The sequence below is a fragment of the Diospyros lotus genome, chromosome 6 (assembly GCF_014633365.1).
Source record: "Diospyros lotus cultivar Yz01 chromosome 6, ASM1463336v1, whole genome shotgun sequence".
Taxonomy (NCBI): Eukaryota; Viridiplantae; Streptophyta; class Magnoliopsida; order Ericales; family Ebenaceae; genus Diospyros; species Diospyros lotus.
The window spans coordinates 17,522,865-17,594,953 of NC_068343.1; the positions used below are offsets into that span (position 1 = coordinate 17,522,865).

Genomic DNA, 72,089 nt, shown 5'->3' on the forward strand with positions numbered 1-72,089 from the left:
GAGTTATAGTCTTTGTAGAGTTGTAAGGGTACCTTTGCTAGAGGAGGAGTTTCCTATTTATAAGGGAGATGATACTAATAGGTGGAGGGAGGGTCATAATCTTCAGAGGACATTTCGAGCTCTCTTTTAGATTTGTAGAGAAGTGCATCATAGGTAAGTTTGGCTCAATCTTCTTAGTCTCTCAACCATACTAGTCCTCGAGTGTCCTTATTGGCCTCTTGGCCATACTGATCCCTCAGCCATGTATCTTGCTTCAGTCTCTCATGGGTCTCTTGCAAGTCTCATGCGGATCTCTCGCGAGTTTCTCATGAGTAAGCCTTTTGTAAGCAAGTCTCTGGTACGTCTCTTACAATTCTCCCACTTTAATCTCTCACAAACCTCTCACTTAGGTCTCTTAGTCATTTAGATTGGTGTCATTCAGCCTCGGTCATCCCATGACCTTATGCTCATATGCTTTGTTTTTGTGAATTTCTTATTCCGATAGACTTTTGGGCCTCTTTCTTTAGGCTTGGGCCTGTCCTTAGGCATGGGCTTACTTTGTTGAACACAACAATGTTATTTCTCCTTATACTAAGTTTCTTCTAATCAACTTGGGGAATTGAAAACCATCTATTCTTACACTTATGAACTATTTTAAATTATATATTCAAATTAATTTATTAATCTATCAAAGATCAATAAACTTAAATTTTACAAGATAAAACAATTAAATTATGTAAATAATTTTAGTCTACAACAATTATCAAAATATTGGAACATGACTCTGGGAGCGAGGTATAATCCTTGAATTGGAGTTGGGGAGTACCATCATATCTTTTGGCTTGTCTTTTTATCAAATCCTTTCTTTTTTGTCTTTATCTTCATTTCCCCCGAATACTTGCATTACTTTAGCTTATAAAATATACTTGTTTGGCTTAAGTAAACAAGTTTGCCAATGGTGCAGCTTCATCCAGAACTAAGAATTCTTGTAGTGGTACCGATTTAGTCCCTTAAAATATCATAGCTATTGCTATACTCGTTTGTAAGTCTTGTATTTCCAATGTTATGTTTCTAAAACGATCAACATATTATTTGAGAGTTTCTTTACTACTTTGTCTGATACTAAGTAGATATGTACAATCATTCATTTTATGGTTATTAATAATGAAAACATTGATGAATTATATCCTTAATTGGACAAAAGAGAAGATGGATCCCTCAACAAGTGTGGCAACCTTTATCCTATGTCTAAAATGCCAATGTAACCCTCGATTACCTCTACAGCCATTAGCTGAATTGAAAGACGTCTATGTCCTCAATGGTTTGGGACACCCTGGGTGGGATCTAGCTTTCACTACCTTCCACTCATCGAGAACTTGAGTCTTAAAGATAGGCAACGGAGGGCATTCACCTTAAACGATTTATGCATCAAAACCTCATAATCTTTACGAAAATACTATAAAATCTCATGGTGTAAGTTTGATTTTTAGAAAGTCTAGGATATTTGTGTAATTTCAAGAAACTTCAAGGGTAAATGTGTAATTTATAAAATTTCTCTAGAAACCAACAAAATTTTCCAAATTCTAGTAGGTCCATGCACTTTTTAGGAAAGTTATGCAACTTTTGATGGTTTTTCATGCATTTTTTTGGCAAGTTTTCTCCCAAAAGAGCTTTACACCTTTTAAAACTAAAGTTCACAAAATCTCAAATTAAATTCTCGTTAGTTCCCCAAAATCCATAAAGTTGGTTTGAAAATCCCCTTACAACATGGGTAACACTATGGTGTCAGCAATTTAGTCATTGGTTTAGCTTGCTAGTTTGCTGCTAGGGCTCTAGATTGTCGAAAATCCTGAAAATCTTAGCTTTGATTGAAAAGCTCACCCACATATGAACAAGATCAACCAAATTGATAGAAGGAATATGAAATTGTTTCAGTTGGCTTTTAAAATAACATGGTGTGACTCATCTTGGTGGTTTTTGACCCCTCAATTTGTTCATCCTTTTTCAAGGGTCATTCATTGAAAAACTGAGCAGTTCATGCTTATAACAAACTTTAAGACAAATCCAAATTCACAAATTTTTTTGTTAAATTTATTAAAAACTAGACAGAATAAACTTTCATTTGACACCTATTTCAAGTGTTTCCAAGAAATATGTTTCCCTTAAAAATTTGGCAAATTTGGTCTATAAGTAGAAAATCATTTTTCTAGCAACAACAACCAAAAATATCAACTTCAAATCCAAAATTTATTCACACCACAAATAGTTAATACACACCGGAACATATATGTTTGACCCAAGTTCAAATTAGCTTAAATAACTCAAGAGTTTGAATTAAAATTCATCGGTTGCTGAGCTGTTTGGTGCAAACCACTATTTTAGCTTAGCACGACCTGTATTCCATATCCAACAATAGTTCATCTATCATTATCGTCTTTCCTTTGCTAGATTTCGGTACTTCTATATGATTTAGGGTAAAGGGTGAGTTCTAAGACTCAATAAAGGTAATATACAACATAGCAAATTAAATTTCATAACAAACATAGAAAACATGAAATCACATACATGCTTGGCTTAGCCCACATCACTCGAATCCATTCTAAGATCTCAATGGACCTCATGATTCCCTTGGACCCTAACACAACATCTGTTTAGTCAAAAATTGACCACCCCATGCCAAGAAATCTCATGCATGCCATGACCATTAAATTTGAACAAAAGCATATTAGACCTTACCAAAATTTTCTCTAAATTTTTGTGGGGTCCTCTGTAGTCCTCTAAGTGTTCCAAAAGCAATATAACCACCAGTATCAAGCACTTGAATTTTTCTAACAAAAATAAGGCATAAATATGTCAAAATGAGCTATTTCAAAATAAGTATAGCCACAACCTATTTTAATCCAAATCCAAGTCATTTTCATTTACCTTCGACCTTTAAACATGTAGTGAGAATGTTGGTTTTCCTTAAGCTCACTCCAGTTTCTCCAATTTCTTCCACGACTCAAAATTGACTTTCTTTGGAAAATAAACAAATTGCTAATAGCTTCTATGAACTGCAAAGCGTTTCTTGGGTTGCCAAAGGCCATATAGTCATCATACCTTGCAAACACTTGCATACACCTCCTAGTTCCTAGTCTAATATTGCCCTTTTGTTTTGGCCACAAACCATCTTACAAAAGAGTACTTTTATCCAAAGGCGAGTTGTTGGAATAAGAGAGGATTCACTTAGCTCAAAAGTCCCCACGTCACTTAGTGTAAAATTTTGGAAAGATTGCAAAAAAGGAAGTTATAAAAAGTTGCAGCAAACAATAGGCAATAGGTAATAGGCAGCAGGTGGTGATCGCACATGGTGCGCATGCCTTAGGTGTGTGCATTACAAGCGCGTTTCTTGGCCACAAAGTTCATGTGCGACACAGCGTAAGGCGCACGCCACGCACATGGACAGGGCCTTGACACACTTTAGTACGACATCATTTTAGGCCTCCATTTTTTTTCAAATAAAAATTATGCTTCCTACGTTACTTGAACCCAAAACCTGCTGAATCAAGGGCCCTAACATGGCTTGCCTAGCCACAAGCTATGCTACTCATTCGGTCATTTATCCATCCCATTTATTTTATTCCATTTCATTACTTCCCCATAAAAGAGTTACAACTCCCTCCATTTGATTCTCAACCCTATCAATGTCCAATTAAACCATAAATTTACCATCATAAATCCTGGGATTAATCTTTTAAGATACTGGGTTGTTACAGCAAGGCCATTAAACCAGGTACGGGTATGATTTATTAGTGTTAGAGGAAAACCTCAGCATATGATTGGCTTCTTGATCATTTTCCACAAATGACGCCAACTGTTATTACAAATATACAATAATAAATTTCTTTTTGCAAGAAAATGTCTTAGGTATAGTCTCTGGGAGATCTGTAAAGAAAGGAACCAATTAGGGGAATAGGTAAGCCTCACTTAAGTCAGTCTTCGAATGAGAGTATAAAAGGCAAGTAGAGTTATAGCTAGTTTTTATAGAGCTGTGAGCGTACCTTCACTAGAGAAGAAGTTTTCTATTTATAAGGGATAGAAGGCTAACAGGTGCAGGGAGAGCCATAATCTTCAGAAGATATTTTGGGCTCTATAACACCCCATTTTTTACAAGCGTGCGTTAACCCGGGATTTCAGGAATATGTTTTTTTCAACATACACTCAACCTAAATCATTCCCAATAATCCCATTCTACCTTCTCAGCATATCAAACTTAAAATGAATAAGCTAAGACAAGTAATCATCACAAATGCAGAAGCAAGATCGAAACCTCAAATAACCATAAATTCCTCATTTATAACCAAGTAACGTATCGATGTTCAACATGACATCATTAAATAATACATAACATCTGAATATCACAAAACATGGTTAAAGACCTACTAAACTTTCAAAACGTAAATGACGGCTACATCTTGATAACCTCATTTCCCTTAGCGCCACTGCTTTCACCTGAAACGTTTGAATATTCTAAAAGCATAGTCCAAATTAGATGTTGAATCATCTAAATAAAGGTTTAAAACATTTTCATGAATATATGCACGACCATGAAACAAATCGACTTATCTCGACATGCCCTAACCCAAGAGAATCTCATACAGCGCTTAACCCATACCTTGAGAAAAGAGCAATCTTTCTAAAGGTAACACAACCACATCGACACATTGGCATAACACAATTCTACTTAAGAAGGACAACCTCAACACATGAACCCGAGTATCACTCCACTATCATGTCAGGCTTTACGCTCCCACTCAAAAGCATTCCGAATCTCAACACAACCCTACCCACAAGAGGATCAACACTATCTCCAGAATTAACGTTCACCTCGGCAGTAATGTTATTTCTTAAAGGAACCTAGGGTAGTGTCCATTCTTATCCCGCCACTTGAGCCAACATTCGGGATAGTGTCCACTCTCAACCTCACCACTTGAGTACCATAGGGTGAAGTCCGTCTCAGTCCTGTCCCAAGTAGGTTACATAGCATTAATCATTGGCACGCATCTCGAGTGCTATCACTCAAGTGCCACAACACAGATTAACAACCCGCATCCCACATAGACAACACATAAACATGCCAATGCCGCAATACATAACATGCATCATATAAAATCAACATTTTAAGGCATAAATTTATAATGTGCGAAATTCAATGCACAGGTATAAAATGATTTGGGACGAATCACCCACATGAAACCAACCTATCGCAGGTCAAATCATTTGTATAAACAAATCAAGTGTAAGGTTGAACCACCCAAAATAAACCAAGTTTCAAATAGACCTACTCGCAACAAATCGAGTTATAGGGAGACACTCATAGTAAACCAAGTTTGGGGTAAGAACTCTCACAATAAAACCAAGTTTGATAGTAAGACCACTCACAATAAGCTAAGTTTTTAAGTAGGAACACTCACCTTGAAAATATCCCAGGCCATCTCAATTCTCGTGTCAAACTCAACAATCGTACTTTTACTCAACCTCGAGGCTCAACAATCCTTAGACATCAAATTTATTCAAAGGAATATCAAAACCTATTTTTTCATAATTTTTTCTATTTTTCTCCCATTTTCCTCTCTAATATTCCAAAATAAATATGTCCTTAATATTTTCCCTAATATTTTTCACAAAAAATCATTAAATAATTTTCTAAGAATTTTAAAATTTAAAACAGTATTTTACCTCAATCCACACGCCCTCACGTGCTTGCGCATGTGAAGCCGCGTGTGTGACGCACGTGCGTCTTCTTCTTTGGCGAGCTTCTCACCGGCTAGCGACCAAAAATCTTTCCCAATCTTACCACCTCGAAGCCCTCTTCCAATCGATCACCTTGGCACTACCCTTGGCTTGAAACAACTACTGGAAACACCTCGATTGGGCCAAAAACAGTCCGGCTCTGGCACTATTCATGACCTTTCCGGCCAAGCTCGAAACACCCTCAAACCTTGATGAAACCTTATGAAATTCTCCAGAAATGATCCTCACTAACTCAAGAACAAAAGCCCTTATCCAATCTCTCGAAAATAGTCCAAAACTCGAGCAAATGGATGCCCCATTTTGGGCTAAAACCCTCGCCTATTTATAGTCAAAATTCGTCCGCTCTCTGGCCAATCACCGACCTTAGCTTCACTCACAGGCCTTCTAGACCATGCTTGGCCATGCCCTAATGAGAGATGGCAGTCCCACCGCCTGATTTTCGGCCCATGAGCAATGGCAGGTCCAGCCACCTGCTCTAGCCATTTTCAAAATTTACACTTTTGCCCATTTGAAAATTTCTTTTGCATTTTTGGCCCTCCCCTTGATGCCCCTAAGTTATCCCATAATTCCATTAAGTCCCATAAGTTCTAAACCCTTCATCTTACCCCCGAAGATTCAGAAAAACCACTGTTTTAACCTCCCTCAGCCAAAATTAATAAATTACACTTAAGCCCAAATATATGTAAGATCATATTTTGACTGCAAATCCTTTTGTTTCTTCCCAAAACTACTCTACTCAAGGTTTTGTTGACTTCTTGAAAGTCCCTTACGATTATTCGATTTCTCAACCTAAATCATAGTTGTACCGAAAATCGTCCCTGATCAAATTTCTTTCACTGTCATAAATATTGTCTCGAGACGCTCATCACTTACATACTCTTTTATTTAGACATTTAATCTCCAAGGTATTCCTCGCTTGGACCACCCATTTGGTGGGCCGGACAAAATTTAGCCCGCAAGAGAGACGGGCTAGGACAAAGGAAATTGGGGCCCGGCATGACCCTCTAGCCTTTAATAAATGGGCCAAGACGGGCTGGCCCGAACCAAGGCCTGTTGAGCCAGCCCGTGGGCCTGGCTGTTTGGGTCAGCCCATGGGCCATTTATTTTTAATTTTTTAAACATAATTTTTTAAATATTTTTTTTATTTTTTTCTCAAATGCAACAAATATTTTTTAAAATATGTTTATAAGTAAACAATGTTTACTTATAATTTTTATATTTGTAAAATTATGTTTACTATAAACATAACTTTACAAATATAATTTTTTAAATATTTTTTTTTTATTTTTTGGTAGGCCGAGCTGAGCCATTTTAGCGGGGTAGTTGGTGGGCCAGGCCATGGGCCACATATTGCCGGTTCGGCATGACTAGCATTTTGCTGGGCAAGCCGGCCCAACCCGTCTGCTACAGTACTGGGTCAGGCCAAGCCAGGGTATGAGGTGGGCCGGCCCATGTGCCGCTCGGCCCATTTTCCATCTCTATGGCAACCTTATGCCAATATGGGCTCTCTTCTGAATTTGTACGCGAGCACATTGGAGGTAAGTTTGGCTCAATCTTCTCAGTCTCTTGACCATACTAGTCCTTGAGGGACCTCCTCCCGGGCATATGTGTCCTTGAACCAAGTCTCTTGCTTTAGTCTTTTGCGTGTCCCTCACTCTCAGTCATCCCATGACCTCATACTTTTATGGTTTATTTTTTTGAATTTCTTCTTTCTGTAGGCTTTTGGGACTTTTTCTTTGGGGTTAGGTCTCTCATTGAGCATGACCCTATTTTCTAGCCTATTTTCTTGAACACAGCGCTACTATTTCTCCTCATACTACTTTTCTTCTAATCAACTTCCACAATTGAAAACGATCTATTCTTACACTTATGGAGTATTTTAAATTACACGTTCAAATTATTTTACCATTCTATCGAAGATCGGTAAACTTAACTTTTACAAGTTAAAACAATTAAATTACGTCAATAATTTTAGTCTCTACATTCAACATCACATGTGTTATTATCATGACTAACTATTTCACAACCACCAACATTTTATTGTTAGGAGTATATGGAGTACCCCATTTTCCGTGTCTTAGTAAGCAAAATCTTAGTGGATGTGGCAATAAAGATCAAGTTTTAAGACATGACTTAGAGACACTCAGTGAAGTCTCAAATTCAAGGGGGCGGAAATTAATGAAGTCTTCCAGGTATCGTATCTGATCACATGCACACGCTTTTTTCAAAGGTTGTGCCATCTATATCTATCGTGAAGTGAACATATATATATATAAGATTATAAAACAGGGTTGCATCCTCCAGAAAAGTCAACATACTCTTCCGACTTATCCAACACTCGTGTCAAGCTATGTTGGACGCTACATCACCTACAAAATTCTCCTTCAAACGTGGTGTCTGCTGTTATCACAACCCAAACCTTCCCCCTATATACATTGCTTGACGCTATTGGAGACTTCGACAGTTTAGTCTTTGGACGACTCTAAAACCCTAAAGTATAATTTAATTTTTAATTGTAATTTTTTATTCAATAATTAAATGTCCCACTAAAATATTTTCATAATCCTCAACTTAACGTTAATCTTATGTTAGGAATGTGAACCTGTCACTTTGATCACGGCTATTAGAAATGTGATCCGACTTAATTTAAAGTGACGGGAGGAAATTTACTCCTACTGTGACGCTAATGATATAATTCCAACTCTAGTTTCAACATCCTCAGGAAGTATAGTTCAGCACGCCAATTAAGTATGGGAACTCTTGAACGCAATTTGGCAAACTTACTTTCACTTGTGATCCTTTCAGCTTGAAAGTGCCGCCAGGCTTCGTCACGTGTTGATTTGGCCGCCTTGGCATTTCCCACGCAGTTTTGGCTTCATTCATGGTGCAGTAAGCCGCCTCCAATGATGCACAAAAACGTTTTAGGTTTGCTATCTCAATGTTTTTGAAAAGTTCTTATTTTGAAAATGTCAAGAAATATTTTTAGGTTATTTTTATAATTTTAAAAATTTTTTGTGATCATTTTATAATATTGAAAATGTATTTTTAATTTAAAAATATATTTTCATCCACAAATAAAAATAAACACATTTCATTCTTGACTCAAAATTTTTTATTTTTTTAAATTTATTTGAATGCATTATAAAATTTATATTTATGTTTAGATTGAATAATTATTTTTTATAATTTTTTAGATTAAAAATTATTTTTACAGCAAACTCATATTTTTTTCTTATTTACACGTTTCTCTTGTGTTTCCGTTTCTTATGTTTTTGAAAAATGAAGGTGGTATTCTCTTTATATTTCAATTTTGAATTTTGCCTTTTAATTTATTTTTAGTTTTGTGTTTTGAATGTTTATTTTGAAATTTTTGAAAACGTATTCTTTTTGTCATTTTAAAAAAGTGTTTCTTAAAATAGAAAACTTGAAAACGCATTTACTTTGAAATTTTGAAAAACTATTTTGTGTTGCTTTTTTTTTTTTTTCTCTTTTCTTCTTCTATTCTCTGGTGTCCAGCATCTTATCCAATGCCGGCGACCATTGCCAACTGAAGATTCACACGATTAAAGCCTATCATTAGAAACTCCAAGCCAAGAGGGTTAATATATACAAAATGGGCTAAGTTTAAGGGTTGGATTTTCGTAGATCTAATTTTTAATTTTCAACCAACACTAATATACGCACTACAAGTCGCCATCGGCCACCGTGGCCGTTGGTTTCCGGTGATCAAAGGTAACCACTCGACACCCAAAGGTTCATCGACCAACATACCCAAAAATCAGGAAGATCCAACGGCCAAATCTCCTTAAATCTAAACTTAATCGTTTGACCCACCTGCCTATCGCACTGTCAGTTGCCACCGACCACTATGGCTGGTGGTTTCCAGTGATCTAAGGCAAAAACCAACAAAAGAAGAAAGATGAGAGAAGAGAGGAGATGAGAGAAGAATAAGATTAGCATGCAAGATTCAACGACGAGGGCGGTGGCAAGCATAGTTGACGGCGATGGTGGCAATGGTAGTGACGGGTGTAGTCGATGGTGGCTCGTGGCGGTGACCGAAATGGTGGGCACGGTCTTTGGCCGAGCACTACAAGAAAAATGTATTTTAGCGATGGAATTTAGTGACGGAATTATTCTGTCGCTAATTAGCGACGGAATTCTTGTTGCTAATTTTTTTAAATATTTTTTAAATTTAGCGATGGAATTAGCGATGGAAACCCTGTCACTAAATTTAGCGACGAAAATTCCGTCGTTAAAAATAAAAAATATTAAATAAAAAAATTAAAATTTAGCGACGGGACCAATCCCGTCGCTAAAAAATAAAAAATAAATAAATAAACTTAAATAAAATAATTCAAATTTAGCGATGGGCTCAACCTGTCGCTAAAAAATAAAAAAAAATAAAATTTAACGACAGGGCCAATCCCATCGCTAAAAAATAAAAAATAAATAAATAAAATTTAGCAACGGGCAAAATCCCGTAACTAAAAAATAAAAAAAAATAATTAATTAATTAAAATTTAACGACGAGGCCAATCCTGTCCCTAAAAAATAAAAAATAAATAAATTAAAAAATTAAAATTTAGCGAGGGCAAGGCCCTATCACATAAAAATTAAAAAATAAATTAATTAATTAAAATTTAGCAACGGGGCCAATCCCGTCGCTAAAAAATAAAAAATAAATAAATAAAATTTATCAGCGGACAAATCCCCGTCGCTACAAAATAAAAAAAAAATAATTAAAATTTAGCGATGGGCCAATCTAGTCGCTAAAAAATTAAAAAACTAAATAAATTAATTAAAATTTAGAGATGGGCCAATCCCGTCGCTAAAAAATAAAAAAATAAATAAATAAAATTTAGCGACGGGGTATAAAATAGAAAAATAATTAATTAAAATTTAGCGACGGAGTCAACCCGTCACTAAAAAATAAAAATAAATAATTAATTAATTAAAATTTAGCGACGAGCCAATACTGTTGCTAAAAAATAAATAAATAAATAGAAAAATTAAAATTTAGCGACGGACAAAACTCCGTCGCTAAAAAATTAAAAAAAAAATTAATTAAAATTTAACGACGGGGGTAATCTCATCGCTAAAAAATTAAAAAAATAAATTAATTAATTAAAATTTAGCGATGGGGTCAATCCCGTCGCTAAAAAATAAAAAATAAATAAATAAAATAAATAAAATTTAGCGACGAGCAAAACCTAGTAGCTAAAAAATAAAATAAATAAATTAATTAATTAATTAAAATTTAGCGACGGGCTCAACCTCGTCGCTAAAAAATAAAAAATAAATAAATAAAATTAAATCAAAAAAATTAAATTTAGCGACTGGTGCTCACGTCGCTAAAAAATAAAAATAAATAAATCAAAATATAGCGTCGGAGTCACCAGTCGCTAAAAAAATTAAGTAAAAATTAAAAATTTTACGTTTAAACATATCATAATAATTTTTTCTAACATTAATATTAGTAAAAGTTAAATTAATAATTTTTAAATATATTACAAATTAAAATTAAAATAAAAACATAATTTTTCACTACTAATATAATAATTAATAAATTTTTATTTGAATTAATAATGAAATAAAATTAAAATTAATATTCATTTCCCTTTACTACATTAATATTAAAATTAATATTATTAAATAAGGTTAAGAAATTTTAGTGTATAAATATAATTCTGAAATATTTGGAAAAGAATACTATAAATATATTTTATGTATAACAATAAATAAGAAGGCTTCTAGATCGGTTGGTTCGCGCGTGAAACTTGATTATGAGAGGTTGGAGGTTCGAATCCGGTAGAAAATTTGAGAATAATAATTGGGGGAGTAATATCCCAGCGTTGCCACGTGGCGAGCAGAGGCGCAGCCATGTGGCTCACATAGGGGAGGTCTCTGGGCTTAACGCACGTTGAATTTTGAAATTTGGGATTGAATTTAGCGATGGAATTAGCGACAGGTAATTTAGCGACGAGGCTGACCTCATCACTAAAAAATAAAAAATAAATGAATAAACAAATTTAAATTTAGCGACGGGCTCACACCCGTCGCTAAAAAATAAAAATAAAATTAAATAAAAAAAATTTAAATTTAGCGACGGGCTAAACCCTATCGCTAAAAAATAAAAAAAATTAAATAAAAAAATTAAAATTTAGCGACGTGATCAACCCCATCGCTAAAAAATAAATAAATAAATAAATAAATAAAATAATTCAAATTTAGTGACAAGTCAACCCCGTTGCTAATCAGTGACGGGTACAACCCCCGTCGTTGATTCCGTCACTAAAAAATACCCGTCGCTAAATTTCAGCGACGCCCTTTTTAGCGACGGAAAGGTACCTGTCACTAAATCGGTCGCTAAAAAATTTAGCAAAGGAATTTGATGTTTTAGCGACGAAATTTTTTGTCGCTAAAACGCTAATTTTTTTGTAGTGGAGGCTGGAGAAGGAATGGACAAGGGAGAAAGGAGAAAAGGAATGGAAGAGAAGCAAAAGAGAGAGAGAAGTGATTTGGAGACTAGGGGAGAGGGGAGCACTTTCCATGTTTTGGTTGAAAACACTCAAAACAAAATATTGTTTTGGGTTTCCTTTATAAATTATTTTTTTGTTTTTGAAAATACATTTTTATAAATAGCAAAGTGAATGCCCTATGGATGCTTCTAGTGCCGCGTTTGTGTCCCTGGTACTAGCGGAAACTATTATCTATCTAGCCGATGGTCAAAGCTAAGTTTGGGTGGAAGGTGGGGGATGACAGTCGTGTTTTTATGTGGTATGATAAATGACATCCCTTTGGGATCCTTGTCGATCGTTTCTTCTACTAGCTTTCTCAGTGGCTTTATATCTCGATTATAGTTTGTGTCTCTGAAATCATTGTTGATGGTAGGTGGGAGTGGTCGTTGGACTAGACATCCCCATCCCTAGAGCTTATCCAACATCGGATGTCAGGCTCCCCTAGGGTGGGCTGCCACGATGTGCTCGTTTGGATCCCGGCTCAAGATGGTGCCTTCTTTGTTAAGTCTATCTTACAAGGGTTGTTACAACAACGGGACCGGGTCCCTTGGTATCAGTTTGTGTGGTTTAGGTATGGAGTCCCTGCGTGTTCATTTATTCTATGGTTAACCATTAGGGAACGTTTATATACTCTTGATCGTGTTAATCTGTTTCTTTCATTTCCTAATAGGTGTTTTCTTTGTAAGGCAGAGTCTGAGAGTCACAATCATCTATTCTTTGAGTGTTCTTATTCTAGGCAGGTGGTGTCATTTTTTTGACGTGTAATGAAGTTTGCATGGCCCTAGCGTCGATGGGAGACGAGGGTCCTATGGGCGGCGGCTCGATGGAAAAGTAAGAATCCTTGGCATGTTGCTAATCGTTTAGTTTTGCAGGTGATGGTATACTTTTTGTGGTGTGAGCGCAACAACCGATGTTGACGAGATTTCGAGCAGTCTACGAACCAACTCGCCCAGTAGATACAGTGTGGACTCGGTTGGTCACCATCCATTTCTCACATACTTTACAGAGCTGTGCGCTTCGACATGTCTGGCGGCTCCTTGCCGACCAGCACTCTTGACTTAGGTCTATATATTGACAGTTATGGTCTTGAGTGTGTGTTCTTGTGTTGGTCCTGGGACCAGTTGATTCATGCTTATCCTCCCAGTCCTATAGTTTATCTCTATTCACATTGTTAGCTTAGTAGCTTCTCTGTGGCTTCCTTCAGGTCTACTGTTTGCTCTTGGTCTTCTCTTTGACCACGATGGCATGCTTTGGAGTGCCTTTTGCCTCAGACTTTGACTTCAAACTAGAGTTGTTACTTTTTCTATTCCATGTACTGCCTTTGTGTTCTTTTTATGTTGGTTTGATCTTGTCGTGTGTGGATCTTGAGTATCTATTTTTGTTTATATGAGTGTGTTCTCTAGGATATGCCCTAGATTGTGTTCTGTACAAACATTTTATAGTTCTATCTATATATATATCATTTACTTAAAAAAAAAAAAGTGAATGCATTTTTATTGTTTTGAAAAACTTAAAACGAGTTGAAAACAACAAAGAGAATGCATCCGAAGTGTCTCGTTTTCATTTCATATCATATTTATTTTTCATTTCCATTTTTGCGCAACTTAGACCGCCTCAAGATACTATATATAAAAATTATTATTATTACTTTGTTTTTGTGTTAGCTAGGCTCATAGCAACAACGGTTCATACTAATAATAAAATTTATTTATTTTTCTAATAAAAGAGGAAGACAAACTTAAATTTTCTCCCAATAATTTGAACATTTGAAAGTAAATTCCCAATTCATGAAGTTGAAATGATAAGCCAAATGGCAACGACTGGACACCTCTTTAAATCTTTTCCATTGGATTATTCATCACACGAGAATATCACTCACTAGCGCATAGAATCTATAAGTGGGAAATATATTTAAAAATTAGGAAGAAAAAATTAAACACTTAGAAAATCAAATAAAAGAATTAAAAGAGGCCGTTTAAGCGTCCAAATTAAGAACACATGATTAGTCGGCAATTTTTATATCATATATATGTGTGTGTGTGTTTTTAATTTCTCAAAGTCCAGTGTAGATTCGTGTATTAGAGAGCAATTCAAAAAGATAATATATAAGGGCATGTCACGTACAATCTCAACTAATTATTCTTAAATATATTCAACCACATAATTATAATTAATTAATATACCTCATTTCAATTAATCAAACGTATCCATAGTCCTCCGAAATTATAGATTTCTTGTGAAAACGCTAACGACGTTCATTCTTTTCAAAGTCAATCGCGTGGCAACTTGGGCTTCCATAAAATTTCCGATCAAGAATATTATAATCTTTACTGCTATATAAGACTGATCTCTACAAACCCATTTCTCATTGCCTTGTATTTCCTTGATCCAGTCCGCCCCCCCCCCCCCCCCCCCCTCTCTCTCTCTCTCTCTCTCTCTCTCTCTGCAAATACAATTTTCATGCAAAATGAGTTCGCCAGGTGACGTGCCCAGATGGAAGCCAAGTGCTAGCTCAACAAGAAAGGAGAATGATCATGATCCAGACACAGAAAGCTTGGCTTCTGAGGAAGAAGTACACGTAATCTCCGACAAGATGGAGCCGAATTTCCCATTTAGCACGGGTTTGGGAAGCCTGAACGCCGGTCTCAACAAGGGGTATCAGAGCAGTCCTAACAATTTGCCTCCTCATACTGAAGCCATTGAAGCACCTCCGTTGGATTCGCAGATCGGGAGATCGCTGGATGTGGAGCTGAATCACTCCAAGCAACCACTGATCCAAGATGACTCGGTAATGAGGCTTAATAACTATCTGGGAGAAGTGGGTTATAGAGGAAATGGTATTTTCTTGACTTGGAGGGATTTGTCGGTGACGGTGCCGGGGAACAAAGGTGGCCGGCGGTCCATTTTGGAAGAAGTCAACGGTTATGTTGAGCCCGGCGAGGTTTTGGCTGTCATGGGTCCTTCCGGCTGTGGCAAGTCAACACTTCTTGATGCATTAGCAGGTATCCTACCATATCCAAGAAAGAAAAAATATAAAAATAAAAATTTTAAATTTTCATAAACTTTGTTTTAAAAAAATATTTTTTTGTTATGATGTCAAAGTGGATCAAAATATCTCTCTATCTTACTAGGTAATATGACTTAATTTTACCTATTCACCTAGTAAACATCGAGTAAAAGTAATGTCTTCACCGACTCAATATTTTTAAATTAAAATTTATATTCTTAAAAGAGTTATTAGTAAGTTTGAATATTAAGTAGGCATCTTCAAATGAAATGTTCTTAAAAAATTGATGTTCTTAAGAAAGTTGTCTTGGATCATGGATTTGTATATTTGGTTAGGCATGTTGTTACGTAATGTTTTTAAAAAATTAATGTTATTAATAGAATTAAAATATTATCATGATCGTGAGTTTAAATATTAAGTCATGCATCTTGGAAAAGTCCTAGCTAGCTACTAAGCCAACTCCATGAAAAGTCTGTACCTAAACTCTTTTCATAATCCAACACTAGCTACGTTAATTAATTACTGTTATCTTGTGGGCTCAATCCTGGACGTTGATTATGTAGTTTCAACATTTGCGGATTTGATATTTATAGGCTTTCAAACTTGAGGAGAAAGGAAGAAGGTTTCGTGTTTGATTTTTCCCATTAGTAAAAATTAATCCTACCCAAAGGGTGCTAGAAAATAATAAATGATGTCTGATGAACGATATGTTAATTTGTTTATAAGAAATCTTTCACGTTGATTAAATCATTTAACTCCCAGTATTAATCCTTAATATTATTTTTTTGGGGGGGGCAAGTGCTATCAATATAGATCGGTTTATTTATTTATGTTTTCATTTTTTCCCAAAAAATACTAGATTTAAATCTACAGGTAGGAAGGGTCTCATTAAATTGAAGTTTCGTAAGAGGGAGGGAGAAGGTTTATAGAAATACCGACCCGTCGCTAGCAAAATTCGATCACATTAATTAAATTGAAGTACTTTCCTAAGAGGGAGGGAGAAGGTTTATAGAAATGCCAACCCCTAGCTAGCAAAGTCATACCACATTTGACTTTTGACACACCTTACTACCTTGCTTGTATAATTAAGTAAAAGAAAAGAATGAAACTTGTCATTAGCCAGTCGAACGAATTGACCAGTAGCTGATCGTAGATCAGTGTCAAGGTCGAGAAAGCATAAGGTGGTTGTCCTCTCGAAAACAATATTTATGAATTATGATGAATGTTGACTGTTCAAAAGTAACATAAAATAAAATAGAATAAAACAAACTTATAGCATGTTGACTTGCTAACTTATGCAGAAAATTATAATTAGAGAATTGACTTCCATGTATTAAACATATATGCATGTAGTAGCCAATTCCAGTAACAGACAAGAATCAAATTATATCACGTCTGTTTCTCCATTTTCCTAATTGTTAATAAATTTAGTATACGCAAAGTGAGGTGGTTAAGAATATTATATGGTAACTGGGTTTGAGATGAACAACTGATTGCAGGGAGATTAGGTTCAAAGACAAAGCAGACAGGAGAGATCCTCATCAATGGCCGCAAGCAAACCCTAGCATTCGGCACTTCGGTAAGGAAGAAGAAAATACGAGTTTGAAGGTTCTGATGTCATTATTTTTTTCATTTAGAGTGGAGAATTTGAAAATTTTAAGAATATATATTTATTTATTTCAACGAATTTTACCACCTTCTTTTATATTTTAAAGAATTTTGAAAATGATATCTTTTAGATGTCGATCGTTCTGAGGTCAATGATCTAATAAGATTCGTTATGAAATTAGTTTTTAACCCATTTTGCTGAATTATTTAATTTGTAAACCAGAACGTAAAATTCACGGCCATGGTGTGAACTCGGTTGCTACCTTGTTGCCGGAAATTTGGATAGTTCGACAACCCGCATAATGATAGACATAAAATACAAAGAAGATTTTGACCAAATTATATATATTTCTGTTTTAAGTGTGCTTATAATGGTACATGGATATAACGTCACATATGATCAAAAGAATTCATATAATGGGGGGAAATCACCTATCAAAAAAGAAAATTTCCATCAGTCTTTAGTCATATCATTTTTGATAATTTTAGGCCTACGTGACACAAGATGACACCTTGATGACAACACTAACGGTACAAGAAGCCGTGTACTACTCAGCCCAGCTCCAGCTTCCAGACTCCATGTCAAGGGCCGAGAAGAAGCAAAGGGCAGAGGCCACAATCAAAGAGATGGGTTTGCAGGACGCCATCAACACCAGGATCGGCGGCTGGAGCTCCAAAGGCCTTAGTGGCGGACAGAAGAGGCGAGTTAGCATTTGCATTGAGATCTTGACACGCCCCAAGCTTCTCTTCCTCGACGAGCCCACCAGTGGCCTAGACAGTGCTGCTTCTTATCATGTCATGAATCGGATCATCAAGCTTGCCCAACAAGACAGAAGGACTGTGATTGCGTCCATCCATCAGCCCAGCAGTGAAGTCTTCGAGCTCTTTCACAATCTCTGCCTTCTCTCCTCTGGTAGGCTGGTCTATTTTGGTTCCACTTCGGCGACGAACGAGGTAACTAACGTTGGTCTTTCGATACGATGTACGATACTTTCCAAGTACACGCCCATATTAACATATTTAAGCCCCCAAAGTGGGCTTCGACTATGTTGAATTGGGAATTTTTGCACTTTTCTTTACTGTGGCTCGATCTATTTTCTTGGTGAATCCGTTTGCAGCTTGTCCAACATCAATTAATCTAATTAATTTGATGGGCTCCGGGATTCAAGAATGACTCTTGCATTGCTTTTGTGCAGTTTTTCTCTTTAAATGGCTTCCCATGTCCAACCATGAGGAACCCGTCTGATCACTATCTCAGAACCATCAACAAGGACTTCGATAATGTGAGTAGCTATTCAACATATAATTGCTCCATGTAATTATAGTCCCAAACACTTGCTTAAATCAGTTGCTATTGATCATTAGGATGTTGAACAAGGACTAGGCCAAAGTATGACTACTGTACAGGTTATCGATGTTCTTGTTAAATCATACAAGTCATCCAAGTATTTGCAACAAGTTCAAGAACGAGTGTATGGGATATGCCAACAGGTAAGCAATCCACCAAAGACTATACCAATTTATGTGTAACGTATGGCATATAGAAATAAATCTAAAGGGGACAGTTTACCTTGCTTTGTAGAAAGGGGAAACGCTGGAGAAGGGGGGAAGTCAAGCGGGATTCATTACTCAGAGCCTTGTTTTGACAAGGAGGTCTTTTGTGAACATGTATCGAGATCTGGGCTATTACTGGCTTCGTCTAGCAATTTACATCGCCTTGTGCTTGTGTGTTGGGACCATCTTCTACAACATTGGATCTAGTTTTGGCTCCATTCAAGTACCCATCTAACCAAAAACTGATCTCTATACTTACACACACACACACACAAACACGGTGAAAAGATTAATAACTTTGTTTTGGCTACTGGCATATTTTCTTATAGGCTAGAGGATCGATGCTCATGTTTGTGGCATCATTCTTGACTTTCATGGCGATCGGTGGATTCCCTTCTTTTGTAGAGGATATGAAGGTGCAAACTTTGTACCCTGTGTCAGCCTATACATCGAGATCCTTTCTGGAAAAATGATAGATTTCAATGACACTTATTTTATCTCATTAATCTTACTTGGATCAAAATCAGATTTTCACCAGAGAAAGGTTAAACGGTCACTATGGCGTTGGCGCTTTCGTCGTTGGAAACACACTGTCTTCCATCCCGTACTTGTTTCTCATCTCTGTACTACCCGGAGCAATGGCCTATTACCTCGTCGGACTTCAGAAAACGCTCGACCATTTCCTCTGCTTCGCTCTTGTACTTTTCGCCTGCATGTTGTTGGTGGAGAGCCTGATGATGATCGTCGCAAGCGTCGTTCCAGATTTTCTCATGGGCATCATAACTGGAGCTGGAATCCAGGGCGTGATGATGCTGAACGGAGGCTTCTTCCGGTTACCAAACGATCTTCCTGAGCCCTTTTGGAGATACCCAATGTACTACATCTCCTTTCACAAGTATGCGTATCAAGGATTCTACAAGAACGAGTTCGAAGGCCTAATTTTCCCAAACAATGAGGCGAGGCAGGCAGCCACCATAACCGGCAAAGAGATCTTGAGGAATACTTGGCAAGTGGAGATGGGTTACTCTAAGTGGGTGGATCTTGCTATTTTGTTGGGAATGGTGGTTCTATACCGATTCATGTTTCTAGGTATTGTGAAATTTATCGAAAAGGTTAAGCCCATTCTTAGATCTGTCGATGCTGCTCCGTCTAAACAGGCGGCGGCGCAGTTTGAAGATCCATAATCGACGCCCAGGGCATCAATGAAGAACCAAGTGTGTGCCTTTTCTGTTGCTACCCATAATCTATATCGATCTAAGTTTGTTTTTTCAGGATGAATTAATGGCTTGTGTAGGATTTGCGATTAGGGTGATTGCTTATCAGCAAATCGTATGTTGTATTCTTGCTACTTAATTTATCATCCACGGGTTTGATATTTTGAGTAAAATCTTTGTAGCATAACGTACAATTCTAGATTTTCGTAGGAAAATCAGTACTGGTGGGACATACATGTCGAAATCATATAGATCATACTTAATTCCTACAGTGGTGCATGCACATGAGCAAGATTCTATACCATCTCAACTTCTTATTATATCCTCAGAAACTTAATCGATGCATTTTAATTTTCTATTCAAGTATCTGGTTGGAGGCTTACTCCCTGTCTAAATCTTGACCAGTTCAGTACATTCGATAATTCAAACAAGTCACGTTCAAATCCAAAGGAAACAGTCATCTTTGGAGCAGCTCACCAACAGTTTCCATGTTTTAAGTAATTCCATCCAGTAAGCAACCATGAACCTACAGAAGCAATTGCAGCATAAGTACTCTATCGACTCGTCAGCAATGATAGCTTTCCTATTTTGTCATCTATTGAGAATTTGTCAAGCCTGGTCCTATCACCGTCACCATCCATCTTAATTTGACACTGGTAATTAATTTGAAATGATCAAGTCCTTTTTGTTCCTCCGTTTCCGGTCAAATTAGATGTTCGTTTTTGCCTCGCCTTTCTTTTCTTTTCTTCCTTCGTTTGGGGGTTAAAAATTGTGGGTTTTGACATCGAAAGTTCAACAAATTAGGTGAATTTCAAAGCAACCTGTTGAACCAGATGCCGAACATGGTGGTTGTGTTCAGTATCTACTTTACCCCTTCATGTTCTTTCTACTTTTTGATTCCGTTCAAACTTAAACCCACACGACCACGAGAGATGTGTTGTTTCCTAGAAGCTACTTGGAATTCAGAAATTGAAATCAAAACTAAGGTCTCAAATACTTCTCCCCAATTCCTAATTGTTGATGTGCAAAAGACGTCAAGTGCCAAATTAATCGAGAGATTGTCTTCTGAATTGAAAACAAAAGACCTGATGACCTTCATGTAGCTATGTTTATTGTTATTCGGGTCGACATGTAAATCATTGAAATATGATAAACAAGCAGGCAAGAAAAACATCGAAATTTGGAAAATCCTTGGGTTGTAGAGGAAAAAGCACCATTCAACTCCAGAATAAAATTCACGATCAAAACAAATTTTATAATGTTTGTCTTAAAACTGTGGCATAGAACTCCAGATGTACAAGACTACGACAATTAATTAGCTCTGGCATGAACCAAAGCTGATCTGTTCCAAGGGTTGATCGATGTTCAAGTTATCAGATTTTAGGTTCTGGATAGGCCTTCTTGTTGTTCTCCTATTTAACAATTATCATGAATTCCCAAAAAAGAAAAATAGACTTTCCGATTATTTGATTTCATAAGAAGACTTCCATTAAAGACGAGCAAAAATGGCCTCTATTATTCGATCGATCCAATTATGTGGCAGAAGAGGTTGAAATTAAAGCATTTTTAGAATCATTAGAAAGGGTATTATTTTTAGTAGTTGAGGTCGGATACAAGGGTGGTGAGAAGGGTTTAGTGTTGATCATTACTCGATTCGTAATATAGTTATAATTTTTTTTCTAGATTTTTTTTTTTCAATTCCATGATAATTCTTATAATTAATCCTGAATCTAAACTTGTTTGAACTAACCTTTTGGTGAATTCTACAATATTTAAATCAATCAATGTAGTTAGAAATAATAATAATAATAATAATGTAATATATACATAATAAATATTATACTTGTTTTTAATATAGATGGATTGAAGAATTAATATAGACCATGATGATATTATGTAAATAGTCAAATTTGATACTTTCAATGTGTTGGGCGAGACATGTAAACCGTCATATTTGAATTGAATGGTCAAGACATCTCACATTTCCCATCAACCCACTTCTCCAATTTTATTTGCAAGAAGGATAAAAGTTATATTAAGATAAAAGATTCATATATTTTCTGAATTAAAATATAAAATAGTCAAAATAGAGTTGATAATATTTTAAAATTTTTATTAAATTATTTATTAAAATTTTTAAAATGCATTTGAGATATATGAGTATTTTTTTTATCTATAAAATTTTATATAAAAAGTTACGTGTCCTTTTTAAGTCTTATTAAATAAATTATTTAATAAATATAAAAAAAATAATTTAAAATATTTATTATATCTTTTTTTTTTAATTTTAAGATGATCGTTTTTACACGGTTCTCTATATTTGTGTCATCGAATACGTCAGGAGAGGTAAATCGCAAGTTAGATCTTTAGTTCTTGCATAAGGTAAGAGTCGAATTCGTGATCCACTAAATTAACATAAATATATTGCTCATTCGATCACTCAATCTATATCGTGGGATTTTATTTTTTTTAACCTTAATTAACAAGCCCACAAGGAAAAGAAAACCCATTTCTAGCTTCTCCAATTTTCATTTATTAGTCATAGACACGAGCCTTATTCCTTATCCCTCAATTTTGCGGACGTGTTCTGTCCTTCATGTTCCCTCTTTGCTGCAGAACAGACCATCGTCGGGAGCGGCGGTGCAGGAGATGACCTTCTCTCTGTCGGTGAAATCGTTATGCTTTTGTTCAGAATTTTTTGTTTTTCTTGTAAAATCGATTCGACACAATTCATTTTGTTCATTGGCTGTGTGCGAATGAATGGACAGGACAGGACAGGACATTTGTTCATTTTGTAAAATCCTAACGAGACATTGTTTTAAAATGTTATTATTAAAATTGTTGCGAGATTAATGACAAATTACCTTCAAAATTTGTCGCAAAAATTTATAATCAGTAATTTTTAAAGATTTTCTTTTAGAATAATTCGATATATTTTGAGAAAACAGAGAAAAAAGAATCAATCTTATTCCATTAGTATAGATTAATCTATTTATCATAAGTCACATTTTTATAAATAGTCATAACCTTTCAAGAATAATTTTTTTTTATATAAATGAGATTTTTATTGAATAGTAAAAGAGAAAAAACAGTTAAACTAGGATAAACACCAAGTAATAATACAGGGCGAGAAAAAAAAAATATTATCTAGATAAAGACACTACAAGAACACTAAGTCAAATAACAAGAAGACTAACACGTTGACAAAATGTTTAAGAAATGTGAAAAATGAATTAAGGGTCATGGCTGAAGAAATTGGGGAAAGTATAAAGGGTGTCGGTGGTGGGCTTTTGGATACTACTGCGGCTAGGCCTCTAGCGGTCCTCTGTCATAAAACAGTGGTCGGTGATAGGGGAGAGACAATTAATGTGGTTAGTAAAGGAGGGTTAGTGACAACTAATGGTGGTGGCCGGAAGAACGATCCTTAGGTGGCCAGGAAGTCTTTTGATGTTTCTAGTAAGTCTCATTTGATGGGGCCCATTTCATCTAAAATTGGTTTAAATTTTAATGATGATAGATGTTATTTATGTGTCGATTTGATTTTTTTATAGTAGAGGTGTAAAAAAAGTCGAGCGACTGGCATGTCACTGTTCAAATGGCCCGGATCGAGCCAAAGAATTTGAGCTCACAACCCGGCCCATCTAAGGGCCCGGCTCGACCCATGGCCCAGCCCATTGGGACCTTATGGGTCGAGCCCATGAGGCCCTTATGGGCCCAATCAGTTAGGCCCTTATGGGTTGGTTGATTAAGCCCACAATTTTGCAATTTGTATGTTGCTTTACTTGTGAGTTAACATGAAGGCAAAGCATGTCACAAATCTTGTGACAACTCATTATGTTTTTATAAATTTTACAATTTACATGTATTTTGCTTGTGAGTTGACATAAGGGCAAAGCATGTCACAAGTTTTGTGACAACTCATTATGTCTTTATAAAGATCACATGCTAACTATTAAGCTTGCCAGACTTACATTTGAAATTGAATATTTACCCACATTTGCCAATTTACCATGTCAAGTTATATCTTTTTATCACTTTTTTGTCATAATGTGACAAGTATTTGTGATAGCCTGACAAATGTTCCCTAACCTTTCTGTTACAACGTTTGAAAATTTGAAATTCACCGAAGTTCGAATTTTTCATAACATTTGAATTTGAAATTCAAATTTGCAAGTCCCCTGATTGTCTATAAATAGGAGAACAAATATGAGTTATTTTCATTTACTTTCGAATTCCATGCAATTTTGTTGTTCAATTGTTCTTGAGTTTTCACTTCTTAATTCTTACTTATTTTTACCTTTCTATTTTATAAGTTTTATCCATTCACAATTTAAATATTATTCTTATCAATAATAATGTCTTTCCTTCGTCGCTCAAAATCCACCCATTTTTCTCGTGGGATTCTTTTTGGTTCTATGGATCCACCACGGTCTAACACATCTAATCCCATAATCCATCCATCTCGTCGTCCTCAGCCTCAACTCTCAATGGATTTCATTCATGATTTGTATAACATAAATTATGCAGATCATGATGAAACACTTCCACCTGACTCACTAGAAAAAGATAACAACATCAACTTTGCTAGGTCTGCTGATTTTCCACCCCTACCAACACCCAAAGAAAACGAAGAAGATGATGCAGGTCTGTCAAATGTGGGAGCTGTTAGCAAAAGACAGCGGTCAAGTGTTGTTTGGAACTATTATGAAATAGTTCAGGTTGAAGGTGGGGGTGAAAAGGCTCAATGTAAGGTATGTATAAAATGTATGTGTGGCGATGGAACAGGTCATCTAAAAAGACAAGCGGCAAAGCATGAGGAGGCAATGGCCTGTAGTGAAAAAGGTAGTACACAAACTCAATTAAATCTTTCAGGTAATATTCATCGCTATAATCTAGAATTAGACAATGAGTGTTTAGTTAAAATGATAATTAAAGCAAAATACACTTTTTTGTTTGCACAAGATCCTACTTTTAAGTGGTATTGTAAAACTATACACAATTCACAGTCTAGAGATTTCTCTAGAAACATTATTAGAAATGAAGCAATGAGATTATTTTTAATATATAAAGATAAGCTAAAAAATATATTTAATCAACTTACTAGTAAAATCTCACTTACGTCTGACATATGGTATGATGGACTAACAAATAATCATTATTTATGTGTGACAGCACATTGGATAGATGACATGTGGGCTATTCAAAAAAGAATAATTACTTTTAAAGAACTTGTAGAAGCACACAGTGGAAACTACATAACTCAAGCGATTTCATAGTCCATATTAGATTACAATATTTTAGAAAAATTATTTGCTATTTCTTTTGATAATGCTAGTAATAATAATGTCGCAGTGGAATGATTAAAACTTTATGTGCCCTTAATTTTAGGGGGAAAATTGTTTCACAATAGATATACATGTCACATTTTAAATCTATGTGTTCAAGATGGTCTTCGTGTAGGTTCAGAATCATTAGAAAAAGTAAAAAGTTGTTTAAAATTCATACGCACTAATACGTCTAGACTTAGAGAATGGAAACAATTAGTTCATGCTTATCAACTACCCTATAAAAAAATTTCAAAAGACATTGAAACTAGATGGAACTCAACATTTTTGTTATTACAAATGATAACACCATATAGAGAACTTTTAACAATATTTTGGAACAAAGAAATGCCCCCATCTCATCACATAACTGAACTTGATTGGAATTTGTTAGATATACTTATTTTTATATTAAAACAATTTTATCATGCTACAGTTACATTTTTTGGTTGTAAATATCCAACAACTCATCTTTTTTTAAGAGAAATATATAGTATAGTAAATTGTTTCGATAAATATAGAGAACATCAAAGTTACATGACATTTCTTGACCCAATGAAAGCAAAATTTAGGAAATATTGGACGCAAATTCCACCGCTTTACCTAATAGCTAGTACATTATATCCCACACAAAAGTGGAATGCTGTAGATGATTTTTTAAATTTTTATGGCAATGCTATGAATATTGATACAAATGATATGAAATATGAAGTTAAACAATTAGTATATGAAATGTATAATTTATACGAATTTCATTTTAAACCTAGACAACAAGTTGAAGACTCATCAAAACAAACAAAATCCAAAAGAAATTTAAAATTTGAATTTTCAAAATTTTTGAGAAGTAAACAATAAAAAAAAAACAACTACAACGTCAAGTAATGCATTTAATGAATTAGACTTTTATTTAAATAGAGATATTTTGATGATGAAATAAATAATTTTGATGTTTTGGCCTGGTGGCGCCTAAACCAACACACATATCCTGTTTTGGCTGCCATGGTCTGTGATATACTAACTCCTCCGGTGTCCACAGTACCATCAGAGTCTGCTTTTTCTGCAGGTAACAGGGTGTTAGATCCAAAAAGATCAAGATTATCACCAAAAATATTGGAAATGTGTGTTTGCTTTAAAGATTTGCTCGATGTGGAGTTCGAACAACAAAAGATCGAGTTAGTACATGAATCAAGTGAAGATGATATTGATAACTGGCTGAAGCCACTTTACCTTTGCAATTTTATACTATTTTCTTTTATTTAATCGAAAAGATGTAAAAATTTAATTTAACTATTGTACTCCCTCACCAATCAGTATTGGCAATCGCCATTAGAGTGATGAGAGTTTTTTTGCTAGCCACAAGATAATGATCTTACTGCAGCAATGGATTTAAAAATTTCCTACCTCTAAAAAGAGATTAGGATTATTAGGGATGGTTGTTAGCTCATGTAAAAAAGGTAAAAAAATTATTTTATTGAATTTTTTCAAGTGATAGCTTGAAGAGAGAGGAGTAGGCCATTTGTTTACCAAATGGTTCGAACTTCTATAAATTGCTTATTTATTTTTTTAATTATATTATTTTTTATTAATTATTGATATTAGATGCTAAAAAATTTACATTTTGTAATATATATAAATAATAACTATCAATATATTTAAAATTTTTAAGTTAAATTTTTTATATATTTAAATTATAAATAAACATTCTTTTTTTTATATGTGTATTATTTTTCATATCAATTCACAAGAAAATTTATAAGGCATATAGAATTTTGAAATATAAAATGATGAAATAATATTTAAAACTTAAGATAGAAAATTATTTAAAAAGAAAAAAAAATAGTTTTTATATATGCATTATTTTGATATTTATATATATATATATTATATGCATTATTTTTTAAAAAATTATTAAAAAAAAAAAAGGTCAGGCCAGCCCGTTAGGCTCTGTGGGCTCCGAGTTGGGCCTTATCCACGGCAAAGTGGGTCGGGCCCAGCCCGACCCTTTTAGTAAAAGGGCCAGCCCGGCCCATTTAAAAAGCCAATGGGCCGACCCGGGTCGGTCCGTCCCTTTTGACATCTCTATTTGATAGGAAGTTTTGTAATTTTTAATTAATTGAGCAAGATAAGGGGGATTCGAATATGGGTGATAATCCCAAGTTTTATTCCCATGGTGCTTATGGTGGCCTATCATCTAGATTGCCTAAGTATTGGGCTTTAATGTTCAATGATGGGGGACCTCGTATCCTGGCGAAGATGCATTATCACCTGCCCGAGGTTCTAGAGCTTGTTAAGTTCAAGGTTCCTCCTCCCCTTAATGTGGTTCAGTTGGGGTCCAGGCACAGGCAATTTACACTAACGGGTTAATTTCTTAAGAAGTGCCTGCCATTCCTTATTGTGCACCATATAACCCATCGAGCCTGGCCCAATTGGGCTTGATTGAGGTACTTTCTAATAACATGGGTTTATATATATATATATATAGTTTTCTTATATGTATATATGAACAAGATATGATGTTGCAGGTTTTTGAATCTGACCCTTGGATTTTGTGGGGCAAGCCTTTATTTTTGAAGTAATGGTCACCGGGTATGGTTTTGTCTAAGTCTAAGAAGGCCCATTCTACTATTCCCATGTGGTCAAGTTTCATAATGTCCTCCTTCAATACTAGTACTAGTCTATTAATGGATTGGAGAGTCACTGGCCGAGTCATTAATGCTGATGCTCGAACTGAAGCCAGGTCCCACTTGGGTTTTGCTTTGCTATGGTAGGTTTGGAGGTAGCGTTCCAAATTGTTGGGTTTGGGTTTGGTTTTAATTTTTGTCAAAATTATAATTAAATTAAATCTAAATTATTAAAATTAAAATTAAATCATTATTCATTAATTTTAAAAATTAAAAATCATAATTAAACCATTCAATTTCGATTTTAACCATAATTTTTTTAGTTTAATCTATACTAACAAACAAAAACAAACTCTTGTAAATAGTATTCATAAATTTTTTTGATAATTTTACTATAAACAAAGACAAACTCTAATAAAATTTTCTTCTTGCATAAAGTTACAAATTAACTTCAAACTTCTTGGATATAATTATTTGATTGATAAAAATAAAATAATTTAAAATTAAGTTTTATTTTTATTTGTTAATTACTTTATAAATGTTAAATATTTTATATATTTGTAATAAATTAATTAAAATACTTGTAAAAAAATGTATTAGTCAATATATATTATGTGTATATATAATATATTAAATAAATAAATATATTATATATATGTATATTCGGTTCGATTTGATTCGATTACTCACATATTCGATTCGAGTTTTGGTTTGGATTTAATAAAAATTATTACCAAACCATACTCATTGAAATAGTGTTCGATTTTTTTCCAAACCAAACTATTACTCAATTAAACAATTTTTAACCGTGTTGACTAGTCTGGTTTCGATTCGATTGCCTACGATTTCAATTGCAATTATCATCCCTATTTAAAGGTCTCAAATGAGAGTTTATATTGTCAAATAAAAGTTAAAAGTATATAATTAAAAAAAAAGTTAAAGTTGGTTATATAGTTAATAAACAGGTTAAAAATTTTAAGACCTTTTTACGATTTACCCTTTGATTTTTCATTATTTTTTACTGTTATTATTAAATTAATTTTTTATACAGGATATACTTTTAAGAAAATATGATATATAAATGTAATTTACAGTTTGATTTGCAGTTATTGAAACCATAGATCAGAAGCAAATGGTAGACATTTACTTTTTAAATTCAAATACAAATACTTCAATACATTAATGGACTCACCAGTGAGGTTAGAGACATAAATGAAGGGTGTTTGGCTTATCGATTTAATTGCATATAAGTTATTTGCAAAATGCTACTAATTTTTAACATGCGTTGGATGATTTTACAATTTTACTCTCATTTTTTTTTTATACTAATTTTCAGTTGTGTCCTTCTTCTTCAACCTTTGTCTTGTCACTTGTCACCCCAACTCTTCCGACAGCCATCGTCAACTATCATCGTCGTCTCTATTGGTTGTTTCCTATCAACCATCGCCTCCATTGATTGTTACCCCTATCGCCCCCATCCGCTTAACTTCTCCCCTATTGTCGCTCATCTGTCGCCCATGGATTGCTACCCGTTGCCTTCCCCACCCTCATCTCCTCTGTCTATATTTTTCCTCCTCGTTGCTGCCATTGTCTATATATAACAACTATAAATATATATATAATAATATTATATTAATATATTTTTAATAATTATGTATAATTTATCAATATTTAATAATAAAAATTTTATATTATTCAACATCATTTTAATTTTTTTGTCAAGTTTTGATAGTTTATCAACTCTTTCAAATTAAACACATAATTATTAACTGATAATTTATAAATAAATTTATCCAAACATATTATCAACTTAAAAGTTAAATAACTTAAACATTATTAAAAAAAAGGGCAAGCAAAACAACCCCCTAAACGGGCCTTCGAGTTGCAATAATATTCTTCCTTCCTTTCCTCAATCGCTCTGCGACAATGGTGGCAAGCTCTAGAGATTGAGAAGCGTTGAGCCTTGGGTCAGAATAAGTCCAATAGCGCAAACCCAAATCCTCGTAGGTCACTGTGTTCGACCCGCCAACACACTCTGTCACGTTTTGCCCTGTCATCTCTAGATGAATCCCTCCTGGGTGGCTCCCTTCTTCCTCGTGCACCTCAAAGAAGGCTTCCACCTCCGCCTGTCGCCATGTACAAACACTAAATGGCATTAGTAGACAAACAAGAATGAACCCATCATCATAATTAAGTTGTACTTTATCCTAGTCAATTTAGAACTAGTTTTTGCCTTGTATCTCTTTTAACATGAAAATATGATTTTTATAATTTTTTATTTGTTGCTGCAAATGAAAACATGATCTAATGGCCCCGTTTGTTGCAATTTAATTAGAGAAATAATAACTTCTAACTTCTCGGATTATAACTTCTAAAACTTAGAATAAATTGTGAACCTATTTGCTGTAACTTCTCAGAAGTTGTAGTTAAACAATTGTAGTGTTTGATACCATAAGTTGTAAAATAGCTTATTTTTGTATAATTGTCCATAATACCCTTAGTAGTTATAGAATAATAATTTAAAAATTAATTAGTGTATATGTATAAGTTTCAAGTCGTTGTGCCCAATAATCGGAAAGAACCTGGCTGGAGAAGTCCAAGCATTGCGGGAAGGTTCCTTTGGAAGCACCATTCGAAAAGGCCACGTCTACTCCCTACTCGATCTCTATAAAAGGTCAGGTTCAACCCTCAAAAAAAGATCTAGACATCGATATTTCTCTCCCACTTTCCTTCAGAAACTTAGCTTCTTTTCCTTTCCTCGTGATTGTTTTCCTTCCGTTACTAACTTAACCATCAAAGAGTCTTCGCGGGAAGAAAATCCCGCGAGCCTTTTAACCTTTATTTTCCCTCTACAGTTCCTTCGTAAGCATCATCCCATTCCTTCAGAAGCATCATTCGGAAGGACCATACCTCAAGTTCCTGAGGAAGGCCTTGCTCGTTCCTTCAGAAGCACTGCACATGTTCCTTCGGAAAAACCCTACAATTCCTTCGGAAACATCATCCTGTTCCTTAGAAAGGAGTTCTTGCCCGAGAAGAAGAAAACCCTTTGGAAGACTTGCCCGTTCTTTCGGAAGCAGCATCTCCGTCGCATCCCCAAGTTCCTTCGAAAGGGGAGTTCGGAAGGAACCATTCGAGAGTATCAGTTTTCCAGAACATCGCCAACTCGACTAGAGCTTATTGCGAGCTAGCCTTCGGAAGAGCCATTCGAAAGCCCACCTTAGTTTTGCAACCAAATTTTCGATCGAGTCTTGAGGCCGACGGCATCTACGGGCATTCCGCTCTTAAAAATTCTAATTATTATATTTTGACAACAACACAAGTGTTATAACTAAAAATTAAAAATTAATTAGTATATATGTATAAGTTTCAAGTGTTAAAAATTAATTATTATATATATATAAGTTTTTAATGGAAAAGAGAGATGCTTGATTGTGTGGACAGTAAGGTAATTCTTTGTTAAAAATAAGGGCAAAATTGTCACAAAAATGTCATTAAAATGTGATTGTTTAATCAGAAGTTATAAAAGTTAGGATACTTCAACTTTGAAAAAGTCAACTTCTATCCCTTTCTAAAAGGTAATAGAAGTTATAAACTAGAATTCTACAAATTAAAACAAACACACATTCTTACTTTTTTTTTTTTTTTAACTAAAAATTAAAAATTACACTTTTTAAGTTGCAACTAACGGGGTGAGTAATGTGCATTAATTTTCAGGGGGTATCTGCCAGACAGCTGAACTTTAATTTAATTCGTGTGTTTTTTACAATAACTGACCAGAGCGTACTGTTTGAAGATGGACAGTTCTGGCATTGATGAGCAGAAATCATTCTACTTTTTTGGGCCCCTTAACTTGTATCTATCACTCCCCCGCCTCTGCTAATAATAGTAGTATGTCGGTGACCAACTTGATTTTATTCATTTACTGAAACTAATATTATTAGAATAATTGAAAGTAATTAAAATTGCATAAGATGGGGAAATCGAATGCATCTTTCTTTTTCTTTTTCTTTTTTCCTGTAAATGGAAATCGATCTTACCAAGATTGCATCGAAGGGACGGGTTCTGCGTCCGCAGGGTGACAAGATGGTGTTGCCATGCACGGGATCGCAGACCCAGGTCACGATTTGGCCAGCTCGCCGGACGGCGCGGATCAGCCGGGGAAGCTTAACTCTCAAGTTATCGGCACCCATTCTTGTAATCACCGTTATTCTTCCTGGCTTGTTGTCAGGATTCAAGAGTTCAATGAGTTTCACCATCTCATTCGGATCCATCGTCTGGCTCACCTGCATCAACATAAGAATACATGCAATTCTCCTGACCCTTGCAATTATTAATTGACAGCCCTTGATTATTGTTTTACCTTTATGCCGAGGGGATTGCCAACTCCTCTTAGAAACTCGACATGGGCGCCATCCAACTGCCGAGTGCGTTCCCCAACCCAGAGAAAGTGAGCGGAGCAGTCATAGTAGCGGCCTGTGGTCGAATCCCGCCTAGTCAGTGCTTGTTCATATGGCAAAAGCAAGCACTCGTGAGACGTCCAAAACTCAGTTGTTGCCATGGCCGGATCTTCGACTCCGAGTCCACTCGCTCGTAGGGAAGCCATGAATCCTAAAGCCTCGTCAACCCTATCAGCTATTTCATTATACCTACCCAAAAAACGAGACGTTTAAGTGAAATTTAAAAAGTGAACGAGCTTGTAATATTTGCATTGTCATCTAGCAAGTATTATTTTCAAATTTTTAGGCGGCAGCTGGGGCAGTGAGAACGTTAATATATCATTATGGAAACAACTCTGCTAAGATCTAACCTCATGGGTAAGGCGGCCAGGAACTAAAACACGCTCCTTACGTCTAGCCTTACCCATTTTTATTGCCAAGAATAATATGAGTGTCATTTTCGTTGAAAAATTAATGGAGGTTTTTCATGTGCATGAAGGTGAAGATATAGAGATCAGACTTCAGAGAGATACCTATAACCGAGCTGGGAGCTGTGCCTTACAAAATCAAGATTCCAGCGGGACACCCTGTGGATCGCGGCGTAGCCGCCTGTTGTGAAGGCCCTGAGAAGGTTAAGAGTGGCCGCCGATTGGCAGTAAGCCCTTATCATCCTCTGCGGGTCGGGAGTCCTCGACTGCTCGTCAAAGGCGTCGCCATTTATGATGTCTCCCTTGTACCTCTGCAGCTTCACTCCATCTTTTTCGTCGAACATTCTGCTTCTTGGCTTCGCAAATTGGCCGGCCATTCTCCCAACCTAAATAATTGAAGGACGAAACTCACTTTCTCGCCATTTGAAGGACCACTGTTGAGGTGACTAATTTTTATAAGAGAACAGTACGATTAAGGCCATGAATCCCAAAAGAGCCTTACAGAACAGTACATTCCCAAGCTTCAAACCTAAAGGCACTCGTATTCTATGACACTACTGGATTAATGACAGTGACCGAAATGTCCCCCAGGTTTATTTGGTTAAACACTTGACAGTGCTTGTATTTTTATTTCTGTATGATAATTAATAATCACTGTATATTTTCGAGAATCAGCTGGATACTTTAGGTTAATTTTTGAAAGTAGTGAACGAGCTCCAGTGATTGAGTGCTGAATTACGATTCAGTAAGAAGAAGAACATCCTGCTAGCATTTCAAAATAATTACGGATAAAATACAAGTAATATTGTTATGTAAAAAATTAATGTATCAAAAGCATATGTACTGTTGTTATATAGGTGATGTTATGCTGATGATGAAAACTGTAAGTTTGTAACCATAGCTTTTTAGAGTAATTTCTAATGAATATGGATGATTACTTTGATGACGGGCATTTGGCTACGGTACATGAGAACAACAGCCATTTGAAGAAGAACCCTGAAGGTGTCGCGAACGTAGTCGGCACTGAAGTCGTTGAAACTCTCAGCACAATCACCTCCTTGCAACAGAAACGCATTCCCCATCGCCGCCTCCGCCAGCCGCTCCTCCAGAGTCCTGGCCTCGCCGGCGAACACCAGAGGCGGGAACGACTCCACGGTTTTGAGAACCGACAGGAGCTCAGCTTCGTCCGGGTACTGGGGGAGCTGCAAAGCCTTCTTGGATTTCCAGCTATCACGGCTCCACCTTCTGCCCATAACCTTACAAGAAAGTGACTGAATGGCTACATCCGCCTCCGCCTCCTGCACAGCGGAGATGGGGCGGCGGGATCTGCTGGGACGGTGGCTGTTTGGGAAGAGATGGAAAGTGGGTAGGTTTGCTTGTGATGAAGAGAAGAGAGGTTGTGATTTGGAAAAGAGTAACGGAAAGGTGGTTGAGAAGGCCATTTGTTTTGTACTTGTGCTTTCCTTTGATTAATGTTTGCCTTGGCTCTGGTGGTTTTGTGGTTTTGAAGGAGGACTATATATAGGATCCAAACGGTAGATGGGGAGACAAAAGTGTGGGTAGGGAAGAAGACAAGATACAAGATCTACAGCCTGGTAGATGGGAAAGGGTTGATGGTTTTTCACATGGATTTAGTAAATCATCATTTCATTTCTTTTTCTGAAGTAAAATCATTGAAAATAGTAGCCTATTCAATCCCTCAGCAATGCTATGTTGCCCAATAATGGGCAACATAGCAAAGCCCTTCAATCCCTTTACAAATCGAAAATCCCTGGGGTTATGATATTGAAGGATATGAAGAGAAGGAAAACCTAGAAATAGACTCAATCCCAAATACAAAACAATAGAAGAAGCAAACAACATCTATAACGCCTTACTTTTTTGAAGCGCGCGTTAACTCGGAATTTCAGGAATCTCTTTTGTTTTTACAACATATACTCCACATAAATCAAAATCCCGACAATTCCAATCCACTATCTCAGCATATTAACTTAAGAATAAGCTAAGACTAGCAATATCATCACATCAACGGAAGTAGAATCGAAACCTCGAAATTACATAACTGAATTCACTTTATTCATAACGTAGAAATTGTTTGACAAGACATTTCAAAACAAAATACATTGAGTCTTATCTCTCACAACAACTACTAATACCTCGAGCATAGACAAAATATATGCTAACGGTTACAAACGAAATCAACAGCTACATCTCGATAACTCCCTTCCCTTTAGCGTCGCTACCTTCACCTGGAACATTTGAATATTCCAGGGACATAGTCCAGATTAGATGATGAATCATCTAAGCAAGAGTTCAAAAACATTTACATGAATGTATGCAACATGAATAAAATCGATATATTCCAACATACCTCAGCCCAAGAGAATCCCACATACCACTTAACCCTAAATAGAGAAAATGCAATCTGTCTAAAGGCAACGCAACCACATCGACACATTGACACAATGCAATTCTGCTTAAGAGGGATAACCTCAACACATGAACCCGGGTATCACCCGCATATCATGTCTAAGCATTACGCTCACACTCAATAGCATCCAGATCTCAACACAACCCTGGCCACAAGATGATCAACACTATCCCTTAGAATCCACGTCCACCTCGAGAACAATACTATCGCTCAATGGTCCCGGAATGGTGTCTACTCGCAGTCCCGCCACTTTGAGCCGGTCCGGGGTGGTGTCCACTCGTAGCCCCACCACTTATCGACTCGCAAGGGTGAAGTCTGGTCTCAGCCCCCGTCACAATGGGTATTGTAACGGCTCGCCTCCCGGAACCCCCGAGCACCAAGAGGATCTGTGAGAGGGTCATTACAAAAATGATACCGAACAGCACACAACTATAACTCAAAAACAAATCCTTATTAAAATCATAATCTCTTTTTATTATAACATCTCATAAACATCTTTACAAACCTTTCATCACTTGGGCCCACTTGGGCTTACATAATATGCCTCCATCTCACAAACATAAAGCATTACTTTCATCCAGACACACGACACCCAAGATCTAGGTTCGGGAGAGCTCTGCACTTGCTACCATGACATGTCGATCTGGACCCAACCCCGAAGAACGTACCTGGAATGATGTAAAACAACATGAGTCGCGAGACTCAGCAAGCTCTAGAAAAGAAAGGCTGAGGGCTTAGGATATGACTCTTCCCATAACACCCCATGCAACTCATGCCAATGCAACCACACCATGCCATGATCCACATGTACCTTACTTCTACATGCATAACATAAAGTTAACTGCACATAAGGAACCAGGGGCCCACATAAGTCACACATTGGCACCCGAGTCCCACATACATACCTGTTGGCAGCCTTTTATAAGCTACCTCCATACCATGTCCTTAACCTGCCCATTCCTGTTGCTCACATCATAATCTGTTGCCGTGGGTCTCACCCCAAGGTCTTACTGTTGCCGTGGGTCTCACCCCAAGGTCTTTATGTCGCCACGGACCACCCTGCCGTGGGACTCTAACCCCCCGGTCTTACCGTGACCATGTCGTGGACCACGCCGCCGTGGGACTTTAACCCAAGGTCTTACCGTGGCCACATCCACCACCCATACTCAACATTTAAAATCGCACATTCTCACCATGCAGTGCAACAAATAAGAAATGCAATGGTTTTTGTAGCATAAACGTGATGACAAGGCCCCCATAAACCAAGCATCAGGCCATGCTAACGCCCACATAAGAATTCACACATGCGAGATGTCTCTAAATGCATATGCTCACCTAGGGTACCCAAATTGGCTCTTAGACCAACCGGGTCATGTAAATGCTCACACATCTCATCACACACAAAACATGTCCCCACGTGAATGCAACCCAGCCCCTTGTGGCACACACACATCATGGAATGCACAAACCAAGGTGGGAATCTGGAGTACCGTCTAGTGCTTATTGTAACAACCGATGACTGGCGCTCATACATCCAGCCATCAACTGCCACGACCCACGATCAGCAGTCAGTGGCTTTGTACCCATACCCTTAGACACACTTACTGACACTATTGACTTTATATCTTCCCAGCTTAACTTTACATAACATTTATCCATAACTCATAACTCTTCATGTACATAATCACATAACATCGTAATACCATTCTCTATACTTTTCATTCACATAAAACCATCTCAACATACATAATAAACTCTTTAACACATTCTCCTAATTCTAACCATAACCAATTTCTCTAAGAACCTAATCCCAACGGATTTGGCATCATTCCCAAGGAAAGCGGAGCTATACGAAGCTCCGTGACGGTTGAAATAAAAGACTCCATGACATCCTTACTTAGCTTATCCCATTAACAATAAACTCATTAATAAAATAAAAGTCATAAAATGGTTACCACGCGGATTATTATTATTTATGCGTAGAACCGAGTCACGGTGAGGGAGGGTTTAGAGTAGAAGAAACCTCAAAGACTTTCACGAAAAATAAATAGCGCGAGAAGGGGGTTAGGAGCTTGCCTGAAAACGACTGATCTCAGCCTCTCTTGAGCTCCCGATGCGAAGTAAAACGTTTCCTATCAAATAATACAACCGTGACTTAAATCGGTTAATTCTAACGCGTAAACTGTATAATCTAACCGTATAAAATCCATGATTTAAACATATAACACTTATATAAATTTTACCCACTTACCTGAAAATTTTAAACACCAAATAACCACCAAAATCCCTTGATTTTTCCTCACTTTTCTTCCGTTTTCCCTGGCTGCTCGCGCCCTTTTTCTTCTCCCATTAATTCCTCTCAATTCCCTTCTCTGTTGTGGAGCAAAAGTAGCCGAAATGGCCACTGAAATGGCCTTAAATTTCCTCCAATGCTTGCTGCCCAAGATTTGTCTTATAAATATCCACTTGAGTGGCTTTTAAGCCACAAATTGATATGGCTATGGATGCGCCATGCACAGCACACACAAACACACACACATATATATATATATATTAATTAGTTTAATTTAATTTGATTTAATTATCTCTTTTATTATTATTATTATTATTATTATTATTATTATTATTATTTCTATTATTATTATTTTTGCCACTATATGTTATTTTATTGTTTTCATAAATTTAATTAATCACCTTAATTTCCTATTTCTTTAAAATATCATAAATGAATATTTCTCAAAAAATTTTAAATATTCTAAAATATCCACAAACATCCAAATTAATTTATTTTTAGTTGACTCCAAATTTTTGGGATGCTACAGGTATTTTCTCTTGGCACGCTTCCCTAGTGATATCACTCAAGTACCTCACACAGGTTGACAACACACATCTCACATGGACATCACACAAACATACCAATGCTAACATCATCAACTATGCATCATTTAAACATCATTTCATGCACATAATTTATCACAAAATTCAATGCGCATGCATAATTAAACATTTAGGGACGAACCGCCCTCATGAAAAAAATCATCACGCGTTAAAACCAGTCACATGCATCAAAACATCTTTTGCTTGTAATCACATCAAGTTTTAGAGAATAACCACTTTCAATAAATCAATTTGGGGTAGAAACTCTTACAAATCAGGTTTTAGGTTTAGAACACTCACCTTTGACAAATTTTAGAATGACTTGATTAGCGTGCACAACCTCGATTTTCGCATGTGAATGGTTTTAACCTATGATGGTTGTTTTCATTGGGTTTGTCCCAAAATATTTTATGCATATACATTGAATTTTGTGCGATAAATTATGTACATGAAATGTTGTTTATGCATCGAGTTATGTTTTATGGCACTGGCTTGTTTTTATGGGATGTCAACCTAGGTGACGGGTTGTATATATGGGATGGGATGTCAACTTATGATGTGGAACTTGAAGTGATAGCACTAGGGAAGTGTGCCAAGGGAAAATGCCTACTTGTGACGGGGGCTGAGTGTAACATCCCAAATTTTTCGAGCGTATTATAACTTAGGATTTTGGGAATATAAATTTTTTTCCATATCACAATCACTATCATACATCACACAAATTCCCAAAAACCCTAATTTTCACCTTCTCAGCTTAACAAACCCAATAATCGAATAGCTAAGACAGGTGTTAAAATTTTAAATGCGAAAACTAGATCGAACCTGATATGGTTCACAACCATGATACTTTATTTATCATAAATGAAATTCTTCAAGACGTCTACAAAATGCATTACATGGATATCATCTCTCACAAGTGATAACTGAACGTCTTAAACATATCTTGCATTTTCTCCGGTTAGGGTTTAGTGTTGTGGGATTCTCTTGGGCTGGGTTTTGTCAAGATTTTATGTTATTTCATGTCTTGCATACATTCATGAAAATGTTTTCGAATTCCCACTTAGATGATTCAGCATCTAATTTTTGGACTTGGTCCCTAGAATATTCAACGTTCCAGGTGAAGGCAGCAGTGTAAAAGGGAAAAGAATTGCCGAAGATTGACGGCAACTTGTAGGTGGATCGTAGCATGTATTTTGGATTATATGCTTTTCATTTTGATGATGTCATGTTAGAGGATGGTACGATTTTGGTATTATGAAGGAAATGATTTCGATTATGTATTATATCAGATTTCAATCTAGCTTCCGCATTTATGATATTATTACCTATCTTAACTTGATGATTTTAAGTTTGATGTGCTGAGAAGGTAATCAGGATTCTTGGGGAAGTTATGGATTTAAGTGTTGTGTAGTGGAAGTACATGTCTAGGAAAGTTCTGGCTAAGGAAAGACTTGGTATTTAAGTGTGTCCCTTTGTGACCCACCTCTCTTTCCTGGAAACTTGCCTGGTATATTATTCATGTACATATGCTATATTAATTATATATTTATGGAAAAAATATATCCCCGAAATCCATGATGATGTTTTCCACATTTATAACGCCCCTTGGTTGGAGCGAGGTGTTACACGAGGTGTCTGGAAATGATCTTTGAATGATAAGTGATATGGGACCATGAGAGGGTCTTCAATAGGTTGGTCTTCCAAAGCTAAAGGCAATTCGTCTAGGATTTAACCTGCGGGCACAACAACAGTTAGAAGGCCATGCGGGGGAGTTCCCCTCGCGATTCTTTCGACGGCCAAGTCAAATAACATTCTGAGAAATATGACCAATGCATGTCGCAGATAATATGCATGACATTATCGATATGTTCACAGATGCTCACGTTCATACTGATGAATACTTGTTGGTGAATAGTACTATTAACCAACTGGCCCTGAAAATTGACTAGCGTTGAGTAACGACTGGCCCTGAGTAACGATTGACCTTGAGAATCGATTGGCCCTGAGAATTGATTGGCCTTAAGAATTGATTGACCTTGAGTAACAACTGACCCTAAGAACCGACTGGGGTTAAAGAATCGACTGGCCCTTGGAATGTTTGAGAGCAAAATAGAGTCATCTCCAAAATGAATCCTCCTTTAATGAAGAGGCAAAGCCACATATTTATAGAAGAGATAGTAAGGGGCACATGGTAGTCATCCCATATTTCTCGGGGGACATGTGGCAACCATCTAGGACTTCCCGGATAGCATATTCTTGGCATATTCCGCTCAAACTTTAAAAAAAAAAAAAAAGACTTGAACCAAGAGTATATCGGTAGAATTGAGTGACTCTCGGTGGTGCCACCTTGGCCACCCTTTGAACCGAGAGCCTCTTAGTTCAAAGCCGAGAGAGTCTCAGTAGTGGCCACCATTAGGAAATGAACCAAGAGATTCTTGGTTCAAAGGAACCAAGAGCCTCTTGATTTTTATAAGAGAGGCTGGGAGCCTCTCGGCTCCCTAAGTTTAAACAAAAAATGGGGCTTTTAATGAAATGAGATGGGGGCCTCGGACCCCCCTTTAATTAAATAAGAGCTGAGAGACTCTGGACTCAACTAAGAGTCTCTCAGTTCAATTAAATAAGAGAGGGCCGAGAGACCCCCTTAATTAATTAAGAGTTAAGAGGCTCTCAATTCTCAACTAAGATCCTCTCGGTTAGGCCACCCAATGGTGGCCGCATCTGAACCTGGGGGCCTCTCAGCCGCTCTTGTTTCTCCTCAATTTCTACTTCATTTTCACTTCTTTGAATTGCCGAGTGAGGTCTTGTTGGATTAATTAATTGGGATGAAGCTTAGGCCAATTAATTAATTACCTTGCTATGTCTTCTCCTCAATTGTTAATTCATCTTCAAGCACTAATAATTTAGGTTGCGTTCTCTTTGCTTTTCAATTTTTAGTTTTGAATTCATTTTCAGTTTTCTGTTTTAGTAGTTTGTTTTTAGAAAATTGAAAACGTACCTTTGAAATTTTGAAAATAATTTTTTAATAATATTTTATTCAATAAATTTGATTATTCAGTAAATTAGAAATATTTAATGTTAATATATTATTAAAAAATATATATACATTTTAAACTTAATGAATTTTATAATATTTTTTCCTATTATAATAATAAAATATGAATAAATAAACAAATAAATATATTTTGAGTTTACAATTTGTTTTGGATGACAACACGCGAAACAACTTTTTTGTTGTTTTGAGTTTTCTTTACATTTTTTTTTTTGTTTTCAAAAATACATTTTTAAAAACAACAAAGAGAACGCGTTTTCATTATTTTAAAAAATCGAAAACTAAAAATAACTTGAAAACAGTAAGAAGAACGCAATCTTAATTGTTTTAAATTGCTAAGCTTCAACTTTAAGTTTCTCAAATTATTTGAATTAATTTAATCCTCAAGTGCAAGCTTCATATTTTAATGTTGTTGATGGGCTATGGCTTGCTTCCACGGGCCTTTTGTAGGGCATATCAATAACAAATGCACTTTCCAAAACAAAAATAAAAAACATAGTCTTAAATGAGGTTTTAAACATCCTGAAAAGTTTCAGAAGTCTAAATGATGATATTCAAACATCCAAAAAAAGACATTTAGATGTCTAAAAAAAGGTAAGTATTGATGTCTAAATTAACCCTAGAAAGCTAATCCCATCCGAACTTCCATATAGACGTTTGAACTATATGTTCAAAACGTCTGAATTTCCTTTAAAATGTAGCCAAAATTCGAAGCGCCTTTATATAGGTGTCCAAAGGATTGGTCACCTAAGTTTGAAACCTTAATGACTCAATGTTAGTGTAACTTCTACATTTTCTTGAGAGACTACAATGAAGAATGAAGAAAAAAGAATGGGGATGATAAATCAATTCCATATACACATTGCACCTTAACCTTAATTAATGAAACCTTACTAATTTACATTCTCCATCAACTCATTTAGAGGTCTATTGTAAGACCCCATTTTGGCATAAGCCTGCCACGTCATTTAAGTGAGAATTAAATATCGAAAATTGGCTTAACAGTGAAAATAAGTTGCCGAATCAATTGAAGGGAGTACCCTGAGACTTGGATATCAAAGGAAAATGATATAGTATCAACTCGCATCTCGAGACATTATTTTTAGTATTGGAAGAAATTGGATCGGGGATAATTTTCGATACAGCTAAAATGTAGCTAGGAGTTAGGCTGAAAAATCGAATAATCGCAAGGGGTTTCTGGAAAGTCAATGGAACCCCGAGGTGGATCATATTTGGTATATAGAACAACTCTTCAGTGGTTTTTGGAAGAAACAAAAGGATTTAAGGCTAAAACGAAAATTCAGGACAAAATGTAATTTCTTAAAATTTACCGAATTTATCGGAGGGAGGTCGAAAGGATGATTTTTCAGAATCTTAAAAAGAGGAAATGAGGGTTTTGGAACTTGAAGGTCCTAATGGAAATGAAATAAAGTTCAGGGGCTTGAGGATAAGGGGCAAAATGCAAAAAGTCAAAGTTAGAGGGTAAAAGTGGAATTTTGCAAAAATAGAAGCTGTCATGGCCGACTAGCAACTTGCAAGCCGCCAATCAATGCATCTGACCACTGGACGCTCGAAGGGATGGTCGGGGAAGGCTTGAGGATCAAGCAAGGACCGTCGACGAGCTTGAGAGAGGCCAAAAAATTGAGAAATCTGACCGCAAATGGGTCAGCCATGTTGGACCTGTAAATGGCATTTTGAGGGCTCTTGTCGGTGTTTTTGGGGCCCCCAAGAGGTGTTGGAGAAGCTTGAGGCTTCGGGTAAGGCACCCATGGCTGTTTGAAGGTCCGATTATGGTTATAAATAGTCGAAAGTTTGGCCGACGGTTTTTGCATTTTGGAGTTTCAAATCGAGGCTTCAACCAAACGAATTGAAGGTTGTTTCCCATGGTCTGAGGAAGGATTTTGGAAATTTTGAAGTATTTTAGAGTGCGTTTGAAAGTGGTTCGGGCTTAGCCAGAAAATCGCGCACGATGGGCGGAGACGGACTAATCTTTGCCATTTTGAGGCATCGCCGGTGGTTGTTTCGGGCCAAGAGAGGTCTCTCATGATCGACTTGGAGAGGGCTTCCTAGAGGTGTGATCAGGGGCGGATTCCAGTGCCGGTCGGTAAGCAGCTCATCGGAGTAGCTGACGCGCGTGCATCACACGCAAATCACACGCACCGCGCGGGTGCCAAGGAGGTATTTTCTGATTTTTTTTTTTCCAAAATTCTTGGAAAAATATTTTGTGTATGATTATGAAAAAATATTGAGAAAAAAGTTTGATGAGACATTTATTTTGGATTATTAGTGAGAAAAATAGGAGAAAAATAAAGAAAATATGAGGAAATTAAGGAAAATTTAAGGTTTTGATGTGAAAGATTTCTTACGGTAAAATAGCGGAATAGAAATCTTACTTTGAAAACTCCAAGATAGATAAGTCTATCTTTTAAATGCTAAGATCAATTTGATGTAAAACACAACTCCACACCAAGGGCAATTTGATTACCAACTAAAAGAAGCAACAACCAAAATACTTTCACAACCCAATAAATCTTCCTTGCTAGTCTCTTATTCTTCTCACTAGAAGAATACTTGTATAATCTTTAAATCCTCCTCTCTTACCTTTTACTTTGTAATATACAAATAAAAGGCTCTCAAATTGATGCCTTGGATGAAATAGGTGGTGCTCTATTTATATTTGAGTGCCACCCCTTCCCAAATGGCTTGTCTTTGGAGAAAGAGTGTATGGAACCTTCCAAATAACCATCCATAACCAGTTTGGTATGAAAGGATGTGTGGTGACCTTGGTGTAACCACCCATAGCCAACTTGGTGTAACCACCCATAATGGTGACCTTTCATCCATAAGGAAGAGAGAAAGATTTATGTGTTGCCATGTGTCAACACATGGTTAAGTCACATGTCAATTGGCTAGTAGTCCATGTAAGCTGCCATGTCATCACCCGATGACATGTCACTGCCACCTTGCTAGATGACATGTCACTCAGCTAGTGTCACTCCCCCGAGCTGGGTCCAACTACCTTGAGTTGACTTGAGTTACAATGAGCTGGGTGAGTTGGAGTGAGTTAGCTTAAGCTACTGTAAGCTATTCAAAACTCACATTGAGCTCTCTCTAGCTATCTCATGAGCACATTGCTATTAAGCTTCAATTCATGATCCATCTGATCAAGTTTAACTTGTACGTACACAAGTATTCACTCAAATTCCAACATGATGCTTATTGAAATGAATATGATGACTAGGATGCCTTTGCGACTTGAGGTGAAATTACTTGTGTGAAGTTTAAGGTTGGTATGAAAATCGAGGCATTACACGTTTTTCGAGGATATTTGAGTTGCGTCTAAAGGTGAGTGGTTCTACCTGAAAAGCTGCTTGTTGCATGAGAAAATGTATACTTCAAACTTGATTTGATTACTTGGAAATGTTTTGTTGCATGTGAACAGTTTTAACCTATGATGGTTGTTTTCATGAGAGCGGTTCGTCCCTAAATGTTTTATGCATGTGTATTGAATTTTGTGCGATAAATTATGTACATGAAATGATGTTTAAAAGATGCATAGTTGATGATGTTGGCATTGGCATGTTTGCGTGATGTCCATGTGGGATGTGAGTTGTTAACCTGTGTGAGGTACTTGAGTGATAGCACTAGGGAAGCGTGCCAAGGGAAAATATCCATTAGGGACAGGGCTAAGATCGGACTTCACCCTACGGGACCCAAGTGGTGGGGCTGCAAGTGGACACCATCTCGAACCGACTCAAAGTGGCGGGGCTGCGAATGAACACCACCCCGGGACCATTGAGCGGTAGTATTGTTTCCAAGGTGGACGTGGATTCCCAGGGATAATGTTGATCATCTTATGGTCGAGGTTGTGTTAGGATCCAGATGCTTTTGAGTGTGAGCGTAATGCCTAAACATGATATGGGGGTGATACCCGAGTTCATGTGTTGTGGTTGTCCCTCTTAAGTAGGATTGTGTTGTGCCAATGTGTCGATGTGGATGTGTTGCCTTTAGAGAGATTGCATTTTTCCCAGTTATGATTAAGTGCTATGTGGGATTCTCTTGGGCTGGGAAATGCCGGGATGTGTCGATGTTATTCATGTTTGCATATATTCATGAAAATATTTTTAAACTCTCACTTAGATGATTCATCATCTAATTTGAACTATGTCCCTAAAATATTTAAACGTTTCAGGTGAAAGCAGCGATGCTAAAGGAAATGGAGTTATTGAGATGTAGCTGTTGATTTCGTTTGTAACCGTTAGCTTATATTTTGTCTATACTCGAGGTATTAGTAGTGGTTGTGAGAGATTAGACTTGATGTATTTTGTTTTGAAATGTTTTGTCGAACAATTTCTACGTTATGAATGAAATGAATTCGGTTATATATTTTCGAGATTTCGATTCTACTTCCGTTGATGTGATGATGTTGTTAGTCTTAGCTTATTCTTAAGTTAATATACTGAGATAGTGGATCGGGATTATCGGGATTTTGACTTATGTTGAATGATGTTGAGTATATGTTAAGGAAAAAAAATATATAGTAAGGGTTTGGCTATACCTCTCAACCACAACATAACCCTAGCATATCATGACATGTACAACTACTCAATGGCCATAGCTTTCATCATGTAATGTGATAAACTACTTCAATTCTTTACAACAACATACTTCGACGTAAATAAACTTTGCAACTAAGTTATCCATGCAACATCATGCTTTTCGAAATTAACAATAAACCCTTACCTGTTTTATAGGCAATATGTACCAATTTCTAACTTCTTTTTCTTTTTTGTATCAAACAACTTGCTTAGTTGTGTACCCATGAACAAAATAATTCCCTCAAAGAATCAACTAAAACTTTCATTAAAATACATACAAAAAATTACCACACCTAGACCACGTATAAACCGAAGATGTGGCCAAATTTTTCTCTCGCTTAGGCATCTTTTGAGTCACATTACAAAAAAGAAACATTTTTAGCGATAGAAATTAAAGACGAACTTGAAATCCATCGCTAATAGAGATAGATTTTGAGATGAACCATTAATGACCAAAAAACAATTTAGCGACGGCTTTAGAGATAGAATATTTTCGTCTCTAATTTCAAGACAAAATTAGATCTCAGAATTAGAGATGGAAATATTTCGTCTTTTTGTTCGAAGATAGAAGATTTCTTTCTTTTTTAACTATTAAGGTGTGTTTGATAGCATAGAAAGTCCATGGAAAATGTCACATCCAAAAAATTAAATTCCATTTTTGTTGTTTGACACATTACATTTTTCATGAAATTGAATTCCATGGTACAACCATTAAAGCATGTTTTGCCCTATTTTTCATGAAAAATTCCATCTAAGGGGCGCGTTTTGTTTTCCATGCAAGTTAAAAAATATTTTCTTTTCCAATTAAATGTTGTCAAACACACCCTTAGTGACAAAATTAGCAATGAAACTAATTCTGTCTCTGACTTTAAACACGATAGAAATAATTATGTCGCTGATGTCAGAGATAAAAAAAAATTTGTCATTGAAAATTTTATTTCCTTTAGAGACAGAATCAAAAACTAAATTTTGTCTATCTCTGATTTCAAAATTAAAACAATTTTTTTTCTATCTTTGAGTGTTGCACGCCTTTAGAGATAGAAAACATTTTCGTCTCTAATTTTGATTCCTTCAGGGAATCAAAGATGGAATTTGTTTTGTCTCTATATTCAGAGACAAAAATATTTTTGTCTTTGATTATTGCACGTAATCAAAGACGAGAAAAAAGTTTGTCTTTGATTTTGATATCTTCAAAGACGAAATTGATTTCATCTCTGATATTTATTTTGTCAAAAACCAGGTGTCAAAGATGGAGAATTTCGTCTTTGAATTAGAGACAAAAAATGTGGTCTCTAATTTGAATAGAGACAAAAAAAATTACTAAAACCATATTCCACTTGTGGGGATTGGAATTCCCAATCAAGGAAACTAAAATATCCTTTTAGGTCGGGGTTAACACAAACCACACATTGCTACGACCCCCAAGAATTCCTCACCCTCCCCACTCTGCCAGTACCTTTGTTACACAACCTTCTTTTACTCTGACTCAATTTCCTATCACTCTGTTGACTTTTATGACCACACAACTATCTCCTCAACCTTTACCTAGAGATGTGGGATCTTGCAAACCAACATTTATGTATACAAACTATCATTGGATTAGAGTGAGTATTTACAACTCAAACCCTATCTAGGTTTTAATTACTTATATATATATATATATTGGTCCTAATATTTTTTTTGTTTATATAATTATAGCTTTGAGCCAAAGAGGGGACCGTCAGCTTATATCTCCGGCATATTGAAGTATAAGTTTGAGGGCATTTGGAGATCATGGAGCGAAGTGGATCCTGCTATAAAAGATATGTGGTTTGAAGAGTTTAAGGAAAAATTGTATTAGTTATTAAGTAATAATATGTTTTATATAAAATGTTAACTCTTTATGATTGTTTAAAATATTCTTACATGCATGTAAAGAAAATACAAGTACTCATCATATGATGAGCATGAAGTAAAGAAACAATTCAACACAGAAAGAGCTCCATGGCGTTGAAGAATGCGACAAAAAAAGTGAGAGATTGAAATGACAAAGGAGAATAGATTTCTCTTTGTATCCAAACGATCCTATAGGAAAAATGGTTGGACCCAGATTGAATACAAAAGAGTTTAAAAATGTCTAAAATAGAAACTCCACAAAAGATTCCTCACTACACACTAGTGGTAGTATATCAGCGGTTGAGCACAAGAAAGGATTGGTAAGATTTATTTACATATCATTAATAAGTAAATTATTGTATTAAATTTATTACATTCCATGACAAAATTTTATATTTAACTCAATTAGAATAACTTGCATCTCTTATCTTTTATAGAGAAATGAGTTGAATAGGAAACTAACTAGCTTCGAACTATTTATACGGATAAAACACTATAAAAGCAAAGATTATTAGGTCTCTTCAAAAGTTGCATCTATTGTTGCAAGTACTAATTTTCTAATCAAATTTAATATTTATATTGTCATTGTAATGTGAAATTCAATTTTATTTCACACAATTTACTTGCATCTAAATTTCTTGTTTTAGGATGAGTTTAATAGGTTACAAGAAGAGAAAGACTCATCACAAGAATCTATAGAAGGAGTTGTTCAGGTCATTTGTCAAGTGCCTATGACAATGTCATATATTTGGATGTGGTAGGAGGACGAAACAAGAAGGGATAGCATTTTCAAGCTTGGGATAGCATTTTTGGAATACTATACGACATTTTCATCCAATACAATTATGACTCAAATAAGATGGACACTATGCGACAAATAATTTCTAGCTTGTTGACGAAGGTGCAGTCACAACAAGAGATAATACTTGCCTAGTAAGAGATAATACATCCCAACGAGAGATGATAAATCCCTCTTCCAACACTTAAAAATCAGCTAGATTCTCCCAAGTTATCCTTCACCAACTTCCACCATTCTAATGGTTTCAGGTCAGCCAGCCGTTCCATTCAACCCAACCAATCCAACTCATCATGACCCAAGGGACGACACTCACAAGTATAAAGATGAGTTCCATGATGACTGTTGATGATTACATATTTGTTATGTAATTTGAATACTTGGTATGATACTTTATTTAATTGATTGCTTTGTGTATTTGAAGTAATTAATGTAATTTATAGATTATTTGTGTGATTGGAGTTCGGTATTGTGGATATTACTTGTTAATAGGTTTCGAATCGAACATTTTTGATTAATTTTTGAGCTATTTTGACAAATTTAAGAATTAGAGATGAAAATTTTTGGACCATTTTCTATCTCTAATCTTTACTTAGAGACAAAAAAAAAAATATTGTGGCTAAATTTAGCAATGAAAAACATTATGCTGTTGAAGCAACGAATGTACATTCTATCACTAAATTCAACGTCAAAAATTCTTTTATCTAAACTTATTTTTTTCTATCTCTGAAAACAAAATGTGACCAATTCTGTCATCATCGATATCGTAGATAGAAATTTTTGCTTTTGAGACGGAATTCAATTAGTGACAGAACAAAAAATTCATCGAAAATAAATTAGTGATGCCGATTTAAGCAACAGATCAAAATGCTTCACTAATTCCGTTGTTAAATATTTAGTTACAAAAGTAGATGGATTTAATGACTAATTTTGTCCTTGGCTAATTCCTAGTTTTTCTATAGTGTCATTAGAAATTTACTAGTCATTTGATTGGGTGATGCCACCTCTTAGTAGCTATTCCAAAACTCACTTTTCCAATTCCAATCAAAATTATATAATGGCCGCCGCTTGAAATTTTTAATATTAAACAAATTAATCAAATGGCCAGCACATTGTCACAGGCCCTAACTCAAATCGCAACTACCCGAGACCAGTACGTACTTTGCTCGTTTGCCTCCACAATGAGAGAGGTAGGTCAACTAAACTCTCACCTAAAGCGTTAGAAGAAACGCATGGAAAGCCAAACTCTCAAGGAAATCTTTAGAGAGAGGACGTAGAGAGAGAAGCTCTACTTTGATTTAGATTTCCTCCATCCATATGCAGAAGAAGAAGCTCACTCATGCACACAAGGCATAATGAGAGGAAAGGGTTGACTAGTTGGCAAGACATGAAGACTCAGGTGAGTTTTTTTTAAGACTATCTCCAACCACGCTCTTTATTTTATTTTTTATTATATTATAAATAATTTATTCTTTATTCTAATTTTACTTAAAAAATTATGCGTGCTCTAACCACATTTCTTATTCTTCTCCTTATCACACTCTCTATCTCACTTTTTTATTAATAAATTTTAATTCTATTTATTTCACATCACTCAAGATTGTTAAAATCGTAAAATCGTAAGAAAATCTTCGACATGTAAAATCGTAAAATCGAGTGCAATTCAACTTCGAAATCGTAAAATCGTAAAGGTTTTCGGTGCAAAAAATTGTAAGATCATACCCATAAAATTGAAATTTTAACAACCAGGACATCATTTATAATTTTTATTATTATAAAATTTTATTATTTATTTGATAATTTAATAATAAATATGACGATATTAGATTTTTATAATATTTAATATATTTATAAATAAATTTAGTAATATTTTTTAAAAATGATTATTTAAAATATTTCCATAATTCAAAATTTAATTAATTGGTTAAACTATGAAAAAAATTACAAAAATAAATACTATCCTTGTGATATAATAATTATTATTTTAAATATAACATTAAATAATCTAATTGAGTAACTTTGACATTCATTTTTAGGATCAATTTCAAAACATTACATTAAAACATGTAGGAAAATTATGTAATACACAAAATAAATCAAATACACATAATCAATAATCAAATACACATATAAACATATACACACATACACATAATTAATAATTAAATATACAAAATAATCAAATACACACAAAATGAATAATCAAGTACACAAAATAATTAAATACACACATATAAAAAAATAATAGTCAAATATACAAAATATAATTCACTCAATACCTTAATACATACAAAATATATATATAATGAAATAGGAGCAAATTTCAACTCCTCATCTATAGGGAGTCATTTTAACCTTAGTCAAATTTTAAGGAGTAACAAGATATATAGAGAGCTGGTTGGAGATGAATTTAAACACTTTCCTCCTCATTTTTGACTTGGGGAGGATTTTGGCCATGCGTTGGAGATGACCTTAGCTCATTGGACTTAATCAGAGTTGGATTTCAACCACCCCTGACAACATGCTTAATTAGTCGACGAGAGCCACCACGGGATTGGATTTAGATCTGTTGTCTCCAAATGATGTCTTTTTGCCTGTCCACCAATCAAAAGCCGTGACATCACCAAAATAATATATATGATCAATCGTGATTATTCCAAATTAATGACAAAAATTTAATATTCTCCTAAAATTTATTTTATAATTTATAAGAAAAAATCATCTCTTTTAGATAAAGGGATGGATTTTTTCCGGACAAAATATGTTTTTTTCAAATAAAATACTTCCAGACAGACAAAACTTTTAGAGATAATTTTTTTTCTTTTTTTCTATAAATTATAGAATGAATTTTAAAAAAAATAATTTTAATTTTTTATAATTAATTTGAAATAATCATTATTTAATGATATATATATATTATTTTGATGATGTGACAACTCATTGGTGGACAGTTAAGGAGACCCCATTAGAACAGAACAGCAGATCCGGGCTGCACCGGACCCAACCCTTCAATTATATATCTATCACTCACTTACAGACTCCTCAAGCCTGAGTTTCTAGTCCCACACCACTAAAGGCCACTAATTAACTTGGCACTTAATTTATTATATTATCTTCATTTATTCACTTTTTGATCTTTAATTCTCTTTGGATATATCATACGTCTCCAAGTCTTTTACCCTTACACCTTGTTTAACAACCATTTCTGACTCACAATTTTACATCGTAACGTTTTCAGAACTTACAATATGTACATTTAGTTTAATCCTTTCCAAATGTTAACTAGCTTACTCAAATCCCCTCTAATTTATTCCACCTCAAACACTTGATTATTGTTAATCAAGTCAATTAATTAAATCATAAATAATTATAAATTTGTTAATTTTTATTTATATATTAAAATATTCTCCAAATACCAAATAATACAGGATATTACAATTTGGTTCTCTCATAATGGGGTTTCTTCTCCCTTCCTCTCTCTCGGACTTGCTCACGTACGTGTGATGAATTCTAACCTTAGTATTTGTAGGTAATTTAGATCGCCGCCTACTAGTGGTGGTTGGCAATAGTAGTGAGCCACAACCATTATTTTTATTTTTTTTCTTCGTAAATCTTTGAAGTGTTCCTGTTTTGAGAGAGAAAACAAATAGAATGAAAAAAGAGTTTGAAAAATCGTAGTTAAAATGGTTATTTTCACATTTATTTTTTAATGAGAAGGGAGTATAATTTTTATAAATGGAGTGGAATCTAACTAGGCTTTACCTCAAGGGTAGTTAGTATAAGGGTAAATTACAACTTGACATCCATATATTTCACTAAATTATAATGGGTGCTTCCATATTCAGGAAATTATACAAACCTCCCTAGTTAAAATTTGTTAAAAAATATATTTATAAAACTTTGAGTATGTAATGTCCCATTTTTCAATCACGCTATTAGTTGAGATAATTTCGAGATAATAATTTTTTTTTCAATACTATTAAAATTAAACTATATCATTTCTCATATCCATTCTAAAATTTTCATATATCTACCTTCAAAGAGAATCAACATAAACATCAAATGAGGAAACTAGAATCGAACCTAACATCTTAACATTAATCATAAATTAGTTCTTACATAAGGGGACATAAACTTCTCAACATGACTTAATACATAACATAAGTTCTCAACTAACAATAACCCTAAATAGGGTTCTACATTATCATTTCTCAAAACGTTCAGAATTCGAAGTAGCAGAACTTAAATACATGAGCTACATAACATACATTCAACTGATCATACAACTCATCATGCACTTTGTTAAGTGCCATTTCATGTCTCATTCATCCTCGTTTCTGCTACAATCTCCATCTGAAATTTTTGAATATTCCAGGGGTAAAACCCAAGTTAGATGATGAATCATCTAAGTAAGGAAAACAAAACATTTAATGCTCATGTATGTATGCAATGCACTTAACATCATAACTCTCATGTTTGGATCGACTGCACCTTAAGATACCTGTCATTTTTTCAGTCTCCCTACCAGACCGAGGTGTATGGGTGCACCCTTGGCAAAGTAACGAAGCCAGTACCTAATCCCAAACCCATACAACATATAACCGTGAATCTCATTATGCTCATATGCATATTTCATAAATTAAAACATGTAAATGCAATCTACATGACATACTCATAAAAAGACATGACAACATGAAAAGATCATAACACTTAGTTCAGTTGGGAAGTACCACTTATAAACCAAGCATTTTCATAAAACTAAATCTAGTTGAAAAGTACCACTTACATTCTCAAGTTGAACGGGCTACCTCGATACTCACGCGTCTGCCTCAAAATACATGTATCACCTCGATTTGCGTGCCAACCTCAAAATTCGCACATCTCACTTCAACTTAAGCCTCAAAGCACCCTAATCATCATATTTATTTAAATAAGTATTAAAACCTATTTTTTCATAATTTCTTGCATTTTCTTTCCATTTTCTTCTATTTTTCCTTCTAAAAATTCAAATAAATACCTTCGGATCTATTTTCTCCAATCGTTTTCCACGAAAATTCATCAAAGTCTAACAACATCAAAGGAAAATTACTGAACTTACCTCAAACCCTCGTTTGCAAGAAAAATGAGGCTATTTGGTGCAAAAATCGAGACATCGAGAAAACCAAATCCAAATCATTTTGCACAAACCCACGTAAAATAATTTTCTTGATTTTTCTACAATTTTTGCAAAATTTTCAGACAACTCACACGCCCACACGCGCCTAGGGCGACTGGTGGCGCGTGTGGCTCACTTGCCGGTCGTCTTCCCCGGTGACGGTACACCGGACAACTTGGATTCTGATGCCATCTTCTTGCTCTTCTTCAGTCGATCCAAATGGCCTATCTTGTGCCTCAAAAGGATCAGCGGAAGGGCTTCAACAGACCGTTTGAATGCTCAGCCAGACCTCCCGCCTTGTAACTCCAGCGAAGCTCGAAATTCCATCAAACCTCAACCAAAATGCTTCTAATTTTCCAGAAACCATCCTTAGGCTATGGGAAACAAAAGCCCCTTATTCTCCTTGCCCAATTTGTTTCGATAAAGCCCTCAATTTGAAGCTCCATTTCTTAAAAATTTCGGCCTTCATGTACGCCTGTTTATAGGCATATTCGATGCTTCAAATGCCCGATATCAGCAAACTCATGAGCCTTAGAACATATACCTGCCCTATACTGACCTTCAAGCGGCCTCAACCGACCAAAAATCCCACTTGCAAGTGCGCGTAAAATCGGCCAATTTTTTGGTAAGATTTTTCTTCAAATTTGGCCACCTCGGTGGTCGTTGTCGACCATGATTTGACCCAAAGGCGTCTCCGACCATTACTCATGGGTTCCCCGTGGCCAATTTGGAGAAATGGAATGGCTGGTCGGCCATTGTTGCTTTGGAGGATTCTTAAAATTGCATTTTGGCCCCTCAAACTTTGGTTTTCTCACTTTGACCCTTTTCACTTAGCCCCTTAATTTTCCATCATTGCACTTAATACCCTCAAGTCCTAAAACATTCATTTGACCCCCCAAAATTCTAAAAAAATGTCATTTTGACCTCCCTTCAATAATTTTAGAAAACTACACTTAGGCCCGATTATTTGCTTTGGCCTCAAACCTTTTCATTTCTTCCTAAAACCACTAAATGGTTGTTTCTTATGAAAAACCAAAACCCCTTCAAGTTTCACTTGACTTCTCGAAAGTCCCCTATAATAATTTGATTTTGTAGCCTAAATGGCAACTGCATTTTAGCTATACCGAAAATCGTTCCAAATCTAATTTCTTCTGATACCATAAATCATGCCTCGAAATGCTCGACAAAACCGCATCATTTTCCTTAGATATCTCAGCTCCAGGGCATTTCCTACAGTCGATTCGGTACTTATAACTACTGTCAAATCAATTTTTTGGTATTCTAAACTTACTTAAATTATGTGGTAATCTCTTGAAAATATGGGTTCTTACAGAGTATATCCTATGCAGCATAAATCTAATCTTAGGATGATCGTCCTTACGCGACCCCGGTGATCGTGCACTCGATTATGTCAGAAGAGATAAATCACAAGTTGAGCTTTTAGCTATTGTGTAAGATAAGGATCGAACTTGTAATCCATCGAATTGATACCGACATATTACTCATCTGACTACTCGACCCATACTCTGGGGGCAATACAAATCTAATCTTAAGAAGTATAGAATATGATCACTTTTGGATATATCGCATGAGTAATTAGTTTATTTTTTTGAAAAATCAAGGATATTCCCTACATTTATATCAAATCTTTGGAGAGATGGGTGTAATTTATCAAAAATATAATCAACACACTAAGAAAATAAATATAAAAAATTATTTCATTGTTAATATCAAATATTCAAAAAATAAGGCCAGGGTATTGAATCAAAAAGGGAAAAGTTTAAGTTGCGTTTTCTTTGCATTTTCAATTTTTAGTTTTGAGTTTTAAATTTATTTTTAGTTTTTTTATTTTGATAGTTTATTTCAGAAAACTGAAAATGTGTTCTTTTTATTATTTTAAAAAACAGTTTCTTAAAACAGAAAATTAGAAAACGTGTTTACTTTAAAATTTTGAGAAAAAATTATTTTATGATATTTTATTCAATAAATTAAATGATAAAATTAACTCTTTTTAATAAAATTTTACTATTAAAATAAAATAATAAATTTGATTAATAAATTGCTTAGTAATAATTTATATTAAATATTATTATACATAATATGTGTAATATACTTAATAATATAGTATATGTTATTCTATATTTTTAATTATAATATAGATATACTATATTTTTAAAATTTTACATAAATATATAATTTTATTTTTAAAATTTAAGAATATATTTTTTTCTTTTTTCCTCTTTTCTTTTTTAGAACCAAAACATGAAAAATGGATTGTGTTTTCCCTGTTTTGGACTTAGAAATTGTTTTGATTGAAAACAACTAAAATAACTTTTGGATTTCTTTTATAAAAAATTTTCTTGTTTTCGAAAATACATTTTTTAAAATGACAAATCAAACGCATTTTGTAATATCCCAAAAAAATTTAAAAATAAGTAGTAATAATTAATTTTAGTATTTGAGAATATTTTGAGATATTTGGAAATTTTGGAGAAATAATATATTGAGGATTCATGGTTTAAGGAATATATTTAAGGGTATTAAAGTAATCATATTTACAAATAAAAAGAAATTGGAAAATTTTGATTTAATATTATATTAAAAAATAAATAAAAAAAATAGTAATGTGGAAATGAAGAAACTGCTCACACGTGAATGCATGGATATAGGCATATAATTAATATATATATACACATATAAGTTATGGTAGTAAAAAAAATATATTATATAATAAGAAAAAATAATTTTATTTAATATTATATCAATATGTTTTAAAAATTGGGAGCATCAGCGTGGGACGCAAGGCGGACTTCAACTTTCATTTAATTTTCTTTAAATTTTATTTACTTTGCAATTAAGTCAATAGATTATGATTAGCCTTGGGAATGAAATCAACAATCTGTGGATGAGATTAATTATGGGTTATAAGAATTAAGTAAAAAAAAATTAAAAAGAATTTACCTATAAAAGGGTGGTGGCTTCATTGGGCGTGAAATCTGGGAGTAGATGATGAAGAAGAAATGGGAGGGAGCAAGGGCTGTGAGCAGTGAAGGAAGGAGGAGAGAAAAATGAGGGAAATGGAAAAAGAATGAGTTGATTTTAGGATTATTTGATGCTAAAGGTAGTCAGGTGAGTGAGTAAAATTACTTAAAGATATTGATTATATAAATTATGAATTTTTTACGGTTAAATTATATTGTTAGATTTAATTAATTCAGGTTATGATTTTATTAATCGCAGCAAATGTTTTACTTCGTAACGGGAGCACAAGAGAGGTCGAAAGCATCTGGTTTCAGGCAAGCTCCTAACCCTCTCCTTGCGTTATTTATTTCTCGCGAAAGTCTTCGAGGTTTCTTATACGTTAAACCCTCCCTCACCTTGACTCGATTCCAAGCATCAATAACAATAATCCGCGTGGTAACCACTTAATGACTTTTATTATATTAAAGGGTTTATTGTTAATGGAATGAGCTAAACAATGGCGTCATGGTGTCTTTCATTTCAACAGTCACAGAGCTTCGTATCGCTCCACTTTTCTTGGGAATGATGTTGTACCCGTTGGGCTAGGTTTTTAGAAAAGTTGTTTATGGTTTAGTGGAGTTTTATTAATAATTTATTATGTATGTTGAGATGGCTTTATGTGAATGAAAAGTAACGAGAATGGTATCACAATATTATGAGGTTATGTATATGAAGAGTTATGAGTATGGAGAAATGTTATGCAAAGTTAAGCTGGGAAGATATAAAGTTAATAGTGTCAGTAAGTGTGTCTAAGGGTATGGGTACAAAGCCATTGACTGTTGACCGTGGGTCGTGGCAGTTGATGGCTGGATGTATGGGCGCCAGTCATCGGTTGTTACGATAAGCGCTAGACAGCCAGAAGGGCTAGTACTCCAGATTCCCGCATTGGTTTGTGCATTTCATGATGTGTGTGCTACAAAGGGATGGGTTGCATTCACGTGGGGACATGCTTTGTGTGTGATGGGATGTATGAGCATTTGCATGACCCGGTTGGTCTAAGAGCCAATTTGGGTATCCTAGGTGAGTATATGCATTTAGAGCATGCTGCATGTATGTATTCCTATGTGAGGCGTAGCAGGGCCTGATGCTTGGTTTATGAGGGCCTTGTCATCACGTTTATGCTACAACGGCCATTGCATTTCTTATGTGTTGCATTGCATGATTTTATTGTTATTGTTATTCTGGACGGGAGTACCGTGCCAGGTGTCAGGAGTACCAACTCATGTCAGTATGTAACAAGTATCAGTTTTCTGGACGGGAGTACCGTGCCAGACGTCGGGAGTACCGACTCATGTCAGGATGTAACAAGAAAAGCATGTAACGAATGTCAGGAAAAGTCGACCATGTCAGGAAAAGGCTGATCTAAGAGAATGATGATATGGTAGCCTATGTTAGGCTGCAACAGGTTTGTATGCGGGACCTGGGTGCCAATGTGTGACTTATGTGGGCCCTTGGTTCCTTATGTGCAGTTAATTTTATGTTATGCATGTAGAAGTAAGGCACGTATGGATCATGACATGGTGTGACTGCATTGGCATGAATTGCATAGGGTGTCGTGGAAAGAGTCATATCCTAAACCCTCAGCCTTTCTTTCTAGAGCTTGTTGAGTCTCGCGACTCATGTTATTTTACATCATTTCAGGTACGTTCATCGGGGTTTGGGTCCAGACCGTCGTGTCATGATAGCAAGTGCAGAACTCTCCCGAAACTAGATCCTGGGTGTCGTTGCACTTCTGTTAAGGTTAATGTTTACGTTTTTTTGAGATTGTCGTATGTTGTGTAAGCCCAGATGGGCCCAAGAGATGAATGGTTTTGTAAAGATGTTTATGAGATGTTATAATAAAAAGAGATTATGATTTTAATAGGGATTGTGTGTGAGTTGTAGATGCGTCATTGTTCGATATCATTTAAATAATGATCCTCTCATGGATCCTCTATCCGTGGTAGGGGCTCCGGGAGGCGGGCCGTTACATATTTTCATTATTTTAAAAAATAAAAAATAATTTAAAAACAATAAAGAAAATACAGTCTTAGCATTTTAATGATAGGGCTAGGGTGTAAATTTATGAAATAAATATTACACTAAGAGTGTGTTTGATTGCACACATTTACCATAGAAAATATGTAATTATTACACATTTTCTATGGAAAGCAATCAAACACTCTTAATTTTTCAATGAAAAAATATGTATGGTACAAGTATTTAAAGTTTCTTTCCGTGGAATTCATTTTCCAAGGGGGTAGGGTGGTTTTTATTTTCTAGACAATATTATCTAGAATTAAATTCTAAATAATACAATCAAACACACCCTAAGAGTGTTTTTGATTGCATAAAAAATGTCTCATCCAAGAAATTGAAGTTCATTTTTGGTGTTTGACACACTATATTTTCTATGAAATTCAATTTCATGGTACAATCATTAAAGCATGTTTTTAGCTCTTTTCCATGAAAAATTTCATCTAGGAGGGAGATGGTTTTTGTTTTTCATGTAAGTTGGAAAATATTTTCTTTTCCACCTAAATGCTATCAAACACACTCTAAGTAAAAATATGATATAAAAAGTTAAAAACAAATCAAATAATACTAAATAGATTAAGATGTGTATTAAGTGAAAATAACATAAAGCTCAAGATTAAATATTTAAATTACAAATACAAAAATTATTAACATATTAGCAAAAATAATAAATAGTGTTCCAATAGTAGAAGCCTTTTAAATATTTCAAATTTTTATCATCATTTGTAATATTTAAACATAAATAAAATAAAAATAAAAATAAACCTTAGTCAATTCGACATGTTGAACCAACCCAATTTCATTGTTCACTAGTCCAATTATAATTTTTTCCAACAAGTTGATTAGTTTTTAGCCAACCTATATTTTGTCGTGAACCAAATTAATTTCTCGGTTGGTTCTGAGTCCAACTGGTTGATGACTCAGTTTGGTTCTCAAAACAGTAATTAATATATATAAATTTAGACTTGAAATAAGTATATATTGCACACAGAGATGAGCAAAATTTGGTTTGTAATATCCCAATAATTCAGGAATAATTATTAATTATTAATTTAATCGGATCAGCTAATACTTATTAATTTAAATTTGGAACGGTTAATAATTATTAGTTGTGATATTTACGGTGAATATTGAGTATTTAGTGGATAATTATTGTACTTAGGTTGATCATTGAATATTTTTGTTTGAGGGAGATAATAATCTATTTTGTATTAAAAGAAGATATTAAATTATTTTGTATTTGGAAAGTGGGAAATTAATTATTGGAAATATGGGGTATAAGAGTAAATGTTAAGTGAGGGTATATGTGTCAATTTCTGGAAGTTGTGGGATTAAGTGTGATTGCCGGAAACTGTGGTGGTTTTACCTTAAAATTAAATGGAAGTTAGCAATGCTTGAAGATATGTGGCAGCCGGGTGATGGCGCGCGAGAAAGGCTAGGTAGGTGACGCGCGTTCGAGGCGAGGCTTGCACGCTCTGGAGGGGATTTTTCTGCAATTTTCCACCCAAAGGCCCCCCAAAACGACGTCGTTTTGCGGGCTAAAGGCAGTGCAATTGGGCTGCCACGTGGCGCACGCTGGACAGCCCAATCCCTTACCTTTTAACCACCGATTTTGGGTGAATTCGGCCACAAAATTAACAATAAACAGTGAGGAATTGGGAGAAGAAGCAACGCACAGACGTGGAAATGGGAGAGGAAAAATCAAGAAAAAATGGAAGAAGTGTAATTTAATTAAAGTTTATAAATACAGGTAAGTTGAGTGAGTTATGTGAATAAATTTGTACGGTTTAAATTTAATTTAGAGTGCAAATTTATTAATTTATGATTGAATTAAATTATTTTACAACGTATAATAATTTTACGGCATATGGGTGTATAAACACCGAAATTGGTTAATTTAAGGCAAAATCTTTACTTCCTTTGTGATTCTCATTCGATTTATAAATTCTATATTCTTCCTCAACTCAATCTGGTTCTAGAAATTAATTATGTATGTTATAGTAAATTGATCTGTAAATTTTATTAAATTAAATATGAGATCTCTAGGGTTTAATTTTGTAAGAGTTTATGGGGTATTGTATCACCCCTACTTCTTTGGGAATAATGTCAAACCTGGTGTGAGTTAAGTTCTTAGTAAGTCAGTTATGATTGTGGGTACCCTCTAAGGTAAGTTGTTGTAACCGAAAGTCTCAGGATTTGCTTGTGTAAGTCTTAGAGTGTGGGATATACAACTATTGACCGTCAATTATTAGGTCGTGGCAGTTGATGGCTGTATGTATGGACGTCAATTATTAGCTATTACGATAGATTATAAACGAGTCGGGCAAGCTAGTATCGCCGGACACCCACTTTTTGTGTTGTGTCTATCATGACGTGGTTATAGTTTTTTGTGGGCGTGAGTGGTAATGACAAGCGGTGTGAGCTGTAATCCGGTAAGGTAACATGTTGATTGTTTGTGACACTAGAGCGAACTGCCATCGAGCTGAGGATGACTGTTGACTGGTTGTTCCTAATCACAAATTGTTGATTGATACTTGATCACTGTTGACCAACTCTGTCATTATGTGACATATTGCATTACAGTGTATGGGATTGAACTTACATTCATTGGGAGTCATGCTTTGTATGTACGAGGAAGTGTGCTCATTGGCATAACCCAGTTGGCCTGTTGAGTGCCAATTTGGGTATGATAGGCGAGCATGTGTGTTTATAGCATTTTGCCTGTGTGAGTTCTTTTGTGGGCATAACATGGCCTGATGCTTGATTTATGGGAGCCTTGTCACCACGTTAATGTTGCAGGAGCCATTGTATTTATTATATGTTGCATTGCATGGCTTCCATTTGATATGATTTGTAATTGTGGATTGTGGTATGGAGTTGACCCTTGATAGCTATGACTCGGGAACTCCAATATGTGGTTGTGAGGAGAGCCTCGGGCTCGTGTGAATCATGTTGTGGGAGCCTCGGACTTATAGGCTTTATGCCGGCCAGTTCATGACTGTGGCAGGTTTGTATGCTGGAACTTGAGTGTCAGGATGTTCATTTTTTATGTGGGTCCCAAGGACTGTTATATGCATTGTTATATTTATATGGATTACTGGATTCTCTATTGCACGATATGGCATAGCATGTTCATATGTTGCATTACACTTTGTGCTGGTGTACTTTGGGGTAAGAGATGTATTCTCAGTTTTGTTATTGTTATGTTGTGAGGTGTACTCAATTATGGTTTATTTCTGGATTAACTTTATCTAGCGAGGCCTATGTCGAGTATAGTTATTTCTGGTTTTGGTCTATCTTACCTGTTATTAGCGAGATGCATTCCAGTGTGGGAGATCTGTGCCCAGCCTTACCCCTATTCTTTTGTTATGCTTGTGACTCATCTTGTTTTACCATCATTCTAGGTGTGTAAGTTGATGCCGTGGCTAGCCCATTTGGCGTGTCAGTCGCAGATAATTGTATGTATAGGGCAATCCCGACTAAAAAGATCCATAAGGTTCGAGTTGTGATTAGGGGCTTGGACATTATGATTTGTTTGGTTTATCTGGTTATTGTATTGTTATATATGATTAAATCCCTGAGTAGTTTATTTCATATTCATTTAGCTTCCACTATTATGGTGTGTTGTGTGATTATTAGTAAATTATAATTAAAAATAGAGAAAATATTTGTCACATGGTTTTTGAAGGGAACTATATTAGTAATTTGGTTCATCCTTTTGTACAAAACTTTTTGGTTCTATTTTATATTAAAAATTAAGAAATTAAATTCTAATTTTTTGTTTATTTTAAAATTAATATCTCAAATTTCAACTAAATAAATCAAATTTATATTTTTTGGAATGATTGCTCTTATACAATTCTCAGTACTTGTGATCTCGATTACATTAAGAGAGGTAAGTCGTAGGTATTAAGTTCCGTCTTACTATACAAGATGAGAATCGAATTCACTACTCACTGAATTGACACCAATATATCGCTTGTCCGATCACTGGGAGCAAAAAAATTTATATCCCTATCTCTCTCCCTCACTCATTGATTATAAAAATTAAAACATATATGACAATTGAGAGTAGGGCAGAAATGAATAGCCATTAGGTTAGGTTGGATAAGGTGGCGATGGCGAAGGTGTGGAGCTAAACGAATTGGGATGGCCCCGCGGGGTGGGTGCCAGAAGATAACATTAGGACTCATCACACCTTGCAGGTACAACTTCATTGTCAGATAACATTAGGACTCATCAGACATGGCAGGTACAACTTCATTATCACCCATGCCCATGCATTATTGCTGTGCTGTCCTTTGGGGGAGACAAAATCATCAGTCGATGCCATTTTGGGCTCCTGGATGGATATATCTTCCATATCTTCATCCACACATACACTCCCTTTCATATTCTACTTTTTTTAAACATTTTTTTCATCTTTCGTACCCAAATTTGAAGATATAGATTTGAAAATTTAAATATTAAAAATGTCAAATTTTAATTTTTAATCTAGAAAATTGAAGCATTTCAAAGAGAGACAAAAAAAGATTTTCTTTTTTTTTTTGTTTTACGTTAACTTGTGTTACAGGAAGAATTAAAAATGATTAAGGAAAAAAATTTGTGAAAAATGAATTAATAAAAAAAAACATAGATATTTTAATTTTTTGAGGTTTTTGGAGCTTTTCAAGCTCAGTTCAATTTTTGAAAAAAAGAGTTTTCTGAATTTTCATTTTCTATATGCAAAGTATAGTATTTGAACAAACTTTCTAATTTTATATCTTTTGTGGAGTAGTTTTTAAAAAAATTGAAATTATTTCGTCCGACTAATCCTCAGAGCAGGTGATATTCATTCTTGATACACCATCCTAGTAAATTTGGATGCAAACACAATCTATATATATATCCAAAACTGGATATTTAGGATACGTTTGATAGGGATGAAAAATAAGGATGAAATTTATTTTTCATCTAAATTTTAGGAAATTTCATCAAACAGATTTTATTTTTCATGGAATTCGAATTTCATTTTAGTTCAAAAAATAGAGATTTTTCTTGAAATCGAGGAATTGAAATTCGTAGAGAGTGGGGTGAGAATTGGAATTCCATAAAATTGAAATTTCACCCCACTTTCCAACTTCCAATCAAACGCACCCTTAGTGCAGTCCATGCGAAACTTAAATCTTTTAGGAAGTCGCCGCACTGATTCGAATCCTGATACTCTATGTGAAACTTCATGTGTTTTACCACTGCACCATGCCTGAGGGGCCAAATGTAGTTTATCTAATATACATGGAAACTTGTTTGTTCTTGTCAATAAATAAGAATTTTTTTTTGTAAATAAAAAATTCATAAAACAAAAAATAGCGCAAGAGCGTTTACAATAAAAAAATTGGGGCATACTCTGTTAAAAACAAACATATAGAACACATCACACAAGCTAAAACAGGAAGCAACGAACAACAACAAAGTAGCCTCAAACATACAAGACAGAAACCAAGCACGAAGAAGCCAAACAAAATACAAAGAACAGAGGAGAACAACATCAACCATGCACCCTAGAAAAGGAAAGAGGCCAAACAGAATAATAGGGGAACGAGTGAAGCTGAAATCAATCCATCGCCAAAGACAACCCCTATTTCGTGAAAAAATTTGAAGTAGAAACAAATTATCAAATTCCACAATATTAGGTCGAAAGCCTCAACGGAAGACAAAAATTGGCCAGGCAGGAGCCACCAAAGAACCATAGAACTGCAAGGGGTAGGCAAGGTAGGCTTTCGTCCACCCAATTTTTTTAAAAAAGTAGATCTTAAACACCAAAAAATAATAATTTTTTTATTACAAGCTCCTCCAACCCAAGTGCGCACACCCCCCCCCCCCCCCCCAAAAAAAAAAAAAAAAAAAAATCTATTGATGAAACTTACGATCAATTTTTTTTTTAAAGTCCCCAAAACCCATTATTGATGAAATTTGAAGTAGGACTTTGTCATACCATAAACCTTGATAATTTAGTCTATTATTTTTAACTAGATGGGAGTCTTGTAAATATCTTAAACATTGAGTATCAGTGGTGAAGTCACATATGGTTAAGAGTGAGCCATTGCCCACCTTGAATTTTTATTTTTATAGTTAGTAAAAAATTAATTATTAAAAAATAATTAAAAAATAATAGACAAAAATCATAAGATGTATTTAACATGATATTCAAAGCCTTCAGTCTCCACTTCTTTCTCTTTTTTGGTCTCTCATCATTTTTTTTCACCATCACCGATCAAGTAAAATTGATTCTCAACTAGTCGACAATAGTGTTTTCTCTTCTTCAACATTTTTTTTTTTTTTTGTGGATGTTTTGAAGATATTTATAATTGAATTTTAGGGCATTTTTAAGGTTGGGACCTTTTTTTGAAGAATTTAGGAACTGAATTTTGGAGTTTTTTTTTTAAGATTTAATGACTGAATTTGAGAGCTATTTTGAAGGATTTATGAACTGATTTTTTGGGGTTTTTTTGAAGTATTTAGGGGTTGATATTTTGGGGCATTTTTTAGAATTTTAGAATTACAATTTGAAGGATTTTTGAACTGTATTTTGAGGCATTCTTGAAAGATCTTAGGTTTGTTTTTTTATTTATTTATGTATTTTTTGCATTCATTCATGAAGATATTGCTGGTAGTTTGGTAGATAGATGTTAATAACTTCTTGTCTTCCATCCTCATTCAGTCATTCCTTCACTTAGCTCTCCATCAGATGTCAAGACAGCTATTTTGAGATTTTTTATAATATTTGATTGGAATTGTACGTTAGATTGTAGTATTTGAGATTATTTAGTTGTATATATTAAAAATGATATATTTAATAAAATTGATAATGATATAATTATGGGATGCTATCAAAATATAAAAATACTTCGAGGACAATTATAATAATTTATTAATATATATTTTTAATAATATATTATTTAATTTTTATTATTATTTAATTTTTACTCACCCAAATAAAAACTTCTAACTCCCCACTATTGGAGATTTTTTTATTATTTATTGGAAATGGACCAAGTGTGTCCTTAATGAGTTTTTGTTGGTTAGACAAATACACATATCTATTTATCAGAGGGGGTATTGATTAAAATAAGCAAGATAAGGTGATATCAAGATAAGATTGGGATGCTTTCCGGACCAAGATATGGAATGGTTAATATAAGACCAGGAAATATTCTAAGATTTCTATCAGATTGTTTGTTAAATTTTTTAGAATCCATTTATAATTATACTTTTTCTTTCCATGTATTTGCTAATACATATGATAAGTACCAAGATAAGGGTTTTTTACCAAAATATCCTTATTACCAAATTTATTATTAAAATAGTATTTTATGATTAATATGAATTGTAAAAAAAATTAAGATTAAGATTAAAATTAAAAATAATATTTTATTTTCTAAATTCATGTTCAAAAATAAATTTAAAAAGAGTTAAAAAGTATAAATAATAATTGTTAGAATTACAATAATTCCATCTAGATAATTAAAAATGGCCAAAACATATTTTCATAATAGATAATAAAATATAAAATTAAATAAAATAATTTAAAAATTGATGAAATGAATTATATTAGTTAATAAAATATATATATAGAGAGAAATTTAAATTTTAAAAATCAATGAAATAAATAATGTCATTTAAATTTTAAAAATTGTCAAAATATATAATAATTTAAAAATATATTAAATAATATTAATTATAAGAGTTAAATAAATAATTTTTTTTAATAAATTTAAATCTTTAAAATGTATTAAATGGCATTAACTATCTTACAAGGGGCAGATAAGTAATTGAGTCTTATCTTGAAAGAGTCAGATAAATTTATCCGGTAGGGGAGGTCGGATAAATTTATCTTGAAAAGGGGGATATAAGAGGTCACGTAAGGCCTTTTTCGGAAATGGTCAGAAAAACTTAACAAACACGTTGGAAAGACCAAACATTCGGAATGCTTCCCATATCTGACATTTCCTCCCTCTTATCTTGATTAACAAATACCTCCTTAATAGGAAAGGAAAAGTTTTGAGAGCCAAACGGCTCTACTAACGGGCTTATCGAATGGGGGCAAAAAGACGAAATTACCCCGTCCACTTTATAAATTTGTAAAGTGAGCCACTGCCCTCTCTTTTCCCCTCCCATGGCCATCGTTGCCTTCGCCTCAGCGTTGCGCCTCGTTGTCATCGTCGCCTCACCTCGTCGACAGTCACTACATCGGCGAGCAAAGGTAGCAATGGCCATGAGAGAGGAGAAGAGAGGAGAGTGCAGTGATCCCCTTTGCAAATTTACAAAGTGACTGGGCTTTCTCAGGCACGACCAAATGAAGTTTCTATGAAAGCCACAGGGGCTTTCTTGCCTCTTTATATAGCTAGGGCTTTTGCCCTGTTGGGCTAGCCTTTATTGGGCCAAGCCTCGCCTTCAATTTGGCTATGCTGTGGCTGCCCTCTTATATCTTTCTTCTTTTTTTTTTTATTCTGGATAATAATAATAATAATAATAATAATAATAATAATAATAATAAGTTTCATTTCATAATAACTTAATTTTTTTTTATTTCTATTTCATAATAACTTAAAATAGAAAAAATTGAATCAAAATTCAGTGGGTTGCATGTAACAATTATAGTTTACTTTTAATTGTTTTAGATAACTATTAAACAAAATAAATCTTGGTGAAGCAGTAAAATTATTTAAAAAATTAAGTTGCGTTTTCTTTCGGTGTCAATTTTTAATTTTGAGTTTTGAATTTATTTTTAATTTTTTATTTTGATAATTTATTTTTAAAAAATAGAAAACGCGTTTTGTTTGTCATTTTAAAAAATTATTTCTCAAAATAGAAAATTAAAAAACACGTTCTATTTAAAATTTTGAAAATAATTTTTTAATGACACCTTATTTAATAAATTTGATTATTCTATAAATTAGAACTATTTAATACTAATATATTATTAAAAAATATATACATTTTAAAGTTGGCGAATCTTGTAATATTTTTTTTCTTTACAAAAATAAAATACGAATAAATAAATAAATTGTATAATCTTTTTTGTGTTTTGGTTGAAAATAACTTATTGTTTTGAGTTTTTTTATAATTTTTTTTCTTATTTTAAAAAATACATTTTTGAAAACAGTAAAGTAAATGCGTTTTCACTATTTTATAAAATTAAAAATTAAAAATAACTTAAAAAATGGTAAAAAGAACAGGCCATTAGTTGCTATTTAAGGGTCATAAGTTCAAATCTTATTATTATAATTAATTTTTAAATTTTAAGGAAGAAAAGTAACGGGTATTTTAAATATTATTTATCAAAATATTATTAAATTTTAATTATTGTATTAGTTCTATAATAAATTTTAAAGTTTATCAATTTTACATTTAAACTTTTAATTTTGGATCAATTCTATAAGATCATTAAAATCTTAATAATTAATACTTTTTTGATGCATTAATTATTGATCAAACTTAACCATGCACGTATGACAAACTCTAATTAATTTCATGGTTAAGTTTGAAAAATTGAAAGAAAAACTAATATTTTTTGCATTATAAAGAATTATTTAATTATTTAAATGTTATTGATATTGTTATTTAATTTAATTCTACAAAATTAAGAATTAAATTTAACTAACATTTTTAAAAATCATATTTTTCTGAAAATATTTTCTATAATATTAAAAATAGATATATTTTATTTGAGAAAAATATATTTAAAAATCCAATTTGAAACTTAAAAAACATATTTTTCCAAAAATATATTCTCTAATTATAGAAAATATGTCACAATTATGGAAATGTATTATAATTACAAAGTATATATTTTAATTATAAAATATTTAATATTTATATATAAATTAATATATATCTAAATATATTTTCTGTGAGAATATTATATATAAATATAGTTTACTTATGTAAGTATGTATGTTTGAAAATTAAAAAATAAAAAGGGCAAATTGTACCAAAAAAAAAAAAAAAAAACAACTATGCTTGTTTCAATTTTAGGCTGAATTTTTAATTTTTTAATAGTAACCTCCACCTTTAATTTTATATAAACTTTTAATTTTTAATGGTAGTATTCAACTTTAATTTTGTTTCAATTTTTGATAGGTATTAATCTTTTGTTAACTTGGGTGGCTACCATGGTTGCCACTTAAACGGTGTGACAAGTGTATTTATATAAATTAAACTATAGTTATTAATTTATATATATATATAATATTATAATTGATGATAGTTGGTAAACAATGTGTCACTAAACAACCCTTTTATCGCCATTGGAGGGTTTATAATTCCCCTATGAGCATATACTAAATTTGGGTTGATCTTCATTTTGATAAAGATGAATCAAATTGGGTTCAACTTCATCACATTTGCATTTATCTTCATTGATTACGGGTTATCTTCATCACTTTGGTTCACAACTACATATGGTGAACCAAATTTTTTTACCAATAAGCATGCAAAATTAAGCTCTCTGTTTCTTATTAACAAAAGCAAATCATATATATTCACCAGAAACAACTCATCGATTGACCAATTAGTGGTGGCACAATGTAGTGATGCTATTATACAGGCCAAGCTGCCTCAGGCCCATCATTGGCCTTGGCCTTAAATAGAGATTTTGAAGGTTGGAATTTGATTTGAGAATTGGAATTAAGTTTGTTCATGAATGAAATATAAGGAATGGCATTTTGATGGCTTCCATTTGGAGATGGGTAATGGGTTCCCGCAATTTAGAATCCAAAGACAAGTTCTACTTCTAGGGAGGGATCATTAAAATTTAGAATTATTTGGAATTTAGATTTCTTTTTTATTTTTTTTTTCAAATTATAGATATAAATTCAACAAAATTTTGATTAATTTTAATTATTAGATATGATTTGTAGTAGTTATTTCTCACAATGAAGGCATCATTAAGCATCAAACGCCAGGCTGTGGCCGTTGCTGGCTGGAACCATTGGACTCACCGTCCGACATTCCTTCTTTCCATTGACATATATATACATCCGAAGACTCGAGCTCAACGGACAAGCTCATCTTCACCCCCCCATCCAAAACCCCACAAAAACCCCATGAATTCAACTACACAATTCAGCCAGAACAACCCAACACAGTGATCACCTGTGACCTCACAAAATGTTACTCAGGCCCCAAAGCCTGCTCTCCACTTCCTCCAACTCTCGCATTTCTTTCCACTTCACAAACATCCACTCCGCCTCTCTCAAAACATCCACTTTCTCCTTATCATTTCCCTCCAATCACTCCCCAAGCCTTCCACGTTTTAGAATTCCAATTACCCAATCGCCAAAACTTCTCAACTTCAAGTTCTTCAGCACCCATCGCCGCCCTCTCAGAGCCTACGAGCCGGACGCGGCCGTACCGGAGAAAGCAGACGCCCTTGATACTGTCAATCTGGATTCTTTTCTCTCTGTGGTCGAGTTTCTATGTCTCGCTTCGTCGGCTGTGATTTCGGTTGGGTTTGTTGTGAACTCGGCCATTTGGAGCTCGCAGAAGCCGGTTATGGCGTGGTTGGGGAACAGGGTTTTCGCGTGGCAGGTTGTTCTATTAGTGGGTGCGATGGCGATTGGCGCTTTGATTCGGACACGGCAGTGGACCGGGATGTGTACCGATGTTTCAAATTCTGGGAGTCCCGGTGTGAATTTGATCGAGAGGATTGAGAAATTGGAGGAGGATATTCGCAGCTCGGTGACTGTTGTCAGGGCTTTGTCGAGGAAGCTTGAGAAGTTGGGGATTCGGTTTAAGCTTACAAGGAAAGCTTTGAAAGATCCTCTTTCTGAGGTAAATATTTGTTCTGCGTTTTGCTTAAACAACGCGTGAAAGAAGAATCCAATTTAAGCTCATCTTGATGAATGAAAAATGTGCTGGCGTCTGGGATTGGATTTAAGATTAGGTTAATCCTTGTTGAATTTGCTCTACTTTGTTCCTCTGTTGGCACTTTTGCAACTTGCTACAATGAGGTTGCTTGATAGTTCAATTGATACTTTGTCCATTCCAAGGATCATTCTACGTTATCCTAAGGAGGATTTGCAAAACTTGGACAACAATTTGAACTTAAAGTCGTGGTTTCATTAGATGATTGACTTTGGAATCAGTCAGTACGTTAGTTGGTTAAATGTTGTTGCTTTGGACGTAATACAATTGGCCCTGAAGAGCACTTGAATGAGAACCAAAGGAAAATTGTTAGATAACTGCTCAAAATTCTATCTACAAAGAGAGTTTTCCTAGAAACTCAATCCCTCTTGGAATAGAGATAGGGACAGGAGACCTAAATTCTATTAGGGTAGTTGCCCATAAATAGGCTTCTCTGTAGGTTTTTTGAGTATCACACCTCAGTACCCAAGGTTGTAAGAGATGGTATTTAACTATATTATTAGGGTTGTGTCTCTTGCAAGGTTTATAGTTTTATCCACCCAAACACAGTATCTTAAGAGAGTTTTCAGTTTCGTTTTTCCAAATATAATATTCTGAGTTTGAATTTTTGTCCATTCAAGAAGCTGCATGTTGATTGATTCTGTATTTGTCCCATTGTAATGGTATCGTGTGTTGAGATCAAACCACGTTAAAATTTTTTGCCCTTTTTCTTTGACAAGTTGTGTTAGAGCCTAGTTGATTAGATATCATAATATAAAAATTTGTTTGAAGAGAAAGTCAACAAAAAATAATGAAAAAAGAAGAAGAATCTGTTCTTTGGGCAAGCTCCATCACCAATGAGCACCACATGAGGACTCAGATCTATTTGTGAGTACCCAATTTGATTGGAGATCAGAAAAGAAGAGGATAAAAAGGGTGAGAACCTTCCAGAAGTCTGAGATTGCTGCTGACAACTAGTTCAAGCTTAGCTGACAAAGTTGAATCCTATAATTGGCTCAGAACTAGAGACAAGAAGGAATTCTGTTGGGTGCTTGGAGAAGCAGAGGCTGTGAGATCTTTTGCCATCAGAGACCCTTGGTGAACTAGTGAAGAACCAGTCTTCACATCGACTCAAAGCAGCAATCAAATCAGAGAGAAGCACTTGTGGATAAGAAGGTCATCGATAAAACCCATCTCACCATAAGCCTTTCAGCCGTTGTTGAAGTAGATGGAGGAACCTCCATCCGACAACATCAATTGAGCACAATTTCGGAGAAGAAGTTTGTTGTATGTAAGTGAAGCTTCAATACGGCAGCGTTAAGCTTCAATACGGCAGCATTTCTGGCAGGGCAGGAGGGTCATTTTGGCAACCCCCAAGGCTGCCCAAAACGGCAGCGTTTTGGGCCCTGAGTGGAGGGCCAAAATGGCAACCGCCTTGCCGTTTCACTTAGGCGTGCTGTGCTTTGTCTTTTTGCCTGCCTCTTCTCCGATCGTTGATGCTCTGCTTCACCTTTATACGATGCAATCTGCACCGCTTGAATCTCCTTTATATCTGCAACAGTCGCCTCGGGATGCGATGGAAGACGGCCTCCGATTACCTGTCTCAGTTAGGGTTTGTTGATAATTCTCTGGTTTTCATTCTTTCTGTATAGATGCTTTGTTTGTTTTCTTTCTCTAAGTTGTAAGCCTCTGATCTTAGCATGTGATTACGGGGCTGATTTAATTTATGAGAGATTGTTTTTGTACAGTGAAATCTGAGAGTGTTCTTTGTTGTAATCGGTGGCTGTAAATGTTTTTATCCCTATAGTGCAGTGAACTCCCTTTGCCGGAGCTCAACGTGGATGTAGCCCTATTTTGGGTGAACCATGGTAAATCTTTTGTGTTTATGTTTTGATTCTGTTTA

The 72,089-nt window shown here is 34.8% G+C and overlaps 3 protein-coding genes across 5 annotated transcripts in view; 2 read left to right on the plus strand and 1 right to left on the minus strand.

Moving 5' to 3' along the window:
- Positions 1 to 14,698: 14,698 nt before the first annotated feature.
- LOC127804822 (ABC transporter G family member 1-like) lies at positions 14,699 to 19,942 on the plus strand. The gene is made up of 8 exons (XM_052341853.1): positions 14,699 to 15,292; positions 16,797 to 16,876; positions 17,395 to 17,859; positions 18,102 to 18,188; positions 18,271 to 18,396; positions 18,488 to 18,682; positions 18,789 to 18,875; positions 18,987 to 19,942. Exons 1-8 carry the CDS (start codon positions 14,758 to 14,760, stop codon positions 19,641 to 19,643), a joined length of 2,232 nt encoding a protein of 743 aa, XP_052197813.1. The 5' UTR covers positions 14,699 to 14,757; the 3' UTR covers positions 19,644 to 19,942.
- A 9,457-nt stretch (positions 19,943 to 29,399) lies between these two features.
- Positions 29,400 to 33,982, minus strand: LOC127803303 (phospho-2-dehydro-3-deoxyheptonate aldolase 2, chloroplastic-like). The gene is made up of 5 exons (XM_052339428.1): positions 33,421 to 33,982; positions 32,588 to 32,868; positions 31,979 to 32,264; positions 31,656 to 31,901; positions 29,400 to 29,744 (listed from the first exon to the last, which is right to left on the minus strand). The coding sequence occupies exons 1-5, from the start codon at positions 33,922 to 33,924 to the stop codon at positions 29,484 to 29,486; spliced, it is 1,578 nt and encodes a 525-aa protein (XP_052195388.1). The 5' UTR covers positions 33,925 to 33,982; the 3' UTR covers positions 29,400 to 29,483.
- Positions 33,983 to 69,252: 35,270 nt separating this feature from the next.
- The window catches only part of LOC127803940 (uncharacterized), a 23,992-nt gene continuing 21,155 nt past the window's right edge, over positions 69,253 to 72,089 (plus strand). For 2 of the 3 annotated variants that reach the window (XM_052340593.1, XM_052340594.1), the window contains exon 1: positions 69,253 to 70,114. In XM_052340593.1, coding sequence (XP_052196553.1) covers positions 69,452 to 70,114 — 663 coding nt within the window. In that variant the 5' untranslated portion in view covers positions 69,253 to 69,451. The remainder of the gene's footprint in view (positions 70,115 to 72,089) is intronic. The other variant, XM_052340591.1, reaches the window with a different exon arrangement.

What these genes read in the sequence shown, in the direction of transcription:
- LOC127804822 (XM_052341853.1), top strand. Translation starts at nt 14,758, where the DNA reads ATGAGTTCGCCAGGTGACGTGCCCAGATGGAAGCCAAGTGCTAGCTCA. An exon ending in CCCTAGCATTCGGCACTTCG is followed by an intron (nt 16,877 to 17,394) that starts GTAAGGAAGAAG and finishes TGATAATTTTAG; the next exon opens with GCCTACGTGACACAAGATGA. An exon ending in CCACTTCGGCGACGAACGAG is followed by an intron (nt 17,860 to 18,101) that starts GTAACTAACGTT and finishes GCTTTTGTGCAG; the next exon opens with TTTTTCTCTTTAAATGGCTT.
- LOC127803303 (XM_052339428.1), bottom strand. Translation starts at nt 33,924, where the DNA reads ATGGCCTTCTCAACCACCTTTCCGTTACTCTTTTCCAAATCACAACCT. An exon ending in AGCTCCCAGCTCGGTTATAG is followed by an intron (nt 32,265 to 32,587) that starts GTATCTCTCTGA and finishes TTTTTTGGGTAG; the next exon opens with GTATAATGAAATAGCTGATA. An exon ending in GTCCCTTCGATGCAATCTTG is followed by an intron (nt 29,745 to 31,655) that starts GTAAGATCGATT and finishes ACATGGCGACAG; the next exon opens with GCGGAGGTGGAAGCCTTCTT.